Source organism: Bos indicus, chromosome 19 (assembly GCF_029378745.1).
Source record: "Bos indicus isolate NIAB-ARS_2022 breed Sahiwal x Tharparkar chromosome 19, NIAB-ARS_B.indTharparkar_mat_pri_1.0, whole genome shotgun sequence".
Lineage (NCBI taxonomy): Eukaryota > Metazoa > Chordata > Mammalia > Artiodactyla > Bovidae > Bos > Bos indicus.
This window is the reverse complement of record NC_091778.1, coordinates 37,655,899-37,717,350: the sequence shown is the minus strand read 5'-3', so window position 1 is coordinate 37,717,350 and position 61,452 is coordinate 37,655,899. Positions and strand designations below refer to the sequence as shown.

Here is a 61,452-nt window from a genome sequence, read left to right as displayed (position 1 = left end):
CAACACCAGCAGCTAGTTTTCCTTCCGTCTCTTGTGGGGTCGCTGCTCCTCTCCTCTGGGTCTTGGTGCGTGCAAAATTTTGTTTGTGCCTCCAAGACTGGAGTCTCTGTTTCCCTCAGTCCTCTGGAAGGCCTATAATCGAATCCCACTGGCCCTCAAGGCCAGATTCCCTGGGGATTCCCAGTCCCTTTGTCGGATCCCCAGGCTGGGAAGCCTGATGTGGGGTTCAGAACCTTCACAGTATTGCAGGAATTTCTTTGGTATTATTGTTCTCCAATCTGTGGGTCACCCACCTGGCGGGTATGGGATTTGATTTGATCGTGATCGTGCCCTTCCTACCATCTTGCCGTGGCTTCTTCTTTGTCTTTGCATGTGAGTTATCTTCTTTTGGGTCCCAGCGTCCTCCTGTCAATGGTTGTTCAACAGCTAATTGCAATTTTGGTGCTCTTGCAGGAGGAGATGAGCGCACATCCTTCTACTCTGCCATCTTGAAGTGGATGCATGGCTATGTTTTTAAAAAGTCATAATCTTTCAAAAATTCCTCTTGAAAAATTGACAGAGGAAATTAATTGGGAAGTATATACATGAAATGAGATCGGCCATGGGTTGACCATGGTTGAAGCTTGGTGATAGATATAAGGAGGTTCATTATATTATTCTGGATACTTTAGTTTTATTTAAAATTTTCCAAAATAGTTTTAAAGATCTTGTGATCATCCTCACTACCCCTAGGCCTCAAAGGACAGAGGTGCTGAATATTATAGCAGCAGATTGCAATCTGGACAGCCCTGAGGTGGGGAAGTCCTCTGTGGGCCAGTGGAGACTTTCAGGGCACTTTCAGCTGGCTCGTGGCCCAGTCCCTGGTTCCCCTGGTTTTGGAAAAGAGAGAAGGATCAATAAGAAAGGCTGGCCTCAGTTAGCCTGGTGGCACTGGGTTCGGGCAATGCCACCTTAAGAAAACTGAGGGCTGGGACAACTTAAGACAATTGGGTGGCTCTAAAAATAGTAGGAGAAGCTGCAGCCAGGAAGGGAGGGAATCACATGTTGCCACTGAGGGGCTGAGGCCCGGGCAACTGGCCAGGTTCTGGCACCTCTGCCTGCTCCCCCAGAGCTCTCTGACTTTCTTCTGCTTCTTTTCTTTCTCTTGCCCTTCATCTCTGAGAAGGCAGAGAGGTGCCAGAGTGACTCTGAAACGTACCCTGCCCGGTCTGACAGCCTGAGTGGACGCTCATTTTGGAATCTGTGGCTATCCTGGGACAGGGGAACGGTCATGTGGGAGAGATGGACGGGACCAGGACTGGGTTAAGCTGCCCATGGGTCACCCCAGTCTGCAGGCCCACACCCTCCCCCTCAGGCTAACCCAGGGAAGATCCCAGATGTCCTTGCCTGGGGCATCTGCTTTCGGGTTCGGTGGCAACCCCCTCTGTCTCAAGGGCCAGAAAGAAACCTCACACATGTCCAGGGATGCAAAGATCATAAGATCCCATTCCACCCACAATGCTGTGTGGTTGGGTTGTGCACAGGGACAAAGGGAGCCCCGCTCAGCCTGGGGCAGGATGGAGGACAGAAAGGCTTCAGAGAGGAGGGGGTGCCTGTGCTGCATCTTGAAAAGTAAGTGGAAGTTTGCTGGTAGGATGAGGGCAGAAAGGGAACTCAGGCAGAAGGAACAGTTTACACAGAGGGGTATAGACAGAGTGAGGTGGGGCGGAAGCCTGTGGTTGTATGTGTGTGTGTGTGTGTGTGTGTGTGTGTGTGTGTGTGTGTGTGGTGGGGGGTAGTGAAGACAGGCAAGGATTCTAGATAGCATGGCCAGGTACAGGCAGGGCCTGAAGCCCATCAGCTGCTGGGGAGCTCAGGGCAACGGTAGTCATTAGGGTTTTAAGAGGGGAATCAAGGCAGTTAGGTTGGTGATCTAGAAAACACACTCTGGACTCTGGAAGGGGATGATTGGAGGGATCTTGTCATGTGAAGACTGGGTCCACCCCAGATTTAGCGCCTGCTCCGGGTGGGGATGGGGAGGGCCCTGTTGGCTGAAGCCGGGCCCAGCTGCTCTGGGACACCTGCCCGTGCCTTTCCCTGCCTCCTCCCCGCTCCTGTCTCTGTCACTCACAGGCAGGGCCAGGCTGGGGCAGCCATGGCAGCAGCGCTAATCTGGATCTCTCTCCTTGTGGGTAAGTTGGGGTCTTCTTCAGGGGAGAGGCCCAGGTTGAGGTAGTGAGAAGTTCCTCAGGGAAGGGGTTGGTTGTTGGGGTGAGGCAGGGGCCAGAAGGACTTTGGGGTATAAATTCTACAGTCAGTGGGGCTCTAGGAAACTGGGGCTGGGAGTTGAGGTGTCGGGGGGCGGAGCTGGGAACTCTGAGAGGGGGTGTCAGGCTGGGCCTTAACCACACAGGCCCGGAGCGCTGGGGCCCTTAATGAGCTGGCTGGGCTGGCTTCTTTCTGGGTCCAGGCTAAATTTGGCCCTGGGAAGGTGTGAGGGCTGCTGGGGCAGATCCTCTCTCTGCGCCTCCAGGCTCAGGCTTCCCTTTGCTCAGCTCCTAGTGGTCTCTGGTGTGGACCCTGTTCCCCCTGCATTTTAGGGGAGGCCCTAGAGTGGCTACCTGCCTCCTCCAAGGGGTCCTTCCCTCTCCCTCTCTTCTTCCCTTCCTCTCTAGCCTCCCAGATAGTCAGCTTGGAATTCTTTTCTGAGTGCCCTTACACACAAACGCCCCCCACACCCTTCTCAGCCAGACATTAATCCTCGCCCATTGTGACTCTCACTGGGCCTAAAATGAGGAGTGAGGGGCTTCCATGAATCCAAACCAAACTAAGGTCTGGGTCTCATCACTGATAGTGTATGGCACAGTCAGGGCCCCACCCGCCCTTCCTGGGAGCCAGCAAAGCTGTCCCTCTCCTCTCACACATTTCTCTGGTCTCTCAGGGCCACCAAGGAGTGGGTGGAAAGGGGACTTTATTCCCCGGCTGGGACTGAGACTGGGCCGTTGTGTTTGGGGTCGTGTTTCCCCACAGGTCTCCTGGAAGGGTTGGGGGGCACCGAGGCCCAGCAGACCACCCTGCACCCACTTGTGGGCCGCGTCTTTGTACACACCCTGGACCACGAAAGCTTCCTGCAGCGTCCTGAGCACGTCTTCTGTGAGAGGGGCCTGAGGGGCACTGGGGTGGGCTGGGGGGTGCCTGCCCCAGGGCTGGGGAAGGCTGCTGTCGTGTCTCCAATCCCCTCTCCTCCCTTCCGCCAGCTGTCTCAGCCCCCATCCCTATCACCTACCACGCCCACCTCCAGGGACACCCAGACCTGCCTCGGTGGCTCCGCTATACCCAGCGCAGCCCCTACCAGCCTGGCTTCCTCTATGGCACTGCCACCCCAGAAGATCGTGGACACCAGATCATTGAGGTACCAGCAGGGGCCCCAGCTGGCTGTGTTGCATGCAGCAGGGACCCGGAGTTCACTCATTTGCATGAATTTCGTGCCTCTAATGTGGTGCGCTCCTCAGTCTCCTCTCACCAGGCCCAGCTGCACCACGTTTCTCTCCCAACCCAACCTCTTAGCCCCCTACCCCATCCTCCAGGTCACAGCGTACAATCGGGACAGCTTCAACACTACGCAGCAGATGCTGGTGCTGTTGATTGGGGACCCAGAAGGTACCACAGCCCTGTCCCATCCCTACCCCACCATGCCAGTCTTGGGGGAATCTCCCCTGGAAGGGGTTGTAGAAGCAACTAGTGGGGGGCAGGACACCCTGAAAACACCGGAGTTGTGTTCTTGGCTGCTCTGCTGACAGGCGAGTCGTTGAGGCTGTGGGTGTCGGGGAAGGGTGTTTGAGGCCTGTGATATAGGCAGAAGAAGGTATTAGGCAGAAGGAAGGGAGCTGAAGGGTTATGGGGAGGAGCTTAGACGGGGGGAGGCTTGGGAAGGATCCATTCGGGGCTGGGGGCTGGGTACAGTCTGAGGCGCCCACCTGGTCCTCCCAGGCCCCCTGCTGCCATACCAGGCTGAGTTCCTGGTGCGCAGCCATGATGTGGAGGAAGTGCTGCCCTCAACACCTGCCAGCCGTTTCCTCACAGCCTTGGGGGGGCTCTGGGAGCCAGCAGAACTACAGCTGGTCAACATCACCTCTGCCTTGGACCGTGGGGGCCGAGTCCCCCTTCCTATTGAGGGCCGCAAGGAAGGGTAGGTATGCAGCCCAGGAGGGCTTCCTGGAGGAGGGAGCCACTTGCCTTTTGTCTAGGTGGTGGGCATAGAACATGGGTCTCCCTAACTTCCAAGTAGGGCTTTATCCATTGTCTTTCATGCTCACCATGCCCATCTTTACCTCCCAGCATCATGTCACACTGTCCACTTCCTTCTGGTCATTCCATCTTCCCCTTGCCCTTCCAGGGCCCAACCCCTAGTAACTCTGAACTTTGCACTTCCTGGTGTCCATTAGGACACGAAAGATTTATCCATTAAAAGATATCGCCGGGAGGACAAGGTCCCCAGAAGACTGGGGTGCTCTGTATACTCTCACCACCACCCCAGATCTCAGGGTGGCCATGACCCCCAAATCTCCAGTGCTCAGTGGCACCCTCAGTCATCTAACAGTGGTTTCTATCTGGGCCCAGGGTATACATCAAGGTGGGCTCTGCTTCACCCTTCTCCACCTGCCTGAAGATGGTGGTGTCCCCCGACAGCCACGCTCGCTGTGCCCAGGGCCAGCCTCCACTACTGTCCTGCTATGACACCTTGGCACCTCACTTCCGGGTTGACTGGTGCAATGTGTCTTTGGTGAGGAGGGCTCTGGGAGTGGGGGCGGGACAGGGTCCCCATCACGGTCTCCTCCATCCTCACCTTCCTAGCCCCTCTCTGTTACTCCAGTTATCTCTACTGTCTCCCTCTGTCTCCCTCTCTCTCTCTCTCTCTCTCTCTCACACACACACACACACACACACACACGCACGCACGCACGCACGCACACCACTGATGTTCTACCTTCTCCCACAAGAGGGCAATAGAGTCCATAATCCAGACAATGGGATCTCCAGCTTCTGGAGCCCCAGCTGTGCCCAACTCAACAGCTGCAACAGTCACTCCCAGGAATGGTGCCAAACTTCTTTCTCCACCTAGGGTTTCTGTGTGACAGCTCCGTTTCCTTTACTTTCCTCTAAGGTGTCACTTAGCAAATTATCTTGCAACATGGAATAGATAGCTCACCCCCATGTTATAAACCAAAGATGCTCACTTCTGCTCTTTGGGATATGGAGCTGAGGTGTCTAGGGTCCCTAGAGATCCTGTTCCCAGGGCTAGGAACCCTTCCTGTGGCTTGACCAATAGCGCAGCCGGAAACTGGTAATCAATATTCTTGAGCACTTGCTATGGATAAGGCACTATGCAATCCGTGTGTTTTATCCTTGCAACCACCTGGGAGACAGGTACCACTATTAGCATCCCAATTTTACAGATGGGGAAATTGAGGCACCTAGAGGTAAATCATCGCAACGCAGTTTTCTGAAACAGGATTCAAACCTGAGGACTTTAACACTGTATGGCTCTGCCTCTCCTAGAATTTTGTTCCTGGTTTCTAGACCAATGCTTGTCCTACTCGATCACATGAGCTGGGAGAGGCAAAGCAGGAGGAATCCCTGCATTTTCATGGAGTAGAACTCCTGCTCCGTGCCCTGGGGGTCTCTGTGTCTAGCCATCCACTCCTGGATCAACCCTCGGCTTCCTGAGCAGGTGGACAAGTCAGTGCCAGAGCCTGCAGACGAGGCACCTGCTCCAGGTGACGGGATCCTGGAGCACGACCCGTTCTTCTGCCCACCCACCGAGGCCACAAACCGAGACTTCCTGACCGACGCACTCGTCACCCTCCTGGTGCCCCTTCTGGTGGCCCTGCTGCTGACCCTGCTGCTGGCCTATGTTATGTGCTGCCGGCGGGAGGGACGGTGAGTATGGGGGCAGAGGGCAGGGAGGGCACCAAGGCCGGTGTTCACATTGTAGACTCCTTGTGGCACCTGTGCTGCCCGGGGACCCAGATCCCTCCAAGAGTGGACTCCTCAGCCAGGAAAAGAGCAGGGGCCCCTTGCATGGCCTGTACCAGGAGGTTTGTGGATAATAGCTAATCCCCTCCCTTGTGTTTCCACAGGCTGAAGAGAGACCTGGCCACCTCTGAGTGAGTAGGAGAAGTCTGGGGGCTGGGTGGGAGCCCCCCTGGACTATTAAGCTGGACCCTCCAACCTCCATGGGCAGCAGAAAAATCCCAGATAATGGGGTCACACTTAGTCTGTGCTCTCCAATCCTGGGCTGGCTGGGGGCTGGATCCCACCTATCCTGGCTTGGCTTTCTCATTTTCTGGTCTCTATGGAAGAGTCTAATGTGGGACAGGAGAGGGGATCTAGCCAGGTTTTAGAAAGGGTTTGGGAAGCAACTTACAAGGCTTCCAGTGTGTGCACCAGCACACACACACACACACACACGTCACTGTGAGTTCAGACACTTAGGTTCCAGGCTCTGCTCTGCTGCATAAGTACTGTGATGGGCTCAGTTTCTTCACCTACAAGATAATGCGGTTGGACTAGCTAATATCTGGATGCTTTCAATTTCTCCAGCCCTTCCCAAATCTTAACCTCATTTGACCAGGTTTCCCCCACCCCTGGCCTTACCTTTCCTGTGTGCCCCCAGACCTCTTCCTCTCCCACTCCCTTGAACCCCAAAGATTCCAGGAGGCAGGTGTGAAATAAGTTAGGCTCCTTTTATTCTCACTGCTCTGAGCCTATGGTGGGCCTGGCACCCCTGCCTGCTTGCCCAACCTTCCTGATTAACTGCGGCGGCATTTGGCCGCCCTGCGAACCCCCTTGATGGGTCGCTTGTGCCCCGGTTTGGAGCCCACGAGCAACTGGCGCTGCACAGGCCGGCGCTGCCCACGCTGGCGCTGGCGCCGCTGCCGCCGTCTCTTGGCCTTGAGCTTAAACTTGGAGGCGTGATTCTTGCCCATGAGGAAGGAGCCTGTGGCCCCCTTGCCTGTCACCTGCTTGAGCATGCCCTTGTCCACCAGCCCCTGGAGCACTCGCTTGAAGCGCCAGGCATTGCGGGTCATGTTGTAGCCCCTGGTGGCAACAGCCTTCTTCAGGGCGGCCAGGGACACGCGATTGCCTGCCCCCTTGTCTGCCACGAACCCCAGGATCACCTTGGATATGCTGGGCTTCCTGCGGGAATTGGGGCTGGTGCGGCGCCGAGTCTCGCTCTTGCCTGGGAGTCCAGAGGAGCTGGCCTGCCGGCCTGCCCCCAGGGCAGTGTTGGAGGCCAAGGGCCCAGATGGGGGTGGCAGCGAAGTGTCTTTCTGCATCTCTTCCTGGGGTGGGTGAAGGGAACTGGCTGCAAGGACCTCCAGGATGACGGCTAGAAGTCTCTCCTGGGTTGCTCCTCGGTGTGGGAGGTGCGCCCCAGTTCCTGGTTCCCTCAGAGGCTTCCTGTAGGGCTCTGGCCCAAGCCTTGCCCTGGGTGGCCAGAAAGAGGACCGAGGATGATCACCTACGCTGGCCTTGGCAGACTTGTGCCTGAGGTGCAGGGGGCGGTAAGCTTATCTCTGTAGTGACCTCAGGGGGACATTGTGAGGCCACCAGAATCCGGTGAGGTCACAGTGGACCCACTGTTTCCCCTAGGTGGGGCAGAGGGGAGATACCACAGAGTGTGGGCATCTGGCATGTCAGGTAGCCTGGGAAGAAGGGCTGTGGCTGAGTGAGTCAGGCGGATGGACCCATGTGGCGTGTATTGCTCACCAGCTGATTTTAGGGTCCCCAAGACCCCAGTTTTAAACCCACCATTTTGACCCCACCATCTGAATTAATTGGGTTGAAGAACACAAAACTTTTTAGAATCAGTATTATACCTACATTTTTGAATTTTTATGGGGAATAAATTTCCCAGTGTGAACAGAAATGTAATTCCTTGATCTATCTAACTCAATTTAATTCCTTGATCAACTTTTTTTAAGAGTAATAAGGATTTCCTTCTTTTCTGTTTTCATGTTTATTTAGTAGATTTTTTTTCCCTATTGGGAACAGTGATTTTCTATGTAAGTTTTGGATTTTCCTCCTCAATTTTTTTGGCCTGTGCCAAATTTGACCAATTTTATCTTCTGCCATTGAGAATATTCTCTTCTGACCAGTTACTTTCCACCATGTCTAGCTTTCCTGGGTCAGTTTTCTAGCTCTGCTGAGGTCAGGAAAATATGCTTCCTCCATCAGTTTTGAGTCAATAACCAGTTGTACCATGTGTGTGTGTGATATTAGTCCTTGCTGGTGTGGATTTTGTGTTGATTTATTTCTACAAAGTCCAATTTTATTCATTTTTCTTTTTGCTTGTTTGAGGAAATTGAAATCATCCAAAATAGTGAATCTGCTGCCTGTTTTTTACCTGCATCAGATTTTATTGGTCAGAACATCCTCCAGCCCAAAGACCCTCTCCTGTGAGCTGTGTGCCAGAGGCAGGGGCTCAAGGGGCTGTGTGTGTGTGTGTGTGTGTGTGTGTGTGTGTGTGTGTATGCCTGCCTGTTCATTTTTCTGCCCAAGTGCTGATGTGGAAAGATTGTGGGGGAGGGCGCTATGGCTCTGACTTCTGCTCCTTCTCTGGAAAACATGTCCCTGGACCATTTTTCCACCTGTGTGTGTTGCCAGAGTAATGAGACCCAGATGTGGGGCTAGGGGTGGGGAGGGGGCCATCGGCTGAGGCCTCCCCTACCCGAGATTATTACCTGCCTGGCTGCCTCCACTTCCACACTCTTCTTGCTCCCTTCCGGTCTCAGCCTCCCTTCGCCTGGGAATGGAAAATTGTGTTTTGGACAACTCTGCTTGCCAAATTCCAGACTCAATAGCTCATTTTGACCCTCCCCTCGCCTTCAGAGGGTGGCTCCACCTCCTTCCGCTGGCCAGAAAGTGCTTGGTTCTATTCTCCCTGGGGAGGAGAGTGGCCCATTCAGCAGGAAGCTAGAAAATCTTTCCTTTAGTCTTTCTCAGACTCCAGCTGGAGTCTGTGTCCACTACTTGGGGATATAGATGGGAAACATTTCCCCCTCCCAGATCTGATCAGTAATCCAGCGGTAAGAAGGATGGCTTCCACCCTGCCTGCGGCCCCCACCCCTTTAAGAAAAGCAGTTCTTATTGTCTGTCTGACCCGGCAACCAGGGAGTCTGTGAAAAGCCCACAAGTGTGGGTGGGTTCATGCCAAAGGGCTTGGAAATGTCCTTCTACTGGAGGCCAAGTTCATCAGTGGACCTACTGTAATAATACCAGTGATAAAAATAGCAACAGAAGACTCCCTATAATAATAGCTATCTTTGGCTGCATCCTGACCCATACATGTAAATGTTTTTCTTACATTAATTCATTTAATTCATATAGCAGCTTTATTACAGTTGAGGAAATGGTGGCAGAGACGTCAAATAACTCACACAGGGTAACACAACCAGTAAGTAGGGGAACTCACATTCAGGCCCAAAGCAAGTCCTCATGCGTAACCACTGTGCTACCCTACTCAAAATGAATTAAAGTTGCTCCCGGACAGCAGAAAACAAGCCCGTGAGAATGTCAGACGACAAGGAGGCTCAGCCTTCCTAGAGGAAACTGGATCTAGAGCTCAGGAGGGCCTTGCTAATGGGTGTGGCGGTCAGTTCATTCAGCCCCTCCTAGGGTTTCCAGCCCGGTGAGGGTGGAGCCTGGTTCCGGCCTCAAGGAGACCAGGTCTCAGACACAGACAGGAAGTAAGACTTAGCATCTGAGCTAAGCAATGCTGGGGGCAGTGTGGGGCAGGGTGGGAGAGGGTCAAGGTTTGAGGATCCAAAACAAAAGCAGTCAAACTCCACCAGGAAAAGAACTTGGGCAAAAGCTAGGAAAAGGTGGAGGAGGTAGGTTTGCCAGACTAAAATGAGGATGATGGGGAAGGGAGAGAGCATTAGAAACGGAAACTGCTGGAAGGGACCCAGGGGACCATCAGAATATAGAAACCATATAGAGCCCAGCAAACAGTGGCCTCTGAAAATCCATGCCACTGTGGGCATCTAGTCATGTCTTAGTATCTCAGGAACTCTTACCATAGGCCAGGCAATTTTCTGAATGCCCAACCTGTATTTTCTCATTTAAACTCCATAACAATCCTAGGAAGTAGGTTCTTTTATTATCCTCATTTTACGGTTGAGGAAACTGAAGCACAGAGGGGTTAAGCAACGCGCAAAGGATACACAGGTTTGAACCCAGGATGTCTGCACCCAGAGCCTGTGCCTCAGTCACTGGATACTGAGCTTGCACGGAAGAACGTCCGGTTTATCCTCCTCCCCTCATCGTGTGTGTCTCCCTCCTGTGCCCCTAGCATCCAGATGGTCCACCACCGCACCATCCGTGGGAACACAGAGGAGCTGCGACAGATGGCATCTAGCCGAGAGGTGCCCAGGCCACTCTCTACCCTGCCTATGTTCAATGTGCACACAGGCGAGCGGCTGCCCCCGCAAGTGGACAGCGCTCAGGTGCCCCTCATACTCGACCAGCACTGAGGGCCAGCCCAGGTGGGTCCAGCTGGGCAGTGCCAGCCTCTTTCTGGGAATAATGCGGCTTCCATCTCAAGGCTGTCGCAGGGCGTTGGGGGATGGGAAGGGGCACACAAACCTGTCTGCCCCCCAGGGTAGCGGTGGGACGGTGGTTCGCAGTGCCAGCGGTGTGGCCCCAGTGCCAAGCATTCAGAGTCCAAGGGTCAGGGTGGGGAAAGCGGGAGAACTGGGGCCTGGTTCTCACAGACTCCCACTCTCTCTTCTCTTTGCTGCTCCCGTTCCAGCCCTGGCCTTGGCCTCCCTTCTCTCCCCACTCACAGAGCAGCCATGACCATGACCACATCCTTCTTCCCGACTCCAGTTCTTGGCCCTCTGGACCCCAAGCTTGGAGGATGGCGTGGGGCGAGGGTGTCTGGGATCAGAACCCCCAGAATAAATACCTGCCGCTCTGCTCGTCGATTGCTGTGCTTTTGTCTCCGAAGCCTCCTTCCCAGTCCTCACTGCTTCTGCTTCCCTTTCTGCCTTGTGGATGCCCTCAGAGGTAACCTGGGGCTGCCGCCTGACTTCAGGACTCTTCGCATTTTTACATTTCTCAAATTCTCTGTAAGTAAGAGGGAAGGACCTGCATATGCAGCCTAATATTGATCCTCACATGAACCCAATAGTGAGGGACAATTGGATCATTATCCCCATTTAACAGACAAGGAGAGAGAGAGAGTGACTTACCCAAGGTCGCAGAGCAGGCAACTGGTGGAGCTTGGATTCAGACCTGTTGTGTTCACCTCTACCCTGCCTTTTGGAGGGCTGCGAGGTTCTGGAAGCAGGAGATCTGGGCTCTCACCCATTCAGATCCCCTGGAGGGAGGCCCCTTTGTAAGTCATAACCTAGATATGGAAAGGGGGTTAGGGTGCAGGACTCTTAATGCCCGGGATCAGTGACCCCTCTCGGTGGGCTCCTCAGGGACAGAGTCGAGGTCCACAGGACACTGCACAGCCTGGAGCCCTTGTTGAGCTTGATGTCACCAGCGTAGCTTGGTCCCCATGTGAGCCCTGGAGAGCATGGCTGACCAGGAAGCAGCCGCAGCTTGTTCTTCCCAGGTGGCTGTAAGCGAAGCAGGCCAGGTCCTCTCCTGCCCTGCCACCAGAGCCACAGCCAGTCTCCCTTGGGAGAGCAGGCCAGAGACGGCCCTGGAGGGGACCCAGTTAAAGAGGGGGAGGGAGGAGCAGGGTCCTTTGGCTCAGGCCCCTGACCTTGGGGGCACCTCCGAGACAGTCCAGACAACGGGAAGCTCTGCCACTCTGAGACCTCTATACCCCTTTCTGAGGTCCTCACACTAGGCCTGGGCCCCATCTACTATCCTGGAGCTGATGCTCAATCACCCCTTCTCTGTGTGTGTGTGTGTGTGTGTATTGTATGTATGTGTGTATATATGTTATATGTGTGTGTGTGGTGTGTAGGGGGCAGGTGGGGGGGGGCGCACCGGATTTTCCTCTCACCTGGAGGCGAGAGCCCAGCCTGGGGCTGAGGGGAAGCTGAACCAGCTGAGGCAGCCCCCGATGTAATAACGGTGCCCCAGGGCCACTGAGGAGGGCTGAGTTTCTGAACACCGCGTCCCACTTTTCAGAAATGTACAGGCAAAGGGGTCATGGGGGCCCCAAGTTGCTCCTGGACTCCCCTCTCCTTTCTCTCACTTCCCAGAATCCCCACCTTAAAAAAATATCCTGAGTTCATTCACTTCTCACAGCTTCCACGATGACTTTCCCAGGCCAGCTCCAGGATCTGGCTCCTGGACCCCCTCAGCAGCCTCCCTGTAGCCTCCCTGCCCCTTTTGTCTTACCTCCAGTACCAGTCAGGCCAGTTCTTTAAAAGGAAAAATCAAGGAGTTTTGCCCCTTTGCTGTCAACTCTCCATTGCCTTCTCGTGACAGCAAGGGGAAAACCCAGCGTCTTGGCCAGGCTTAGAGACCCCATGTATGCCTCTGACCATATCATGCTAGCTCCCCATGCTTGCCCGCTCCAGCCACGCTGCCTCCTAACACACCCCTGTTTCGGTGCCCTCGCCCCTGTTCTTCCCTCTGTTGGGAGCCCCAGTCTCCTGTGTCCGCAGACCTTCCCCTTAGTGCACTCATTTTGGCCTCTGTGCAAATGACAGGTCTCTAGAGAGCCCTTTCCCCTGCTCAGAGAGCTCGCTCCACTCCTGGCTCCAGGTCCATAGGATGTGCCCTGTATGAGCACCTTCTTGGGGTCAGCTTTGGCCTTGGGGTAAACTTCAGGAGGGCAAGATTCTGTGCTCCCCCAGGGGCAGCGCCTGCACACAGCGGGCGCTCAGGAAAGTCAAGTGAAAGAATGTGTGAAGGGAAGCCACCAGGTCCAGCCGCTCAGAGTTCTTGAGTACGTTGCTCCTCCTCTCTGGGCAAAGAGGGTGAGGTGAGCAAGGCTACTGCTAGAGCTTTTACCATTATCTTGTGGGTGCCCCCCTTCCCTGCTGGCCACCCTACACCCATTGGTTAGTTAATCCCAGAAGCATCCGTGGAGGCAGGAAGAGGCCCCAAGCCTCCTGAATATATGTGCTCAATAAACTCAAGGGCTTTTTAGGTAACAACCCCCAATCACATGGACTCTGACTTTTCATTCACAAGTTCCTCCTTTCCCCGGGGCCCCTCATCTGGCTGAAACCTGGAGCTGCACAGAATCTGCTCAGATTGGAGCCTGCGGTTTGGGATGGTTCTTCCCTGCTCCCTGTCAGCTCTCCACCCCCATGAGGAGGAGGCCGCCCTCTCACCCTGGACCCACGCACTTTTCCTGTTCCGCCCAGATGGGAGAGTCTGAGACCAGCCCCATACTTCCCTCTGCCTTGGGATCTGGGTAGTGCCTCCCTCCCAGCTCAGCCATCAGGAGCACACGGGAGCCTGGCTGCTGGCCGAGGAGGAAGTGGCCCAGACACGACGGAGCGGGGGATAGCGTGACTGCGGAGGACAGCGAGCTGTGCCTGGACGCAGACGCACGTAAGCCCCACTGCCCTGGCACTCAGCACCCCTTTACATATGCTTGGAGGGGCAAGATTCCACCTGGCAGTCACACCTTAGGCCCTCCCCACCAAGGACAAATAACTGCTCCTCCCTGAGATTCCATCTCACTCCCTCCCTCATCTCCTCCAGCGTCATACCCACACTGCCCGCAGGACCCCATGTCTCCATCTTCATCCCAAACACAGCTCTCACGTATGACCTGACTCTAGATGGTTCCTCACCACCTCTCAAACTGGTGAGAGGACCCTCTGCCAGCCGTGAGGGCCCAGGAACCCCTAAGCTGGCCTCAGCCCCTGCGTGCACACTTCTTCCTTATTCTGGAGACATGTTCATATGTACACATGCATGCTCACATCTATGCCCATTTTATAGCGACTCCCTTGGTGTATCTGCTGCGATTTGGAGCCAGAGTGAGCAGGGTTCCAATCACGGTTCAATTTACTCACAGACATTAATCATAACTGTCCTGGGGGCTTTTGTGAGAGTTTGGGAGAACTAGGCAAGTGCCTGACATCTGGCAGCTCCCAAGAATGAAAACTTTATTACAAACAAGTACTCACATGATCACCCCAGAACCAGAGGTCTGTGAGGTCTCCTTGTCCCCTAAGAACCGAAAAGGCTCAATTTCCATTCTACTAAGAGTTCAAGCAGTGAATTGGGAAGGAGCCTGAAATTCACCTGCTCCTAGGCTCTGACCTGCTGTCCGTCCAATCCCGCTCTGTCTGCTAAGGCAGCTGCTGGCCACCTGTGGCCCCCGAACACTTGAAATGTGGCTTCCAAACTGAGATATGCTGCAGATGGACTCCTGAAATGATAATATTTGGGATATCCTGGGTTAAATAAAATATCTTATTAAAATTAACATTCTGTTTCTTTTTATATGTTTAATACGGCTGCTAGGAAATGAAAAAGTACACGTGTGGCTCACTTTTTACTTGTACTGGGCAGTGCTGGTTTCACGGTCCTACCTGTATCTCAAGTCCAGATTGACCCAAACCCAAACCAGAACTCAGCCACTTTCCAGAACACCTGCTCCCTCCAGGCCTCTGTGTGCATCAGTTTTCGGAAGCCTTGAGGAGAGGGAGCGGTTTGCCTCACAGCAGTGAAGTCACCTAGCATTGAATATGTGGTGGCGTTCTTGTTCTAAAATGTGCTCTGGTCTCCACCCTACCCTATCTTACTTTCCTCCACTGCTGTCTTATGCAGAGAAAATCCCAGTCTCTCCATCACCCTCGTGGCCCGGACTCACCTCCCTCCAGGCCTTGCCATGCACATCCCCTGCAAAGCACTGGATTCTCCGTGAGTGTAAGGGCCAGATCATCCTCCAAGACAAAAGCCTTCCTTCTTCCAGGGTTTTGCCTTCTGGTCCACAGACATCTCTCAGCTCTCACACCTGGAAGGGGATGCAGAGACACAGCTGCTGATCCTCAGCAGCCCTGGACTTCAGGATGGTGGCCTCCCTGCCCCCAGCTTCTTCTCATTCCCCCCATACTTCTCCCTGCTCTATCATCTCCCTGTCATCCTCATTACACAGACAAACTCTCCTATGCCTCAATCATGTCCATGCACACGTGCCCCATGTATGCAGAACCCCCCCACCCCCGCTGTCCCTCACACACCCACACTGGTGCAGGATCCCTTTGAACATCGAAGCATTTGGTTCTAGCTGAGTGCGTACTTTCTCATTCACCCAGGGATGACTGCGGGAGCCCACCTCACTCCCTCTCCTCCTGTGGGTCTTGCTTTCAGAGCCCCATACTTGCTCCAGAAGCCCCGCAATCAGCTCCACGTGGCCCTGTGGGTGCCTGGCCTGAGGGTCCCATGCTCAGCCGGGAAGCCCCTCTCAACATCACCCAGCTCTGTCTTAGAGGCACCTGGGGAACTCAGTGTTAAAAAGCCGGAAAGAAAAAGAGGGAAAATCTGCCACATTTTAGTTATAGAAAGTCCTGCCAGGAGATGGGTTCAAGCCACAAAAAGGCCCCAGGATTCTGAGAGAAAGCAAAAAGTGAAAAATCCAAAGGTAGCCTCCTCTTTCTAGAATCTTTGGTCTAGACTTGATTGAAAAATCAGTTGCAGGAACATGACCCATTCCCTTACCGAAAAGCAAAAGTGAGTCCATGGAGCAGCAGGCAGAAAGGGCCGAGGTGCCTCCACGTGTGCGGGCAGTGGGTCTCGGGGAGCGGCTCTGAACAGCTGTATTTAGGCAGCTGTGATGTCAGCAGAGAGGAGGGCTTGAATTTGGAATGTAATACAATGGCCCCTTTATCCCCCTCCCCTCCTGCCCGGCATACACACTGGAACCACAGTCTGGCTGTAACGCACGTGACACAGGCAGGACTTCACAGAGGGGCTCTGTCACCACCACAGCCCTGACCAGCGGCGGGTGTCACCTCGCATGCCCTCATGCATGCATATGCAGACTGCAAGCACACACACGTACCCACGTGTAGATCTGCGCACATGTAGTGAGAGGCATAGTCCCCCTGCTTCCGTAGAACTGTGTTGCTCAGCTCAGTAGCCGCAAGCCATAGGTAGCTATTAAAGTTAAATACAGTAAAATGAGAAGTGGAGTCCTTCGGCACACGTCCTCTTGTGAAGTGCTCCACACAGTGGCTAGCGGCTACCATATTGGTAGACAGAGAACGTGTTTCTCACGGCAGCAAGCCCAGGCCTAGAACCTCTCACTGCTAGTTGATCGCACGTGGATCTGCATGTGGTCTTCCTCTCACACTTGCTCACTCTTATTGGCAGTGATGCCCACACGCCACCCGCGCTCCTAAAAGGGCCACCTCTTGACCTCACCTTCTCTTTCTTTAGCCTCCCTGGCATCTATGCCCAGACCTGTGCCCAGCATTGCAGTACCTGGCCTCCAGCCTGCCTCGGCCAGCTCCACTTGACCTGGAGAGAATAACAGGGTGAGAACAGCACCGTACAACGGTGGCCAAAACGTCTGCTCTAAGGCTGAGCTGAATTCTGCAGACGTGGAGGGCTTTGGAAACTCAAGTCAAACTCTGCTTGAGTTGGGCAGGAGAATGAGGGGACAACAAGACATTTGAAATATAAGAAAGATTTGGAAGTTAAGAAGTGTGGTGCAACTGCTGGTGTGACAAGTGTGAGCAGGGGAGGAGACAGTGAGAATGAACAGGTGGGTAGTGATCAGGTAAAGCCTTGGATGCCAGGTTTGGGTTGATTCTGGATCCCCTGTGGGGGCAGATGGAGATGGGACCAAGATGGCCAAGGGCGCCAAGGAGCAGGAGGTCCAGGTGGATGGGCTGCTGAGGCTGGTGTCAGGCCTGCATCACCAGTTATGCACTGGATTGATCAGAGGATCATCTGGTAACTTGAGATAATTTGCATATTGAATAAACTTTTGTTCAAAGCCGCAATCTTTTGTCCTCTTGAGGCTAATTCTAGTACTCCACTATCCTGAAGGTGAGAGAAGTGCTAATGATGAATTATTAAAGGCCATAGTTAACCACCATGACTATTAATGACAGCCAAGGCGGACAATGGACTCTGAGGACTTGTCCACGTCTCTGTGGACCTGAAGGAGGGATGTGGGCCTTTCCTGCCCAAAGGTTTATGCCCTAAGACCTTGCAGGGGGCAGGGTAGGGGGGTTTGTGGGATAGGGTAGCTTTAAACTTCTCCCCATCTCTAGGTCTCTGGGCGCCCGGTCTGCTTCAGAGTTCTAACTCCCTGGATCTGCTATGTCCCCACAAACTGCACACTGCTGTCCCTCTTCCCTGAGATTGGGGATCTGGCCAGATACCTTCCCTGTGGGGGCCTCAGGCTCTCAGGCCAGCAGGAGGGGCAGGCGGAGGGTGAGGGAAAGGGGAAGGAGGGGAAAAGAAGGAGGAAGAGGAAGCAAGAATTTTTAAAAATGAGAAGAACGGGCAGGAGGCAGGGGCTGGTCAAAATGAACTCCCCAGGCCAGGGGCCAAGTTCTAGGGACTTAGAAGGCTAAGGGAGATCTAGGACATGCCCACTGGTCAGGAAGGCCTATTGCCTTCTGGTAGCACCGGGAAAGGACCTGGACTGCAGCTCTCCAAGGCCCAGGGTTCTCCCTTTTCCTCCTGGGGAGCCCAGAAGAAGGAGCGGGAGGCACTCCTTCCTTTAGGTCTCCTCTGGCCCTGAGGGCAGCCTCAGCAACCCCTTCTCATTCAGTACTGCTGGATGTCCCCTTGGAGGAGCTCAGAGCGAGCAAGGAGGGAGAAGAGGCCAGGTGACTCTCTGCATTTGTCCAGAAAGACTCCCAGTTTCTCCTCCCTGCCCCACCTCCCTCCCACGACCATGGACCTCCCAGTGGCCACCTCCCTGCTGAGGAAGTGCTACCAAAGCCCCCAACCCTGCAGGATGCCCCCAGCAATGGAAGGGGGCAGAAAGAGTTAATGACACTGATGAGCATGGGCATGGGCCTGAGGTTTGGTCAGAGCAGGGCTGCACGGAGGTGTTTGCGTGTGGCTGCACAAAAGAGTTGCCTGTCTGGCACTGAAAGGGACAAGCGGGTATGGGAGACACACAAGGAAGATGGCAGGAGAAAACAGAAAGGGTACAGGCCTAGGAAAGGCAAGAGGGAGGGAGAGGGGCCGTCTAGGGTGCTAGAGGAGGAGGGGCAGGGAAGGGGCAGACACGGAAGGAGAAGAGCCCACCCACCTCCCTCCCCAGGTCTCCCCTCCCCCAGCTCCTAGGAAGGAAATTAGGAGGCCACTGCAGATAGATTTGGGTCATTTCCACATGCTTTATTCCAGCAATCAAAATAATTAAAAACATCTCAAATTATTATACACATACAAAATAGGTACAGAGTCTCTCGCTTCCTCCCACCCTTAGGGGGAAAAACTGCTTTGTGCTTTGGGAAATTGTGCTCTGAAACCCAGTGAGAGAGGATGCAGGACAGATTGAGAGAAAGGCCGTGAAAATGGGATGCAGCTCCAGAAGGGGAGAGGGTTTCAGAGGAGGGAGAGAGAGGTGGGGAGACAGAGGCAAGAGGCCTGAGGAGGCGAGAGGCGCCCAGGGGCATGAAGAGAGGGTGGAGAGTGAGTGACGCTGGAGGCGGCACTCTCTCCCACATTAAATAGCACCTTTAGAAAATTCACATGAGTCCCCATCCACAAGGAAAAAAAACAAAGAATAAAAAAAGACTTTGAACAAAAAGGAACATTTGCTGGCCTGAGGGGGGGGTGTGTTTCCACTTCCATAGCACCAGAGATTCCCTCCCCACCCCACCCCATCACAGAGATGTAGCACCTTTGATATAAAACGAGGAACCCCTTCCACACTGCCCCCCTCCCGCCCCCACGCAGTTGCCTCGGTGACACACAAAGGCAAGAACGAGGTAGTCTTTCAGCAATACAGTTACGCAAGGAGCAGAGCAGTCTCTCCCACCCAGCCAGGTCGCGCAGGGGGGATGTCGCGTTTCCCAAATCCGATGTTTCTGCTCTGTCTTGGCCCCTCCTGACTTTCCTCCAAACCTGGTGTTGAAGGGCCAGTGGTCCCCCTGGCATGCTCCCCTCAAAAAACAAAGAGGGAATGTTGCCGGGGCCACAGGGATGCCAGATGGTAAAGCTTCTTTGGCAGTCTGAGGACTCCAGGTCCCCCAGGGTTTGGAGGTTCTGGGTGAAGGAAGTGGGCTGGGAGTGTGGGGGCCACTTGGGTGTTTCAGCATTGCCTTTGGTTGCTGGGCAGACAATGCATTGTTTCCTGTGTCTTTTGGGGAGACTTAGATTTGGGGACCAGTGGAGGGGAGGCCCTAAGAAGGCATGGAGAAAGGAGCAGAAAGGGCAGTGCTGGGGTGTCATAAGCCCAATGGGCAGAAAAGGACTTACCCCCACGTGGGTCTTCAAGCAAGTGGACCAAGCTTCCTTTTTTTAAAAAGTTATTTATTTATTCTTTTTTTTTTTTTGGTAAGGTTGAATGCACTTTTGGTTTTTGGTCATGTTCAGTTGGTCAAAGATAAAAACTAAGTTTGAGAGATGAATGCAAAGGAAAAAAATATTTTCCAAAGTCCATGTGAAATTGTCTCCCATTTTTTGGCTTTTCGGGGGTTTCAGTTTGGGTTGTTTGTCTGTTTCCAGAGTCAGGGGCAAGTGGGTTGGGTGGGAGGGAGCCAGGTTGGGGTGGAAGGAGTTTACAGGAAGCAGGCAGGGCCAACGTCGAAACCGAATTCCTGGTCTGGGGCGCCAACGTCCAAGGGGGCCACATCGATGATGGGCAAGCGGGAGGTCTTGGTGGTTTTGTATTCGATCACTGTCTTGCCCCAGGCTCCGGTGTGACTCTGGGGTGAAGGGGAGACAGTGGGAGAGGGGCGTCACCAAGTGGCAGCGAGGGGGTGGGGGGACCGGGCCTGCCGGGAGAGCCAAAGGCCAGCACAGGGGCCCTGCTGGACTCACCGTGCAGCCATCGTAGGTGACGCTGTAGGTGAAGCGGCTGTTGCCCTCGGCCCGGATCTCGATCTCGTTGGAGCCCTGGAGGAGCAGGGCCTTCTTGAGGTTGCCAGTCTGCTGGTCCATGTAGGCCACGCTGTTCTTGCAGTGGTAGGTGATGTTCTGGGAGGCCTCGGTGGACATCAGGCGCAGGAAAGTCAGCTGGATGGCCACATCGGCAGGATCGGACCCCTGGCCGCCATACTCGAACTGTGGGAGTGGCAGAGCCAGGAGTGAATGGCTGTGTTTGAGCCCCCAGTCCTGGCCTCCCTCTCTGGAATCCTCCGAGGGCAACCCAGAGAACCCCACTTCCAGAGGTGGCAACCCCTGCCCCCCAGGCACCCTATGTCTGAGCCAGTATCAAGGTCCCCAGTCTCCTGTCTCCCAGCCCATCACACCTCGCAGAGGTCTGGTCCACCCAGGACCTACCCTCAGGCTCTTCTGAGCCCTGGGCCGACCCATGTCTGTTAAGACTGGCTACAAGGTCCAGCTCACGCACCTGGAATCCGCCGGTCATGCTCTCGCCGTACCAGACGTGCCTCTTTTCCTTGGGGTTCTTGCTGATATACCAGTTCTTCTGGGCCACGCTGGGCTGAGTGGGGTATACACAGGTCTCACCGGTTTCCATGTTGCAGAAGACCTTAATGGCATCCAGGTTGCAGCCTTGGTTGGGGTCAATCCAGTATTCTCCTGGGGTGGGGCAAAGTAAGATGGCATCAGGGGATGTATGGAATGATGGCCCCTCAGGGCTCAGCCCCATCACGGCAGGAGGGGGAAGCACAGCTGGGCCGGCCCTCACCGCTCTTCCAGTCAGAGTGGCACATCTTGAGGTCACGGCAGGTGCGGGCGGGGTTCTTGCGGCTGCCTTCAGGGCTCCGGATGTTCTCGATCTGCTGGCTCAGGCTCTTGAGGGTGGTGTCCACCTCGAGGTCACGGTCACGGACCACATTGGCATCATCAGCCCGGTAGTAGCGGCCACCATCGTGAGCCTTCTCTTGAGGTGGCTGGGGCAGGAAGCTCAAGTCGTAGCCGCCGCTGGGAGGACCTGGGGGACCAGGGGGTCCAGGAGGGCCGGGAGGACCCTGTGCAGAGAGGGAGGAGAGTGGGGATTACTGGGGCTCGGTGCTTTCAGGGCTGGGGGGCCATGGGCAGGAAGGGAGGAGAGCGGGGATTACTGGGGCTCGCTGCTTTCAGGGCTGGGGGGCCATGGGCAGGAAGGGAGGAGAGTGGGGATTACTGGGGCTCGCTGCTTTCAGGGCTGGGGGGCCATGGGCAGGAAGGGAGGAGAGCGGGGATTACTGGGGCTCGCTGCTTTCAGGGCTGGGGGGCCATGGGCAGGAAGGGAGGAGAGCGGGGATTACTGGGGCTCGCTGCTTTCAGGGCTGGGGGGCCATGGGCAGGAAGGGAGGAGAGCGGGGATTACTGGGGCTCGCTGCTTTCAGGGCTGGGGGGCCATGGGCAGGAAGGGAGGAGAGCGGGGATTACTGGGGCTCGCTGCTTTCAGGGCTGGGGGGCCATGGGCAGGAAGGGAGGAGAGCGGGGATTACTGGGGCTCGCTGCTTTCAGGGCTAGGGGGCCATGGGCAGGAAGGGAGGAGAGCGGGGATTACTGGGGCTCGCTGCTTTCAGGGCTGGGGGGCCATGGGCAGGAAGGGAGGAGAGTGGGGATTACTGGGGCTCGCTGCTTTCAGGGCTGGGGGACTTACAGCAGGACCAGCATCACCAGTGCGACCTCGAGGCCCAGGGGGACCGATGGGGCCTGGGAGACCATTGAGTCCATCTTTGCCGGGAGAACCAGCAGAGCCAGGGGGACCCTGCAGGGAGGAAGCTGGTTGGAGAAACCCTTCCGGAAAGCAGGGGTCCACCCCAGCTCTGGCAGAGAAGCCCATCTCCCACTTTGCTTGGCTCAGACTCCCCAGCCTTCTTACGGCTTATTCCCACGGAAACTTTGTGGGAGGAAGTGGAGAGGGAGAGGCCAAAGGCCGCGTAAGGTTGTCCACAGACCCCATTCCTTTCTTTCCTCCCCTGCTCCAGACCCTTCTCCAGAGAAGCGAGGGGCCCAGGAAGAGCAGACAAACAGAAGATGACTCACGCGGGGACCAGCAGGACCAGAGGCTCCGGAAGGACCTTGCTCACCAGGAGAGCCCTGCAGGAGCGATGGGAAGGCAGTTCAGGCCAAGCGTAGGTCAGAGGCGGCCAGCAACAGCGCCCTGCCACCAACTGCGTCACGCTGGAAGCCTAGCCCCAGGGTGTCCATAGGCTGAGCCCCCTCCCACGATCCCGCTTTGTGCACTTCACCCTCCTGGAAACTACTTGGAAATGCCCACTGGTCTTCAGACCCCAGTTCCCACTAGCGAGAAGGACTGTCCAAAAAGGGAAACTAAGGAAAAGTGTCCTCCCCGTCACACAGCAGGGCTTGGGGAGATGACGAAAGAAGATGCAGTGTCAGCTAGGGGCTGGGGAGGGGCTGAGCATACTCACGGGAGGGCCGGGGGGACCCTGGAGACCAGAGAAGCCACGGTGACCCTTAATGCCTCTGTCGCCCTGTTCGCCTGTCTCACCCTTGTCACCACGGGGGCCTTGGGGTCCCTAGAAGAGCGAGGAGGACAGGCCGTCAGGTGAAAGTTCTGTTAGCACTGAGGGGGGTACAGTCCCCACCTGGACAAGGGTTCTGAGGATGATGTAAGGGCCAGAGCAGGGCACTTACAGCGGGGCCACGGGCACCAACGGGGCCAATGGGACCAGCAGGACCAGCAGGACCCTAGGGAGAGCAGAGAGAGCATTAGATCCTGGTCGGAGGAGCCCGGCTCAGGGCTGGAACAGCTTGAGCTACAGTTGAAATCTCCCCTTGGCTAAATCCCTTCACATCTGTTCCTACCATATCCATCCCTCCTGACTCCAGGTGAATCTTCAAGCAGACTCAGGCTTTGTGTAAGCTGAGTCGAGCACTTGGGAACAAACCCCCTTCCTTGGGGGAAACGGGGTACTGGCTGGGGAGGGGCCTTGAGGCTGTGCTGTGGCTCCATTTTTTTTTTCCCCTAATAAACATTCCAAACTGAGTTTGGAGCTGAGAAAAGTTTACAGCAGGGCCAGGCAAAGAGAATGGTGGTTGGGGGGGCGGTTCAGGTTCAAAAAATCCAAACTCCTATGGCTCAGTTTTTTCAGGGAGACCAAGGGCCAGACAGCTTGCAAGTCCTCCTCTCTTCCCCTGCCTAGGTGAAGTCAAGTGTCCACCTGCAGATCCCCCAGCAGGTCTGGAGAGTCCCTGGCCTGAGCAGAAGCAGCAAGCCAGGCCCAGCGACTTACGGTCTCACCACGATCACCGCTCTTGCCGGCAGGTCCGACAGGGCCGGGGGCACCGGGAGCGCCAGGAGCACCAGGAGGTCCAGCAGGGCCGGTCTCACCACGGTCACCCTGAGAGGAGAAAGGGAAACCCGGTGAGGCCCGGCTGAAGCGGCCCGGTGGGAGCGGCTGTGGGGCTGTGGTCCTGGGTGCAGCCGTCTCACCTTGGCGCCAGGAGAACCATCTCGTCCAGGGGATCCTTCAGCACCAGGAGCTCCCTGTGGGGGGCGGGGAGGTGAACATCAGCCAAGGAAAGGGAGCCTCAGGCCAAGGCCCAAATGGCCACAGTGAGGGCGCTGGCGTGGGGCTGGCAACCACGCACCTCACGTCCAGACTCGCCAGGGGGTCCAGCCAATCCAGGGGGGCCCATGGGACCAGGGGGGCCACGTTCACCACTTGCTCCAGAAGGACCTTGTTTGCCGGGTTCACCCTGAGGGAGAAGAAAGAGTCAGGCCAGAGATGGGGTGGGAGAGGGCCTGATGGTCCCCCACATTTGTCCTTGCTGACCCTACCACCCCCATCCTGCACCCTCCAAGTCCTGCAATGGTCCTGCCCCAAGGTGAGGGGGCACTCACAGAGGGGCCAGGAAGACCAGGGAAGCCTCTTTCTCCTCTCTGACCAGGCAGGCCGACCACACCACGCTGTCCAGCAATACCTTGAGGTCCAGGAGTGCCAGGAGCTCCCTGTGGTGGGGGCAGACGGGGGTGAGATGACTCCCAGTGGCCAGGGACGACGCCCCCCGACTCTGGACCCCTCTGGAGGGGGCACTTACAGCAGGTCCGTCAGCACCAGGGGCTCCTTTCTCACCAGCGGGGCCAGGGGGACCAGGGGGACCGACTTCACCGGGACGCCCAGCGGGGCCAGTCTCACCGCGGGGGCCTTTGCTGCCTTCTTTGCCAGCAGGGCCAGGAGGGCCAGGGGGTCCAGCATTTCCCTGGATGGGGAGAATTGCGACTATCAGAGTCCAGCAGATTCTGGGGCATTCCTGAGGCCTCAGTCAGGCCCACCACACTCTTGACAGCCTATGTCCCACACCTTCCCAGACCAGTGGAGTCTCCACACGGACACTTACAGAGGGGCCGGGGGGACCAACTCGGCCAGCAGCACCTGGGAAACCAGTAGCACCCTGGAGAAGAGGACAAAGAAGCGATCAGAGGGAGAACAGCCCCTCACCTGGCCCAGCTGCCCCACCTCCGAATGCTGCCTGGGGGAAGCTTCAGTGGAGAGGCAGAGTGGGTACTCACAGGGGGACCAGCGCTGCCACGAGCACCTTTGGGTCCGGGAGCACCAACGTTACCCTGGAGGAGAACACAGAGGCATCAAGGCTGGGCCGATCCCGGGTCCAGCCTGCTGGCAGCTTGGGCCTAAACAGTGAGATACTCACAATGGGGCCGGGGGGTCCAGCGGGCCCAGCAGGGCCGGGGGGACCAGCGTCACCTTTAGCACCAGCATCACCAGGTTCGCCTTTAGCACCAGGTTGGCCATCAGCACCCTGGGGGAGGACGGAGCATGGTGAGTGGAGGAGAGGTCTGTGCTCACCCAGGAAGTCAGCCTAGAGGGCACCGGAACTCCAGGCAAGAAGACGCTTTCAATGGGAGGCAATCTCCCCTCCACCTGCCTCTAAACCCGGCCAACGCCTCTGTCCTCATCCAATCACCCAAGGCCCCAGGTCCTAGTCGGGGATGGAGGATAAACAGGATCTTGGTACTCACAGGGGGGCCAGCGAAGCCAGCAGGGCCGGGGGGACCAGGCTCACCACGGTCACCCTAGAAAAAAAGGAGGCGAGTGGAGAGAGGCCCTGATTCGGGGGAAGGCAGGTGGGGATGGACAGGAGGGTGGGGAAGAGGGCCTGAGGAGCACTGCCCAGGGACCAGAGCAAGCGGGAGCTAAGGTGAGAAGGGACAGGAAGAGGGCTGGGGGCAGCATGGAGAGAAGGGCCAGGTGCGGGCCCTTAACCAGGTCTTCTGTACTTACGGGGGCACCACGAGCTCCAGTGGGACCGGCTGGGCCGCTAGGACCAGCTTCACCCTGAAAGGAAGGGACAAGAGGCTCAGGATCAGGGTGCCACACTGAATACTCCTGCCCGATGACCCCAGGAGAGTCCTCATCTCTCCTGGTCACCCCACCGTTGGGTGGCCAGGTTGGAGTGGCAAGAGCTGCCTCTGCAGCAGAGCCGTGCCCAGGCTCACGAGGGAAGCTCTGTGTTAGGGAAGAAGGTGAGAAGTGGGCCATCTCACCTTGTCACCAGGGGCACCAGCGGGGCCAGGAGGACCGATGGGACCAGTCAGACCACGGACGCCATCTTTGCCAGGAGCACCATCAGCACCTTTGGGACCAGCATCCCCCTAAAGACACAGGAAAGCCTGAGACTTCTGGCGTGGGGCAAGGAGGTGACCTTCAGCATCCTGCTTGTGTCTGGGACCCCTCCCCAGCTTATGTTTGCCCTGCCCCCACATGTGCAAAGAACACAAGATCTTTCAGGGGAAAGACGCCTTTGTGGGGATTCCCAGGAAAGACCTGGGTTCCATCCCTGGGTCAGAAAGATCCCCTGGAGAAGGAAATGGCAACCCACTCCAGTATTCTTGCCTGGGAAATCCCATGGATAGAGGACCCTGGTGAGCTACAGTCCAGGGGTTGGACAGAGTTGGACACGACTGAGCGACTAACACTTTAGGCTAAGAAGCTCCCAGATAAGGGATCCCTAGTTTAGGAGGCACCCACTACTGCTTGTCGCCATGGTAACACATGGGAAGGGAAGGGCCTGAACTATAGGTAGGTGATAACCAAGAGGCCAGAGAAGGAGGATTAAGAAGAGGAAAACACCCCAGGGAGCAGAAAGAAAGATGCTGAGGGATTCAAAGCAGAGAGAGATGGGAACTACACAAGGCTCGAGGGAGGGGGAGTTCAACTTACTCTGTCACCCTTAGGGCCTGGAAGACCAGCTGCACCTCGTTCACCAGGCATTCCTTGAAGGCCAGGGGCACCCTGGCTACCGGGGGCTCCAGGGGCACCAGCATCACCCTATGTGACAACCAATAAGGCTGGAGTGAGACTTGGGATCTCAGAACTAGGTCTAGGTCACAACTTTGAGCCTCCTCTTAGTTCCTCCCAGGCTTGGTCCTGAGGCCAAAGACAGGCACTAGGGCTCACAGCCCAGAACTTCAGGCTGCACACGGACCCTACCCTAGTCTTGTCCCTCCACCCCTCCCCAACATCTAGCTGGCTTTGGTCCCAGCCAGGCAGCCCCCACCACTGAAGGGTGAGACCCAGTCCCCGTGCTGCCCTTACCTTAGCACCATCGTTGCCAGGGGCACCATTGGCCCCACGGGGACCTGCAGGACCGGGCGGCCCTTGCACACCACGCTCGCCGGGGAAACCTCTCTCGCCCTGGAAGGGAAGGACAGGGTGTGTGATGGTGGCTCCAGAAACAGGCCCAGGTTCAGGGCATCTCTGTGATGCAGGAAGAGGCTCTACTTACTCTTGCTCCAGAGGGGCCGGGGGCACCAAGATCTCCAGGAACACCCTGAGGGGGAGCAAGGGAGAGACAGTGAGCAAAACCCACCTTGGCCCTCCCCACTAGAAAACATTCTTGCCCGCCTGGGAGCTAGCCCTTAGAGTCTGTGATTAGAGACCAATCCCTTCTGAGCACTGAACTGGGATTATCCTTCCTCAGGATGCATCACCTTTCCTGAACTTGAGGTTGAGGGAAAGCCAGAGTATTCCAGTAGCTCTAAAAAGAAGTCATCCAGACCCACAGCCATACAGCTCCCTCCCGATCCTAGCATGCAGGGGTGCAGCTCTGTGCTCCCCTCTGTGTGGCGCCCTTCACGATGGGAAGCCCTTCCTCAAGTCTAACCTTACTCCCTTTAGCTGGTGGCTATGTGCTTAGCTAGGAGGGCTGGACTCTCCCTCGGTATTGCCTGCACTCCCCATCTCTTCAGCCAGCTGGTACACCTTACCTGTTCACCAGGTTTGCCTGCTTCACCAGGAGGACCAGCAGGGCCGGGGAGACCCTGTAGGTGGGAAATGGGGGAGGGAAGAATGCGCTTAGAATCTGGAAGAAGTGTTCCTCACACCCTTCTCCCAATACCCTGACAGCGTGAGACCTCACCTGGAATCCAGGGGAGCCAGCAGGGCCTTGTTCGCCTCTCTCACCAGCGGGGCCCTGCATGGAGGGAATACTGTGGTCATGAGAAGGCCCAGGAGAAGGGGGCAGGGGGCTGGCCCACAGCGCCCCCCTCCCTAGGCCTCCCTGTCAGGGACACTCACAGCAGGTCCTGGGGGTCCCTGAGCTCCAGCTTCTCCGTCTTTGCCAGCAGGACCCTGGGGAAAGAGTAAAAAAGGGGTTAGAGTGGTGAGGTGGGTGGGCAGCTGAGGAAGACAGCACAGGTAAGGGGCCTGGAGCTGGGGGTCCTGATGCCCTAGGGATGGGCTGGAGCCTCATATCCCTTCTGCAGGATATAGGGATGGGACATGGGCGGGAAAGGGACGGGGAACAAAAGGAGATACTTACAACAGCGCCAGGGGGTCCAGGAACACCTCGCTCTCCAGCTTTTCCAGGCTCTCCCTGGGGAAAGAGAGGTAGGGTTGAGGCAGTTGAAGTGGGCAACCAGGCCTCCTGGGTCCCTCCTGTTTACTTTGAGTGGAATTTTTAAGGAGCTTTTTCATCTATCAGCTCTGGCCCCTGAGGAAGGCCTCTGTTGGCTTCGACTGCTCCATCTTTTGGCCTCTCCCTGAGCCCTGTCCTCCCAGACGACCTGCCCCTTAGGCTCCTCTCTCACCCACTTCCCTTTCTTCTCCCCATCGTATGCCTTCAGACACCTGAGCTCTGAAGGGCTTTTATTCCTTTGAAATCTCCTTTTGAGCCTCAAAGAACTCACCAAGATTTGGGGATGACTATCATGTAAAAGGCCCATCCTATCCCCAAGTGTGTGTGGGGTGAGGAGGGGGCAATAATACTTATTTCCAGGGATAGAGCAATGGTAGTGAAGCCAAGGAGAGGTCTCTCATTCTATGGAATAGGGAAACTGAGGCCCAGAGCGGGGCAGTAAGTGGCCTGAGGCCACATAGCAAGTCAGTGGCAGAGCTGGGCCCAGACCCTGGACTCTTCCCCCCACGCTTACCCTCACCTCAAGTGCGTATGTCCTTGTAACACACTCCCTGAATACTTACAGCAGCACCTTTAGGTCCAGGGAAACCCATCACGCCAGCCTGACCACGGGCACCGGGAGGGCCTGGAGGTCCAGGGCGGCCATCTTGACCGGCGGGACCCTGAGGATGGAAGGGACATGAGCAGAGGTGAGGACAGAGGGTGAGAGGTCAGGAGGCAGACAGGGGGCTGGAGGAGGGATACTTACAGGGGGGCCAGTTTTGCCATCAGGACCCGGGCTGCCAGGGCTTCCAGTCAGACCCTAAGGGGGAGGCAGACAGGTGTGAGTGGAGTGGAGGATACAGGTGGTGGGAGAGGGGCGGTAGGAAGGTGTAGGCCGGGTGGAGGACATTCCAGAAGGCAGATCTGTGATCCTGCTCCAGAGCCCACACAGGATGAGCAGGGTCCTGGGCCACTAACAGAGAACAATAAATTCGCTGGGCAGAATGCTGGACTCTCACCTTGGCACCGGGCAGACCAGCTTCACCGGGGCGACCAGCTTCACCAGGAGAACCTTTGGGGCCAGCAGGGCCAGGAGCACCGCGTTCACCAGCAGGACCCTGGTTGGGAGAGTCACAGCAACAATTAGGGTCTCAAGTCTGGGCCACTTCATCATGGGCTGCCGTCTTCCTCCTCCTGGGCCATGGGGCTGGGTGCTGTGAGGGGCACTGGTGGTGGTGGGACGGTCAAGGTGAGCTGAGCGTGACGAGGTCGGCAGCCCCAGTGTGGGCACTAAAAGACTGGGCGGTGGGGCTGGGAGGAGGCCGACTACATCCGGGAGACAGGGAATGTCCAGGGAGCAGCAGGGTCAGCCTCCCAGTCATGATGAGAGGTTTACCTTGGGACCAGCAACACCGTCGGCGCCAGGGAAACCACGGCTTCCAGGTCCACCCTGGGGGAGGAGAGGAGGTCAGTGAGCTCAGACACGTGGGCACCAGGTTGGCACTGGGGTGAAGAAGGGGGCACTTACACGCTCGCCAGGGGGTCCAGGCAGGCCAGCAGGTCCAGGTTCACCTCGGGCTCCTCGCTTTCCTTCTTCCCCAGCGGGGCCAGGGGGGCCTTGAATACCAGTGGGACCCTGGAGAGGGCAGAGAGGAGGGGGCAGCCTACAGTGAGGGGCTGTCCTGGTGCCAGTTTCAGAGTTGTCTTGAGGCTGGGTCTCCAGCACTGGGGGTTCCCTTTCCTCCCTGGACCACCCCCAGGGGCTTCTGGGGTAGACAGATGGAGCTGCGAAAGGACTTACGGGTTCTCCCTTGGCGCCAGTGTCTCCTTTGCTGCCAGGAGCACCAGGTTCACCCTGAGTAGGGGGGAGAAGATGAGTGGAGAATGGGCACAGTGCTCAGTTGGCCTGGCCCATCACGCTTCCCAGACAAGGGCCTCAGATCAGCATAGGAGGCGGGACAGAAGAGAGACAGCGGTACTTACGCTGTTACCCTTGGGGCCAGGGGGGCCGCTGGGGCCCTGGGGTCCAGAGGGGCCTCGGGCACCAGGGAAGCCAGGAGCACCAGCAATACCAGGAGCGCCCTGAGGGAGGCCAAACAAATTGAGCCCAGGACTGGAGGGCAAAGGCAGGTGGAAGGCGGGTACCGGGGGCGGCTCTGAGACCTGCAGGATACTTACATTGGCTCCTTTAGCACCAGGCTGTCCATCAGCACCAGGGTTGCCCTGTGCCACAGAGAGAGGTGGGTGAGTGAAAGGCAAGGACTCTGAGTTAGGGAGGAGCATGGGAGCACTGAGGAAGTGATACTTACAGCAGGGCCAGCAGCACCAGCAGGGCCAGGGGGGCCAGGCTCACCACGTACACCCTGGGGACCTTCAGAACCTCGGGGTCCTTGGGGACCACCTTCACCCTGGATTGGAAGAAAGGATATGCCAGAAGTCACCCTGGGAACCCAACCTCACCTCCAGATGGCAAGGGGTGAAGGGCCAGGACAGGAGACCAAGAGTCATGACTCTTAAGACCAGAGAAAAGACCCCCCAAGACAAAGATGCTGGGGACTCAGCTTCTCTCTTGATTCTGGGTCCTTCAGGTTTCGGGAGCAAAGAAATGCCCACCCCTTGGCCCATGGGAGCTCTGCTCATTGGAGGGTGGGGGTCTCACCTTAGCACCCACAGCACCAGGGAAACCAGGAGGACCAGCGGGGCCAGTGGGACCCTGTGAATAAAAGGGCAATGTCAGCAAGAAGGAAGATGGCAGCCGCAAGTCACAGCCTGGGACAGAAGAGGTCCTGGGGTTGAGACCTGGCCCTGATGTCAGCCACAAGAGCTGACACTGAGACGCCTCCCCAGTCCCAGGCACTGGAGTCTAGAGGCGGTACTCACAGGGGGCCCAGCAGCACCAGTCGCACCATCATTTCCTCGAGCACCCTGCAGAAGAGCAGAAGTCCCAGTTACATTCACTGAGCGCTGGTCAGTCCCTTTAGCTCCTAAGGAACGCTTTCCAGAGCTCTGGGTTCCCCAAAGGGCCAGTACTTACAGCAGGGCCAGGGGCTCCAGGGCGACCTCTCTCACCAGGCAGACCACGGGGGCCCTGAGAACAAAACCAAGAGGAGCCAAATGAGATGGAGAACACCCCCTTCTCCCCAAGCCCCCATCTTGCTCCTACACCCTGCTCCCTCCCTTCCTTCCAGAACTGGACACACTCACCATCTGACCAGGAGCTCCATTTTCACCGGGGCTACCAGGCTCGCCCTACAGAGCAGAGAATGGAGTGAGGAATCTGTTCTAGGTGGGACTGTGGAGGAGGGGAATGACCATGACCGTCACACAGCATCTTACCTTGGGGCCAGCAGGACCAGCATCTCCCTTGGCACCATCCAAACCACTGAAACCCTAAGATAGGAGGAAGGGCCAACATGAGACCCTGTGGAGACTGTGGACCACCCTGACACCCGCCCAGCCCAGAGAAGGAGCCTCAGGAGGTATCACATCTATCCCCCTGTGTTTAAGCTAGACTAAACCCCAACTGACCCAAGATCTCCCTCCCTCCCTTTATTGGGATTTCTTTCCCAACGAAGGGAAGTTCTCTTGGAAATTTACTCTCTGTCCCTTGGAACTTCTTATGTAGCTACCACCCAGCATGATGCATGCCAGGATCCTCTGGGGAAAGGACTAGAATATGACACTGGGACTTTGGGAACTTAGATGATACAAAGGAGACTCACTCTGTGTCCCTTCATTCCAGGGAGGCCAGCTGTTCCAGGCAATCCCCGAGCACCCTGGAGAGAAAAGAAAAAGACAAAGGCAGGGCCATTAGAAGACTCCACTGTGGACACAGCTCCCAAAGGAAGCCCCAGTGCAGCAAAGGCTGGAGGCAGCCACACCATCCTGCTCACCTGAGGTCCGGGAGGCCCGCGCTCACCAGGACGACCAGGCTTTCCAGCTTCGCCCTGAGAGAAAAAGAAAAGGCCATCATGCCCATGCCCCCAGAGTTGGAAACGTATGGGAGGCTTGGGTCTCCTTGGGATTGTTGAGGGTCAGGCTTCGGGACCTCAAATCCTATCTCAGTTTAAATGTACTGTGAAACACTCGCTTGGTGAATTTTGCCTCCCTCCAAAGAATTTCTATTTATTTCTGTCACCAGCATCTTAATCTCACTACGTGGAGTGAAAACCTGAGGTTACACCCAGGGAAGCCATTCATGTCAAGGATAGAGTTGGAGACTGCTTAAGGTGACTGAGGTGAGGGGAGGGACAGCCACGTCTGTTAGGAAGATGGGGAAACATCCCAGGAAGCTCCCTATTCAAGGGCAGTCCCATACGTCGGGAGAACATGTCCTTCTTTCTCTGGGTGTCACTCCCAAAGGTGGTGGAGGCACTAGGGTAGAGATTGCAGGAGCCTACCCATGGAGAGGCGGTGGGGGTCAGAGGGTATCTCCTCACCAGGGCTACTTACATCATCTCCGTTCTTGCCAGGGGGGCCAGGGGGACCACGGGGACCCATGGGACCCTAGAGGTGACAGGAAGAGAGGATGTTAGAATGACCAGGATAAGGAGAAAAGAAGGGGAAGGCTAGGATTGGAAGAAGGAAGTAACAAAGACTCCAGATGGTGGTCCTTCAATAGGAGAATCCATATATTTGTAGAGAGGGTGTATATTTGCATAGAGAATGCAAATCAGGGGCCACTTACTGAGGCTCCTGGCTCGCCAGGCTCACCAGGGGGGCCTTGGAAACCTTGGGGACCCTAGAGAACAAGGAGAGAGGGGTAGGGTTAGAAGGGCAGGTCCTTGCCAACATGTCCCCATCTCACCAAGAGATCTCTGAGTACTTTCCTTGCCCTCATGCCAATCCTCCCTCTAAAGCCCAAAGGAGTGTAGACATCCCGGATACTCACAGGTGCGCCAGGGGGGCCAGGGAGACCACGAGGACCAGAAGGACCCTATGGAAGGAAAAGAAAAAGAGGCCATAGTGAAGCCTCGGTAGTAAAGTTTATCTCCCATGGTTCCTGTTCGGCCCACCCAGCTGCCTCATGTTCTGTCTGGATTCTGAAGTCCCAAAGGTCATCTTGACCTCCCAAGTTATCTATGCCACCCTATGTGCCTTCACTGGCCCGTCTGCTCTTTTTCTGTCCTCTATGTTGTCTGCTGATGACTCACCATGGGACCAGGCACGGAAATTCCTGTTGATTTCTCATCATAGCCGTAAGACAACTGGGGAGCAAAGTTCTAGAAGAGAGAGTGCATGAGAAAACAGGTCAGGGCAGGGAGTTGAAAGGCAGAAGATATCACCAGTAATGGGACACAATGATATCACATTCTCTGTGCACCACAACAACACGACCCGTGGAACAGTCTTGCCCAAAACGTATCATTGGAATCTAATCAGGAAGACACATCCAACAAACCCAATTTAAGAGACAGTCTACAAAACAACTGGCTTTTGCAAAAAAACAGTTCAGTGTCATGAAAGAAAAGGGAAGTCTAAGGAATGTTCCAGGTGAAAGGAAACTAAAGAGACATGATAATTAAATGTAATTCATAACCCTGATTGGATCTTGAATCAGGGAGGAAAAAATGGTGTAAAGAACATTATGGAGAACATTGATGAAGTTTGAATATGGACTGCATATTAGATAATAGTATCATGTCAACGTTAAATTTCTAAAATGTACTCATTATGTAATGCTCATGTAAAAGAATGTTCTAGCTCTTAGAAAATACACACTAAAGTATTTAGGAGCAAAGGGACACAATACCAGCAAATTACTCTCAGACGGTTCAGAGAAACCCTCCCCCTCCCACCCCGATAATGTTACGTATACATAGAAACTGATAAAGCAAATGTGACAGATTGTGAACGATATATGAAAGTTCTTTGCATTATTCTTGCAACTCTTCTCCCCGTTTTCCCCTATAAGTTTGAAATTATTTCAAAATACAAAGTATGCCATCTGCCAAAACAAAATAAAACCCAGCAAAGGAAAACACCGGCGGGAGCGGGAGTGGGGGGTGGGGGCGCAGGGCTGGCTCCTAAGGCCTTCCACAGAAGCCTCGACTCTCCACTTACTCCTCCGAGGCCAGGGGGTCCGGGAGGTCCGGGGGGTCCAGGGGGTCCGGGAAGTCCAGGTTGTCCAGGGATGCCATCTCGGCCGGGGGGGCCGGCGGGTCCCTGAGGCGGGAAAGGGCAGGCCCGGTGAGCGCAGGCCGGGAGCCACGCCCACTTACCTCCCCCGACAGCCGCGAGAGGGCGCCGCTTACCCTTGGGCCTCGGGGGCCAGTGTCTCCTTTCGGTCCCTATGGGGTTGCAGGAGAAGAAACAAAAGCAACGGGGTTAGAGAAGAACCGTCAAGAGTCCTGGGGGGTGGGGTGTGGCGAGAGTCGACGGCAAAGGGGCAGAGGATTACCTCGACTCCGGTGGTTTCTTGGTCCGTGGGTGATTCTGGGGGGGTGGGGAGAGACGTGACTTAGAGGCAAGGTTTGCTCCACGTGCTCCCAGAGACAGAGGCCTCCCCTGATAGGGGCTAAGGAGCGTCCCCCCTTATATCCCTCAGCCCCCGCCCGCCCCGGCCCAGGCCCCGAGCTATACCCTGGCCTTCGGGGCAGACGGGGCAGCATTCGTCCGTGGGGACTTTGGCGTTAGGACAGTCCTTAAGTTCGTCGCAGATCACGTCATCGCACAGCACGTTGCCGTTGTCGCAGACACAGATCTGGCAGGGCACGGGTTTCCACACGTCTCGGTCATGGTACCTGAGGCCGTTCTGTACGCAGGTGACTGGTGGGACTGGGGCAAGACGGGGAGATGGGGGGCTGTCAGCGGCGCGCGAGTCCCCCACCTCGGGTCTCCAGGCATACCAACCCCATCGTCCCTTCCCTTCGGTCTTAGAGGCACATTTAGATTTTCCATTTCCCGCCTTTCCATTTTTTGTCCTTTTGTTTTTCCTTCCCCCAAATCCTTAAACGCTCATCTGCTCCTCATCAGAGCCAGTGACAGGGCCGAGGCGCCTGGCCAGGACAGCTATAACTCTTTCCAGTTCTCAGGAATTTAAACAAAGCTTTAGGCCAGGGTCGCTTCCAACTGTAACCTCAGCCCATTGGCGCTGAAGCCAAGTGAAATAAAAAGCCATTGGGTGGGGGTGGGGCTGGGGGATGGAGGAGTGGTAAGAGAGGAGCCCCATCCCGAGGGCAGGCTTGTGGGGCGTGACCTTGGTTGAAGACCTCAGAGGAAAATGGGAGGAGAGATGGGAGGTTCAACCCAGATTCCGCCCCATTCCCGGGGCAGGTGGGACGGCGTGGGCGGGGCTAAGAGGATGGGGTGGGGCTGATTGGCGTGGGATCCCGCCCAGAGACCTGAAATGTACGGTAAAAATAGGGTACGCCCTAACCTCCGGCGCCCAGACATCTCAAAAGGCCCCGCTCAGGGGCAACCCCCGTTTCTCAAAGCCAGCCAGTGCTCCGGGTCACTTCTTAGTCAAAGAACCAGAAAGTCCGCAACAGTAAGTGGTTAGTTAACCACGCCCACCGCATAATCTTCTACCCAGACGGCCACTAGGTGGCAGAGCAACACTAAGCAATTTCCCCAAACTAGCTATTTCTTTTAGAGACAGGGGCTATCTCATCTCCAGCTTTATTTTCCAGATCTAGAGGTGGGGTCCACACCCAGCAACAATCCCGGTCTTCCCGCTCCAACTCCTGCGCGGGGAAGCGCTGGATAAGGACGCGCACTGCCCAGTGTAGATCAGCAGAGGGCGCAAAGACCCTGCGTGGCCAAGTCCGCGCCAAAGTTTCTCATCATTCAACCCGCCCACTCTCTGCGCCCCCTCCCCCCTCAGTCCAAGACCTCCGCGGCCCCAGGAACACTGCTAGCCCGCAGAGAGGGCAAACAGTCTTTCCTGATGAATCATCCCATAGCCTTCCTGATCACTGTTACATCTTGGACTCCAATTTCCCAACTCAGCGCCTCCATCCCATCTTCGACGTACTTTCCCCCAAACCGGTGCCCAGACCCTATTTCTCCCTCTGTACTTCACAGTGCGCGCTCAGAACTCCTCCTGCGCCAATTCGTGCCGTGCAGCATCCTCCCCTCTTACTCCTGGGGGGCCTTCATCAACACCCCGTCGCAGAGAGGGCACCGAGGAAGAGCCCTCACCATCTTCCTTCCATCCCTGAGCCTCCGGAGCATCCCGAGTCTCAGTTTAAGTCGCAGACCCCCGGGACCGAGCGCAGGGCAGGAGAGCAAGCAGCCCTAGACTCCCAAGAGTTTGGGACTTACTGTCTTCTTCTTGGCCTTCTTCCTGGCCCTCCTCTTGGCCGTGCGTCAGGAGGGCGGTGGCCGCTAAGAGGAGCAGGAGCCGGAGGTCCACAAAGCTGAACATGTCTAGACCCTAGACATGTAGACTCTTTGCGGCTGGGGTGGGGGTTAGCGTCCGCTCATGCGTGGCCTCACACTCCGCGTGCCTCCTGCTCCGACCCCGAGGAGAAACTCCCGTCTGCTCCGACCACCGGCCCGGGCCCCTTTTATACCATCCTGATGGAGAGCGGGGAGGAACCCTGCCCCCGGGAGAGGGGGAGCCGGCTGCCCGTCCCCCAGCCAATCAGAGTTGCCTGGCCCGGCCCCCAATTTGGGAGTCGGAACCGAGAGGGGGAGGAGGAGGGAAGGAAAGGGAGTCCACCGCACATCTCCCCCCTTCGCAACTCTGCCTCCCCAGCCCCCCAGTTTAGTCTGGGCCAGAGATGCTGCCGCTGGGGTGCAGCTAGGTCCTCAACATACTGTCGGCTAAATAGTGGGTAGGGGCGCCTCTTCGGCTTTCTTTCTTGGACCCCCAGTCTCAGGGAGGGGACTGGAATTGGGGAGCTGGTTAGGGAAGCTTTCAAAGATGGAAGGACTCTTTGAGTGATTGGGAAAGGGTCCTGCTCGCCCTGCTTGTTCACCCTCCTGACATCCAGAGCAAGAGCTCAGGGATGGGTATGGAGAGGCAGCTGGGGACCACTTTAAAGCAGGAGAACCAGAGAATTTAAAAAGATGTGCCTGTTTAGGGGTGTCTTCTGGTGTGGCTGGGGTATGGAACTTAGGAATATTTGGGGAACAAGATAGATTCATTTATAGACGTTAAGAATCAGATCCTTAGGGTGGGTTTTTGTTTTGAGGATGTCAATTCTGCCATGCCTGAGGCTCCAGGATAGACTCAAATACTCTCCCCTAAACCCTAGCATGATTGAAAAAGATGGGGTGATGAGGGGTGCTGAGGCACTGAGTGAAAAATTTGAGTATGCGGTCTCGCCAGAAGGAAGCTTTGGTGTTGAGTGATGGGGCAGCAGGGTGGTGGTGGAAAACTGCCTCCCTAGGGGCAGTAAGTTTGCACGGAAGGGCCGTGGTCACTGGTGATTTAGAAAAGGGTCTTGTGTTAGGGTCTGTCGTGGCCATGGTCATGGCCTGTTTAGACACCCTTCTACCCAGCACAGTCAAACTGGAGAGAACTGTATTGAAGAGCACTTGACAAGAGAGAGGGTGTTCCTTCTGGAGGCTGCATAAAGCTCTGTCTCTGTCTGTACCTGGAATCAGCGTTGGGGACATATGAGAGAATTGGGGTGTCTGGGGGAAGACTTGCCTTGGAGGTCTGAGGTGGAATTACAGGTGAGTGACATTATTTTAGAGGACGTTTCTCTCTGCCTCACCTCTTTCCTGGAAACCCAGGGCATCACTCTTTGTCCCTGGAACCAGGAGAGAATCATCTACACTCTGAAAAGCGATGGAGACCCCAAGAACAACAGGCTATATTAGGAGATGACTCTAGAAGCTAGCGTCCTGCCTTCTCTATGTCCCAACCTCCCACCAGTACTCCACCCCAACCCCAATCTATCCAGGTTCCTGATCCTGCCGAAATCTGTGGGTCCAAGAGAAGTCAAAGAGGGTCGCTTTGCAGTGCCCGTCAACTCCAATCCCTCCCGTGCAGCTCCCCACCCCCATCACTCCAGAGCTGCAAACGTGGAAGCGGGGAGTCCCGCCTCCCCCAAACCATCCAAGATTCCATTGCCTCCCCCCTCCCCGCCCCTCTCCACGCCCTCCCCCAGCTGGTTTTGTGCAACGAAGGCAAAGGAAAAAAAAGACCAAGAGAACAGAAGGGGAGGGAGCCACGTCGGCTGGCCGGCTGGCCGTGGGCAGCCAGGATGAGCGGTGCGGGTGGGGCAGCAGAGGGAGACTGCAGGGGCTATAATTAAAGGGAAAATATAGAGTTTCCAGAGAGGCAGGGCTGGAGACAGCAATGGAGGGATGGGCCTTCATCAATTATCCCCACCATGTGGCAGCAACTTGTGGCCCAGGATCTGCCCCCATCGTGCCAGCTACTGCAGGGCAGGGCTGGGGGCTGAGGTGCTGAGATGGCAGTTCCTGCCCCCTCCAGCATGGCTCAGGGACAAGGAGCACCCCCTCCCTAACAGGAGAAACAAGGAATCCTGCCCCTCAGAGTAGTCACCCCTCTGGAGTGGTTGTTTGGGGCGGAGAGTTACAGGCTAGAAGTGAGGGTTGCTGTGACCTTCCACCTCCCTGCTTGCTGAGTTTTTGCAGCCAGAAGGACTCCTACCTACAGTTCCCTCCCCACTTGGTCCCTGTTTAGGCTGGCCCTCGACCACCTTACAGGAGAGATTAAGACTCAGAGATGTGGGTTGGGAGTTGCTACATCATGAGCCTGGAGTTCTGAAGAATATTTAGGGAACCTTGGGATTGAGGGGTGGGTTTTGTGAGTATGGCGTGTGACAGCCTCTGCTCCATCCCAGGGGCTGCAGGCAGAAGTTTCCCAAGCATCCTTTACACGTGGCAGAGCGCTGAGGCCCAGGGCCTCCTCTGCCACTTTTCAACTTGAAACGCTTGGCGGACGCCCAACCCGAAGATGTGTCTCTAATTTCTGCAGCATGACAATGAGAGGAAGAATGTGCTTGGGGTCTCCTCCCAGCCTGCCTGGGCCTCCTTGGCCAGAACTGAGGGCTTGAGACTTGGTGGGGGAGGAAAGAGGGAGGGAGCTGAGGCCGGAGAGGGGAGGAGACGCCACCTCATCTTTAGGAAACTCTGAAGCTCTGGCTTCTTGTGGAATGTAAGACTTTGTCTGGCATTTGGAGTTGGGGGGGGAGCAAAAGCCAAAATCTCCTCCCCCCGACCCCTTAGAAATGGTAAAGTCATCAGCAGTCAGGGAAAAAAATTCCTCAAGAAGAAAAACAGAAGGAAGAAAGTGCTGAGCTCTGAGTTCGCTCCCTTTCCAAATTTCCTCAAGTGCCCTTCCTCACTGTGCTTGCGCTCCCCACACCCCCTCCTCCCGAGGAGCCCCTCAAGCCCTGCTCTGCACTGCTGGTGGGGGTAAAAGAGCAAAAGCAGCCCGGGTGCTGGCGCACCTGGTGGGCAGGTTGGTCAGCCCTTTCCAGCTACCTGGTGCCCTGCTGAGGTTTTGTTGCCCTCCTCCCCCTGATCTGACCTTCCAGAATGCTCTTCTGCCCCAGACTGGTGATGAAGAGAGGGTCCCTGGCGAAGGGGTTGAGGATAGAGGAAGGGAAGAGGTCTTAGAGTGAGGCTGCAGGGAAGACCCTGGGCTCTGTGTGTTCCCACCATGGATTCCCATCATGTTCCCAGCAGGGTTCCTGTTGAGGATCCCTGCAGTCAGAGTCTGGGAACAGATCCCAGGAGTGGAGGAGTCTCTCTTCCTCCCTTTCTTCAGCATCATACTGTCTGGTTCCTTTGGTCCTTAGCAACCAGGCACAGCTCCGCTCTTTCCATGCCTCAGCCTCAACCCAAGTGCCTTGGTCCGAGATTTCCTTTCATCTCTTCATCTTTTCTAGGTTTAGAGGGAAGATGATGGATTACGTTTGTTCATGTTGAGTGTTAGGTACCTATGAGACATTCAGTCAGCTGCATGGAGGGAACTTCAGTATCTGAGTCTGGAATCCAGAGGAGAGACAAATGTGGGACTCCCGCCTCCACTGGGTGATGATGTGGAAGGAGTTGTTTCCAGAGAAAGTATGGAAGGAGGAGAGATGAAGGGCTTGGATGGAGCCTTGAAGATTCTCAGGGTTAAGGGTCGGGAAGGGGAGGAGGGGCATGCACGGGAGACACAACAGAAGTAGGAGAAGTAAGAGGGCGAGAAGGAAGATCAAGGGTGTCATGTATGCAGGGGGAAGATTGTTCTAGGAGAGTTATATGTTGCAGAGAGAATTAGTATGATAGGGAGTAAAATGGTCACTGGATTAAGCAGCATAGCAGTGATTGGTGCCCAAAGTGTGAGCTGTTTGGGTGGAGTGATGGGTGAAGAAGCCAGACTGGAGTGGGCTGAGGAGTGAGTGGGAGGCCAGGAAATGGGGTCAGAGTGCAGACAACTCAGAGGAGGAGTCTAGCTCTTAAGGGGAGGAGAGCATGTAAATGCTTCATCCTCCCACCTACCCTCCTTCTCTTTTTCTTTTTCTTACACCTCCACCCCACTCCTGTCTATCTTTTTGTCCCCAGCCTTCCCCTTCTTTCTTGTGGAACTCTGCTTCTTTCTCTGTCCTTCCTTCTCTGGCGCTCTTTTTCAGGGTGACTTTTTCGATCGTCCTCTTCTCAAATATCCACGTCCAGTTCTTGCCTTCATTTCACTTTCTTCTAGAGCGAGCCCTTGGTCCACAATCTTAAAGAGAAGGCTTGGTTTCTAGTCCTGCAGATCCTGTCACATTCTCTGGGAACCCCCAACCCCAGTCAAAGAAGGGGACTTTGGGGCAGGAACCAGGGAAGGAGCTGGGACAAGCTGGGAGAGAAGGGCTGGGGCATGGTCCTTTAGATGACTTTAGGACTCCCCAGCGGAGAAGGCAATGGCACCCCACTCCAGTACTCTTGCCTGGAAAATCCCATGGATGGAGGAGCCTGGTAGGCTGCCGTCCATGGGGTCTCACAGAGTTGGACACGACTGAAGCGACTTAGCAGCAGAAGCAGCAGCAGCAGGACTCCACAGACCCACTCCAGCCCTACCAGGTGCTGGCCAGGTCCCAATTGAGAATAATGTCCTAGATGGGGATGTTGTCAGGATTAAGGGCCACACTCCTAGTGTCCACTCTGGTGATTACAACTGAGGGGCCAAAGCCCACCTTTCCTCCTGAAGTGTAAGCTCCCCAGGCAGGGGCCTGTCAAGGTCATCATCAGATCACTGGCCCCATTCGCAGCATCTGAAGGCAGAGTTAATTCTTGTTAAGGGTTGAGTGAGTCAATCAAATGAATTGCTAGTTCCTCCTTCCTGGCTTGGTTCAATTCTGCCCTTGTTTTATCCTCACTTCTTTTCCATTTTCTATTCTTTTATCTTCCCCTACCCTTAACCTTTTCCCTTTTCATGTATTTGTTTTCCTTTTCTTAGTTCTTTTCTTTCCTTTTCTTTCTCTCCTCTGCTTCCATCCCACTGGCCCACCCCTCCATCCACACATTCCTTCTCTCTCTCTTTTTCTCTCATATTCTCTTCCAGCATCTCTGGTGCTCCACCCCTTCCTGAGGGGGTGGTGGCTGTCTCCCGCATGCGTGTACTCCACCAAAGGAGAGAGCTTCAGCAGTCTAGGAGAGAGAGGATCAAGGGAGGTTAAGACTTGCATCACAACCAGATGTCTAGTTGAAGTGTTTAGAGGTTGGATGCAAAGGTTTCTTTGAAGCTGGGATTTGTGGGAAGAGTGGGGGGAAGAGTGAAGGGGCAGCCTGTGTGAGCCAAGAGCACCTGTCCAGATCCTGATTTCTTTCTGTCACCCCCACTGTCATCTTCCCACAAGAAATCCTCAGCCACAGATAACTGGTGTCTTTCTTTGTGACATCAACCACCAGTTCTTTTTCCTGGCACACTTGTAATTCTGGAGTTCCCTGGGTGGGAAAGTGAGCAGGGGGTGAATTCTGGAGTTCCAGCGAGCAGGGGTAGTCTGCTCGACTGTGTCATCAGTGGGCAGAGCAACCCTTTGTTAGAGTCTGGTGTGGACACAGGAAGGATCTAGAATCATTCATTCAACATCCTTCTATGCCAGGCACTTTGCTGGGCACTGGGCACTCAGTGCCTGTCCTCATGGAGCTTACATCTGGTAGAGACAGACATGAATGAAATCACATAAATCAGCTTGTAGTTACAACTGTAAACGTTAGGAAGGAAATGAACACAGAGCTCTGAGTGGCAGGAATCCCAGGCAGGAGGGAGCATGGCAAGTTCTAGATGCTAACAGAATCCAGTGAAGGGCAGTGTGTCTGGAGCACAGGAAATAGAAGCAGGCCAAAGAAGCCACGTCAGCAGTTTCAGTCTTGTTCTTACAGCTTTGGACCCCAGGAGAGGGTCTGAAACAACAAAGGTCACAATTAGGTCTACATTTGTCAAAGATCACCATGGTTACTCAAGGGAACATGAAGGATGATTGTGGTAGAAAGTGGCTGCTGGAGGTGCCTAAGTGAGAGCTGATGAGAGTCTGGATCAGGTGGAAGTGGATGGAGACAGAGAAGGGAATGGATTCAAGAGGACTTTGGGAGGCAGAATTTAGAGAAATTGGGATTGGATTGGATGAGGGAGTGTGGTGGTGAAGAACAGGGATGACCAGAGAGACCAAATGGTATGGTACCCTGGAAGAGAGGAGGCTGGGCAGGGACCAAGTTTAGGGACGAAGATTCTGAGATCAGTGCTTACTGCAGACACTCTAGTCAATTCCATTCAGTGGATGGTTACTACAGACCTCCTGGTGCCAGCCTTGCATTGGAGAGAGTTCTGGAGGCAATGACATCTGCCTTCAGAGAATGCAGGGTCAGGAAGGGGAACAAAATAAATCCCCAAAATGTTTCTTACCCAAGGCAGCATTGGCTGTGTGATTTTGAGGAATGGGAGGAAAGGCATCGCTAAACCTGGGAAACCTCACACACACACACACACACACACAAACACACACACACATACACAGAGAGAGAGAGTGCCTTGGGCAGAGGAAATGTGAAAGAAAAGGCTGGAAAGATAGGCTGGGGCCAACTTCTAGAGCCTTGGAATTCAAGGAGAGAGATTCATAGTCAATTTGGTGGCCACAGAGAGCCAGTGACTGCTCTTGAGTAAGGTATGTTGATAAGCCTTTTGCCAAAGACTTGTCCAGAGAACTTATACCTTGATAGTAGGAAAACTCAGGTTAGAAGACTGGCACCCTTGAAAGGAGGAAGAGGTGCAAAGTAAGTTGGTGGGATCTGTGGATCTTGGGTCAACAGGAAAATAGGGCTTGGGGGCAGGCAAAGAGGTAGACCAGATGACCCCTCCAAAGTTGGTGTTCAACTTCTACTAGATTCAGAATCTTGTTTCAATGTGGAAATACCACAGAACAATAGACGTTCAGCTGGAAGATAACTTCTGCCCTGTCCTCCTTTTTTGCACAGAGGAGAAAACCAAGACCTAGAGAAGAGAAGTGACCTGCTTAAAGTCACACAGCTGAGATTCAGGATTAGAGGAAGGATCTCTGTTGTACTTCAAGATACTTGGTGGGGGTGGAGGGATGCTAAGGAGCTGGAGGGGCCAGAGAAGCAACTGGGGTTGAGGGAGGGTCAACATGTTACAGGGATCCTGCATAATACCTGCCCAGATCTGGGGGTGCAGGGTATGAGAGTTGCTCCCCAACTCTCCACTGAGTCGTGTGGCCAGAGGGGGAAGGGAGCCTGGTGGGCAGGGTGGAACTGCCACATGGAAGAAGTTTGATGTGAACCATCTGGCCTGGGCGGAGTGTGGGCTGCAGAGAGGGGAGGAGCAGGAGACGGGAAAGAGGCCATGGTGGGCGGGTAGATGGCGGGTTGGGCTGGGAGTGGCCCGGCCCAGAGGCCCCTACCTTCCAGACTGCTGCAGCCCAGATGCCTTCACAGCTACGGCCTGGCCCATCCAACCCGCTGACCTCATTCCCAGCTCCCCCCCCTTGCAGGCCCCCCCTCTGCCTGCCACGTAGACTGAAGGCTTTAGCTGCCTCTTCTTCTGGGGAGAGAAAAAGCAGGACACAGCAGAAGGGATACGAAAGCCTGGAACTCTGCCAGGTCAGGCAGAATTGGGGGAGCTGTTGTATTCCATGTGCCCCAGACCACTCTGGGCCTCAGTTTCCCCTCCCCAAACATGCGGCCAGTAAATGGAGGGGAGCACGACAGAGAAGCGAGTTGGAGTGGGCAAGAACCAAGGGATGTCACTGAAGCCATCCCCGGGCTTCCTTAGGACAGGAGGTGTCATCCTCAGATCCCAGGACAGGACAGAGTAGGACGTCTCCCTCTTCTCAAGGAAGAGGAGTTTCCTGAAGGCCGGGGGTGGTGGGCATTGTGCTCTGTTCTATGCAGCCTTCCTCGCTCCTGCTTGTGGGCAGTGGGATGGCACATTGTCTCCCCTCCCTCAGGCCCCTCTCAGTGACCTTTTCTTCGATCCTGGCTCCAGGCTGCAGCTTCCCTTGGGTTCTGCATTTTCTTTTTTCAAGTTTCTCCTTTTTAAATAAGTTTGTTTTTTTTAAATACTTTGGCCTTGCCACGTAGCATGTGGGATCTTAGTTCCCTGACCAGAGATGGAACCCATACCCTTGCATTGGAAGTGCGGAGTCTTAACCACTGGACCACCGGGAAAGTCCCTGGGCTCTGCCTCTTGACCTTCTGTCTTCCCCTGGCCTCCCTGCCCTCCTGGGTCCTGGGTCCTCTCTGGCTGCCCCAGCTGAACAGGAGCCTGTCCCACTACTGCCGCCTCTCCTCAAGGCGTTCCGGGCCTGTGAGTCATCATCGGGAATGTCTGCCCTGGCTGTCGTTTCCTCCGGGCTGTCGACCCTCTTTCCCCTCCTCCCCCAAATGAAGGGCAGAGGGAGCCCCTCCCAGGCCAGGGGCTCTGGAGGAGGGGGAGTGAGGCCCTGAACCCCTAGTGCTGTGAGGAGGGGCTTAAATGACTCCCCCAGACCCCACCTCACACATGACAGATAGAATGTCTTTGTCCTTTCTCTTGTTTCCCAGGTGGGGAAGCTGGGGAGGGTCAGGTAGGGGAAGGACTGCACTTCGTTGGGCTTAGGCTGCTCCCCTCCTCCGTTTCTGGGCTCAGCTTTGCCAAGCTGGGAACCCGCCCATGCCTCTTTCTGAAGGGCCCTCCCCGCATTCGAGGCTGGGTCTGGCCAGAGAGCGGAGAGAGAGACCGCTGCTGCAAGGATGACACGTCTCAAATGAGCTGGGGAGTCCACGTCTGCAGGAAAGGAGGAGGCTGGTGCCTGGACCCCTCCCACAGCGCCCCTGCACCCTGAGAGGCTGCCTCTGGCCCCTCCTCTTCTCCTCCTTCTGCGCAGCCCTGTCCTGCCACCTCTTCCTCTCCAGCCTGGGGATGGAGAGGAGCTGGGGGGGGGGGGGGGGCGGGGGCGGGGCAGTGGGGAAGGGCTGGCGTTAGATAAGTTGCAGTTCCCTCCTCTCCAACCACTCTGTTGCCCCCACCTTCCCTCATCCCACTGTCAGCACTGGATTCGTTGTCAGGAGACCAGGGTCTAGGGCCTGACTTGCCTAGTGACTCAGGGCCATTCCCCGCCCCCCGCTTTCCACTCCTGAGCCTCAGTTTCCCAATTTGTAAAATAGGAGTCTGGACCAGAAAAGTCCCTGCTGGTGAAGTTGGTCTCTGATTCTCTCTCTTCCCAGTCACTCAGGCACTGATACACGCACTCACCTGTACCCCTGACTCACATTCTCTCTCTCACACACACCCACTCACAACTCAGGCATTCTCCCTTCTGCACGAGCCTGGCCCCCTATTCACTTGGGTGCTGCAGACCCCTGCATCTTCTAGGACAGCCACTTTCTTCCCTCACTCCCATCACACTGCCCCCGCCTTCCCACCCCTTTACATTCTCTGCTCCTGAGGTCATTGGCAGGGCAAGGGCAAGAAGGAGCAGTGGGATGTGAGAGTTGAACCTCAGACCTCCGACCCTGCCAAAGAGCACTCTCACCACCTCTCAGGTCCCTCGGCTGTTCTGAGTGTTCTGAGGTTCTGTGGAAAGGAGGATGGGGGGGCGGTTAGAGGAGGAGCGAAGCAGAGAGTGGCTCCTTCCCCTCCCCACCCCAACCCCGTCCCCAGCTGAGCTTTATTAACATTCACTTTCAAAAGCGTCTGTCCATCCTGGAGTGTCCCTGGAAGGGTGATTATTTTTGCAGCTTGCACTGGCCCGGTTGCCCCAGGCTGCACCCTTCTAGGAACTCCTGCCTGAGGGAGACTGGTCAGAGCTCAGAAAGGGCTGTTCCAGGGGATGAGCTATCTGTTGGCCAGAAGAGGCGTGGGAATTGTGAGGCAGAGCACACCCCTCAGACCCAGCCCTACTCTGTACCAGGCCATGCCATAAGCACACATTTGAACTAGCATTCTCCTCATAAAACCCTCCCAGGTGGGTACAATTATTGCCTCCAATTTCAGAAGAAGAAAGAGAAGCACAGAGAGGCTGAGTCAGTTGCCTGAAGCCACAAAGCTTGAAAGTGGCTGAGCTGGGATTCAGACTCAGGCAGCCTGGCTCCAGAGCTCACAAACTTAACCACTATTCTCCACAGGTCCAAGAGACCCATAGTGGATGCCAAGGGGTACTCTCCCCAGTGTGAAGAGTTTTTTTTTTTCACAAACACACACACTCCATCTGTGTACATGTAGACTAAAGATCATAGCATCCCATGGCTGGAAGTGGACCACTGGACCATCACAGCTGGAATGTACCCTATCAGTGCCATCTCCCTCCCTCTAGGGGGAACTGTTGAGCGGTGACCGCACTGCAGGGGTCATCCAATCTAATCCTCAAGGCAGCTCTGGGAGGTCAATCTTAATATCTCTGTTTTACAGATGGGAGAGCTGAGACCCAGAAGGATCAAGGCATCGCCCCAAACCCCCTCCTAGAGCTGAGAGGGAACCCAAGTGCTCCAACAGCTGAATCAGGCTTTTTTTTTTTATCACCCCCTGCCTGCCCCTGTTCAGTGCTATGTGGTAGATAGGGGCTATGTCCACTCTCACTCACCTTTCTTCCCAGAGAGCACCCTCCCCAGTGAGCTAGGACATGTGGATCTTGGTTCTGGTTTGCATCTGACATCTTGTGAGGAAAAATACTGAGGTGGTGCCAAAGCCTGGATGGGAGCTCAGAGGTAGGGAGATGCCAATGGAGTAGGCCAGAACCGGTGTGGGGGCAGAGGCTGGGTTGAGTGTGGGGGGCAGGGCTGAGGGTAGGGACACTGCTCTGTTTCTGCTCCACTTTGGTCTTCTGCTTCTATCTATTCTGTACTCTCTAGCTCAGATCTTCTCCTGGCATCTCTGGCTGATTTTCTCCATATCTGTCTCTCTCTATCCTTCTGTCTCCTGTCTCTCCCTCTCCCTTCACTGCTTGTCAGCTGCTCTCAGGCACTGTGGAGACAATGGATGGGGGACTTGGGCACCCACCATCAGAGTGGACATCTATGTCTCAGCTGGGCCCACTTCTGGGGGACCCATCAGCTCTGTCCCAGGACTCTTCCTACTGGCCTTCTCTCTGAAAAAGACCACAGTAGTCTTCTCCTCAAGCCTTCCTCCCAGGCTCTTCCTGTCCACTGTCCAAAGACCAGTCTCGATATCATATCTGCATGTCAGAGAGGAGACCTGCCTCCCCTTCATCCTGGGGCAGAAAGCTGTCCCTCCCATCAGAGTGTCTCTGATGTATATCTCCTTGTTCGGACTTACGGCTCCCTGAGGACAGGGACCATGTTTCTCCCTCAAGATTGGGGTTCCCTGAGGATATAACCTGGGTTTTCTTTATCAGTTGTTCATAGGTGTTGGAGGTTCCCAAGGAAGAAAGGATGGAATTATTTTACTCATAAATTTGAAATGCAAAATTGATTAAGATTTTTCACTGCAATCCCATTATGTTCTTAACTGTCACATTCTTCAGCATTGTGCATGATATAAGGTTTGAATTTGCTTGATCAATCTTGGCAGTTTGTCTCAGGTGATATATTTTTAGGATCCTTTATGGGTTTTTGGTTATGAATTTGTGATGTATAGTGTCCTCAACTCAAATAAGAAGTCAATGGTTCAGTGGAACTACAGGTAACTTTGTTCACTATTTTCCAAGTCTTTTAAAAATGTGTTATCATACTTTCATAATTTAAAAAATAAAAAGGAAAGGGGAAAAAAAGAGAAGTCAATGGTTCAAAAGTGGCTTATTAAAGCTGAAGAACAGTGATGAAAATAGTTACCCGAATACTACAACTGAGAACAGTGTTATAAAAGTAAATAGTGAACCAAATTCTGGTTCAAAAAAAAATGTAAATCTGTAAGAACTTGGACATGTATGATGATTTCGCACAAGCAGCTAAGAAAGAAAAGTGTAAATAGTGAGTATGATGTTGAATACTGACACTGGACTTCACTGGATTGGCTACGTGTCCCATCCTAATCCCCAGCGTGTTGTGTGTTATGAAACTTTGTCAAATAGTGGCATAAAGCCATCAAGGCTTTCACATCATTTTCAAACAAAGCACAGTGACCTTTCTGGTAAACCATTAGAGCCGTTTACTTCTTCTTTTTTTTCCAGAACAAGTGTAAAATAAGCTTTCCAGGACAAAATTGATAGCTTTTTCCCCCCACTAAAGGCAGGAAGAAAAACAAAACTACGTAGGCAGCATTTAAAATTGCATTCCTTTTAGTAAAACACAGATACAAGTAACACTATCAAGAAGCTTGTAAAACAGCTGTGTTATTAATGCCACATTTTTCTCAGACAGCACTGCAGAACCAGCTTTTGACAAACTTCCTCCAACAAATAGCAGTGTTGGGCATCACACAGTATCAATGGCACGCATTATGAGAAAATAGTTTGGTTTGAATAAATCCCGCTATGTTATACTCTTCATTAAAATTGTAAATTTTTGCTCTTCTAAGTTTAGGTTTGAACTATCACAGGTAGTGAACATTTTGGCATCTCAGCAAGCTGTTTGAGGTCTCAGAACTGGTCTCAAGTAGCATAATCAAATGACTTGAAGAAACTGTTATATTTCATCTCTCTTTTCAAAAGAGCTATGACTAGTGTGTGAAGTTAATAAAAATCAATGATGTGCAGAGTCCAAGCACATTTAGCATATGTGTAGTTCATATTGATGTATCAGAGAAAAACATTTGATAACTTTTAATTTTATCACTTAAAACCCACACTTCAGGAAAAAAGATTCCTTGCTTAAGTGATTGTCCTGTGAATCATGATAAACTCTGACAGCACTGCTTGGCAATTACTGCTGAGGGAGCACCAGGAAGGGCACTCCTCCAAGGATGAAAGAAGTTGTGCCTGAAAGCCAAGTCCTATCTATTTCCTGAACTTTCGCCAGCATTTTGGCAATGCCAGCTATTGCCCCCCAGTATTGCTTCCCCCTTCTCTCTCATAGTAACTGTATTCCCAAATTTTAGCTGGATTCATGACCATGCAGAATAAAAACTGCATTTCCCATCCTACCTTTCAGCTAGATGTGGTCATTTCACAATGTTCTAGCCAAAAGGGTATGAGCTGAAGTATGACTTTCAGGTCCTTATAGGGACTTGCCTTTCCACCCACTTTCCTCCAACTACTGTCTGGAATCTCACATCCTGGTGAGCCAGCTTCGAGCATGTGAATGAGGGCAAGACTTAAGTGTGGCAGAATGGCAAGACAGAAAGAGCCTGGGTTTCTGGACAAGCAAATGCAGAAGAACCACCTTCCTAGCACTGGACCACTTGTCTCTGGACTTTTAGATGGAAAAGAAAGAAATTGCTGTCTTGTTGGAGTTACTATTATTCTGGGTCTCTGTTCTACCCAATATAGAGTTGAGGGAAATACTGAAAACTGTGGCTATGATCCAGTCTCACTCACTGAGAATACTTCTCAGCATCCTATGCAAACACAAGGATTGCAAGTTCAAGAGCCTACTTTTCTACCACCCTGATATAGTCTAGCTGTGGAAGGAAAAAGTTCCCAGGAGGAGTTTTGAAAAGAATGATGAGATAAAACCATTTTTTACATCACTGATAATGCCACTCAAGACTACTACTACGATCTTAAGTATTCTGCTCAGATGGCACTATGTTCAATCTCTGTACTGCCCAGACATCACCAAATTATTATATTTACTGATGAGTATCAAGTTAACAATTTTTTAAAGCCAAACTGCAGTGTGACTGCTCCATTATGAGAGTTTAACTCTTTCTGAACACAGTGATTTTTGTTTCTGAGCAGGAGAAAAGAATTGGTGACATATTATTAAGGTTATTTAAAAACCACATCTAAATATTACATCAGAACTTAAAGAATTCTTTCCAGAGTCAAATTCAACCAAAGAGAGGATCATGGCTCCATTTGTCAATCTCTCTCTTTTTCAAGGTGAAACAGTCTTCTAATGTTTGGAAGCTTGACCTGCTTTCTTCTTCAGAAAGAAACAGCTCTGTGATTTCTGGATTTTTGTTTGGTCTGAATCCACAACCATCTGACATCCACCAAACATTTGCTGCCATTTCTAATGACCTATAATTGTGGTTTAGGATTTTCTAATTTAGTACAAATGAGGAGTAAGAAAGGAAACTGACAGGATGTGAAAACTCACGAGTCCTTATTGTCACACAGAGCATAGACACACTGGTGGACGTTTCGGACAGTGTCATGTCTCACTGATATGAAACATCTATCCTTCACGTTACTTTTGCAAAGTTACATTTTTTTATTACTTTAGAAATTCAGTGTACTTTTAACATTTGCTTAAACTTGGTGGTTGGTGTATGAGCTCCACACCCATTAAGGGATTGCTGATACTAAGAGTGTGAGAAACATTTTTCCCTACTGCCTAACATGGCTGCATTCCACAGCAGATAAAGAAATCCCTAAAGGGAATCCATGGTGGGGGGCGGGAGGCTAAGATCTGGCAGCCCTGCCTGCCCAGTGCAGGCCCATGTGCCAGCTAAACTGACCCTCCAGCACAGCCTCTCCCAGTGGGTCACAAGCTCCTGCTCACACTCTGTTCTGTCTGCTCCACGCTAAGTCCGGTGTGGGAGGTATTCGTGTTCCCAGTGTAGGGACAGGATCTAGAAGCCCAGGGAATTTCTCTCCAAAGCCGCCAGCTTGTGAGGGAGGGTCTGGGACCAGAACCCAAGTCTTTTTATGTCCCCAGAAAGGCTCTTTCCCGAACAATTAAATGTCTGCCAAATAACCTACACTACAGAATAATAATGGCTACAGTTTACTCGGAACTTAGTGAATACCAGGCCCCTACTCTCACATTGCCTCAACCTTCACAGGGGCCAGGTGAAACACACCATATGACATGTATTAACTCCACTGTACAGATGAGAAAACTGAGTTTGGGAGAGCTGCAGTAACTTGCCTTCTGATGCATTGCTAGGAAGTGGCAACATCGGCTTCAAACTAAAATCCGACAGCCCCGGGGCTTTTAACCCCCATTGCAAACTGCCAACGCATTGGGCTCGGAGTTCTCCCCGCCCTAAAATCTCTGTCCACAGCCCGCATCGGAGCTGCTCTCTCTTCGCCTGCCTCGCCAGCTCTGCAGAGCCTCCCTCCCTACTCTTCTCCCTGCCACGTCCAACTGCTTCCCCTAGAGGCCAGAGTGGCCTTCCACACCGTGTCGGCGCCTTTCACCTGGCTTTGCCTCCGGCGCAGTGCCCCCTCGCCTGGGCAGGACCCGAGCCCCAAGCCGCCTTCCTGGGACCCAGGCCGGTGGGTGGGGCTTCGCCCGAATCCAGCCCAGCCAGCCCCGCCCCAGCTCCCACCCCCGCCCCCAACTCTTCCGGAGTGTGACCGTCCTGAGAGGATGTCCCCAGTCGCTCAGACACACACACCTCTGCCACTTGCCCGGCCGGTCACTGTCCTCTGTCACTTCCACAGGCTGATTTTCCTCGGAACCTCTACAATCCCGGACTTTCCCTGCCGGACCCCAGGCCCCCTTTCTCTCGAGCACATTTCTGAAACCAGCGCCCACCGCCCTCCAAGTCGCCCCCCTCCCCAACCCCTACTGGAGCCTCCGTCACCCTGCTGCCATTACAGGGCTTTGGGGGCGCTGAGGCACTTAGAGGTCTTGGTGCCAGCGCCCCTCTTCTGTCTAGAGCATCCTCCTCTCCACCATTTTCCGTCTACTCTTCCCTTTTGTGTCAGGATTCCTCATCCTGACAAGACTCACCTTGGGAACCTCGAGTTCCCCCATCAGGGGACCCACACTTCCCCTACCGGAGCCCAAGTCCAGCCCGGCTGGTCGTACTCTCCCATTGCACCCTGCAAGGGCTCCTTGGCCTGTCATCTTGGTCCTGGCTCCCAGCACAGGGCCTGGCCCAGAATGAGTGCTCAGTGAATATGCTACAAGTAAGAGGAGCTCTTGAGAGTTTGGGCTCTGGGCTCCGACTTCCAGTTCAAATCCTAACGGCTCCTTTTCCCAGCTGGGTGACCCTGGGAAACTTACTTTCCTTCTCTGTGCTTCAGTTCCCTCAGTTCTAAAATGGGGCTAATGACAGATTTTTTCGTGAGACTTTAAAGCTGTCCCTGGAATAAGGAATATTAGGTATTCATGTGATTACTATTAACTGTATTCATGTTGTTAGTCTACTGTTTCCTTTGTAAGGCTCTTCCACTCAACAGCAAACTCCTTATGTGTGGGAGGGGCCCTCTATTCCTGAGTCCCTGGAGCCCCATCCAAAGCATGACATCAGGCTGTCTTTGGATCTTCCCTGGGGATTGAGTGTTCTCTGTAAAGCCCCCCTACCCTGTCCCAACCAGCATCCTGACCCCTGACAGACTTCCCATCCCACTCTCCTCTCCTGAGCGCTCATGTGCCCCTGAAAGCCAGACCACCTCCTCATTCACTCAAGGGCAGTCCCAAAATCCAAAGGGAGAGATTCTGTCTTCCACCACACCCTCCAATCCCTTAGGCCCTTCTCAGAAATTTCAGAGCTCAGAGAGATCTGGACCTGGAGAGAGGAACCCTGTCCCCTAGTGGCTCTACCACTGAATAGTGTGACTTTGGGAGGGTTGCTTTCCCTTTCTGAGCCTTACTTTCCATATCTGTGAAATGGGAATAATCTCAGTCCTGCCTACCTCATAGAGTTGTCCTGATACTCAGTTGCACAAACTGGAGGCAGGGTGCTTTATAAACAGAGGCAGTGTGAAGAAATGCAAGGTGCAGTGACCATGGCATCGGAGGTGGGGATACAGGCATTTCTGGGCCTGCAGATGTTTCTGGTTAGGGCTGTGCCAAGGGTGTGACTACTGGGCTCTGAGTGGGGAGCAAGCTTTTATGAGGTGGGGTTGATTGGGGATAAGCCTAGTGACTACCGCTTGGTCATTGTGTCCATGCCACCTGCTCGCGCCACTTTTCCAAAAGTATCTTCAAGTTTCCCTGAGGGCACCAAGATTCCTACTGAATCCTGACACCCAGAGGCCCTGCCATGTCTGACTATCAGCTACAACTCTCTTCCCCTCCCCGCCCCGCCCCCACAAACTCCCATCCAGCTGAATTAGGAATTTCCTAACATTAGTCATGAATCTTTCAGTTGCAAGTGCCAACAACCAAACTCAAAGTGGCTTATGCAGAAAATTAAATATATTTGGGTTATTTAACCAAAAAGCCAAAGTACAGCTGAATCTGTGGGCTAAAATGTTATTAAAAAGACTCAGTTTCTCTGTCTCTTACTTTTGCTTTTCTTTGAAATGGATTCTCCCCCCTCTGGACAGTCTGGCTCCATGTAGTGGAGTCTCAGGCAGTTCCAGGTTTATTTTCTAAAAGCTAAGCAACCCCAAGAGAAAAACAGAACCTCTTTCACAATAGTTTCAGAAAAAAAAAAATCACAGTGTTGACCCATATTAAACTAACTTGAGTCTTTCCCTAAAGCAATGACTGTGGCCAAGAAGATGAAATGTGCTTGTTGACCTGGGCACATGCCCACACCAGTGAGACATAAACCAAGAGTTGGGAAGGGGCAGTTCCCGAAAATAAAATCTGGATGCTGTTTCTGAAGGGAGGAGGAATGAATGCTAGGCAAGGCAGAAACAATGGATGTCCAAAAATTCCACCCCTTAGCTAGTAGCGTATAGACACACACATACTCTTTCCATACACATAATATTGATAAGCTTTTTGTCACTGTTTTTTCTTCTTATTTGGAAATTATTTCAAATTTATGGAAAAGTTCCAAGAACAGTGCAAAGAAATTTTCTTTTCCTGAAGCATTTGAGGGTAAATTGCTGACACGATGTCCCCACCATCCATGAAAACTTTAGTTTAAATCCTACAATGACATTCTCCTAAATAATCACAAAGTGAAAGTGAAGTCGCTCAGTCGTGTCTGACTCTCAGCGACCCCATGCACTACAGCCCACCAGGTCCTCCGTCCATGGGATTTTCCAGGCAAGAGTACTGGAGTGGGGTGCCATTGCCTTCTCCGTTAACAGCAGCTAGGCATATTATATTTACTTGGAGCTGGTATACTTGGTGACAGCCTTAGTGCCCTCGGACACGGCGTGCTTGGCCAGCTCCCCAGGTAGCAGCAAGCGCAGGGCAGTCTGGATCTCCCTGGAGGTGATAGTCGAGCGCTTGTTGTAATGCGCCAGGCGCGATGCCTCGCCACCGATGCGCTCGAAAATGTCATTGATGAAAGAGTTCATGATTCCCATGGCTTTGGACGAGAGGCCGGTGTCCAGATGGACTTGCTTCAGCTCCTTGTACATGTACACGGAGTAGCTCTCCTTGCGGCTGCGCTTGCGCTTCTTGCCGTCCTTCTTCTGGGCCTTGGTCACAGCTTTTTTAGAGCCCTTTTTAGGGGCAGGAGCAGACTTGGCCGGTTCAGGCATGTCTATAATGACAACACCCAACAACACAGAAAGATCTTGAAATCACAAAGGCACCATAAAAATTGCAGATGTATTACTATAATTTATTCATGTTTCATCATTTGTTCTAATAAAGTTAGTTGTAGCAAAAAAGCCCGGTTTAGTGTCAAGTGTTGCCATGCCTCATTAGTCTCGTTCAATTTGGAAGGAGACCATATTGAAAATAGTCCTTCCTTGGCGATCTTGACTTTGTAAATTTTGAAGTGTATGGGCCAGTGATTTTGTAGAGTATCTCTCAATTTGGGTTTGTCTGATGTTTCCTCACGATTAAATTCAAGGTATGCATTTTGGACAGGAAAATTACAGACGAGATGCTATATTCTCACTGTATCTTACCAGGTAATGCACAATTTTGATTTGTCCCATTACCGATTTTGTTAATTTTGATCTTTTAGTTAAGATAGTGTCTACCACATTTATCTACTGTAAAGGTACTTCTTTTCCCATTGTAATTAATGTTTTTGATGGAAGGTACTTTGTAAAGTACAGTGTAAAGTCCTATCCTTCATGCAACTTGGGCCTATGAATTTCAGCATCCATCAATATTGCTTGGATGAAATATCTCGTATTATGACAGTTGCCAAATGTTGATGAACTAATTCTATCATTCCTTTTGTCATTCTACTCGATGGAAAAACTTTGATTTTCTTTCTTTATAATCAATATTAAGATCATTATCTATTTTGGTGCTCAAATAGTCCAGATTCTGCAAGTGGGAGCTCTTACAATGCGCTTTCGATGCATATAGATGTACACTTCTGCTGAATATGTACTCAAGAGTGGAACTCAAGTTAGATAGATTATAGTGAGTGCATATGTTTAGCTTTAATAGTAAGTGATTGTACAAATTTACAGTATGAGAGTTCCAGTGGCCACATCATTGTCAACAGTTAGTATTGTCAGTCTTTTTAATTTTAGTCATTCTGGTGAATGTGTAGTGTTATATCATTGTGGTATTCATTTAAATTTCTCTAACTATGTTGAATACTTTTTTTCATGCACTTATTTTATATTTGTATATTTTCTTTTATGAAAAGCATGGGAAGTGTTTATACATATTTTAAAAATTGGATTGTCTTTTTCTCTTATTTTGTAGGATAATTTTAGTATATTCTGGATATAAGACCTCAGTCAGGTACATGCATTGAAGATATTTTTCCCTCTGTGGCTTTCCTTTTCACTCAGTGCTATCTTTCGATAAGTAAAGTCTTTAATTTTACTGAAGTACAATTTATTAATCGTTTCCTATGGCTAGTTATGTGAGTGTGTTGTTTAAGAACTCTTTGCCCCGGGACTTCCCCGGTGGTACTGTGGATAGGAATCGCCTGCCAATGCAGAGGACATTGGTTTGATCCCTGGACAGGAAGATCTGACACGCAGTGGAGCCACTAAGCCTGTCACAATCACCGAGCCCATGCTCTGGAGCCCATGAGCCGCAACTACTGAGCCTGTGCACCTGGAGCCTGTGCTCTGCAACAAGAGAAGCCACTGTACAGAGAAGCCTGTGCACCACAAGGAAGAGTAGCCCCTGCTTGCCACAAGTAGAGAAAGCCTGTGCAGCAATAAAGATCCGGCACAACCAAAAACGCAAATAAAATAAAAATTCTTTGCCTAATTTCAAGGTCACAAACTTATTTTCTTTTGTTATTCTCCATTGCTTTCTTCTAGAAGATTTCTTTTTCTTTTGCTGTTCACATAGAGTTTTTTAGATGCAGTTTTAACTTTTAACAAAGATGTCTATGTACATGATTTAAGAGGCAAAAAATTTACAAGGAGTGTAAAGAAAAGCAGCAGTCCTGTATCTCTCATACTTAATTTCCTGCACCCCAGAGCCAATGATTTTCAACTCAATCAGCTGATATTTTTGAGAGATTCTCCGTATCTCTAAATAACAAATTTTGTTGCCAGTTCTTGATTTTTCAGTTTTGGGTATTCTCTTTTGACTTCCTCATATGGAAGATGAGGATTTAATTCTTTTCAACTCCTCAGCTCTGTCATTCTGTCACACTTTCAGTCCCACTAATCCCTCAGTAGGTTAAATGTTAATTTCAGCTCAGTGTTTACCCTATTTTGATTATGCACCTGTTATTGGTGTCTGAGGTGTGTAATGTGCTATGGTCTTTTCTTTTTGTTCTCCTGGAGTTAATCTTATTCTGTTGTTGCTGAGGCTCATTTACTTTTCTAGGTAACGATCACTATTTCAACCCATTGTCCAAATTCCCTGTCAAGACAATCAGGCACATCAGATATTATGTCAGTTTCTGCTTCTTGACGCAATCTCTTCTGCAGACCTTTCACTTACCCTAACCCTGAGTAATTGTGTTCTAGCCCCAGTGAACAGCTCTTACTCTGGAATCGCTTTTCACCATCCACCTTTATCGTCATTCAGTCGCTTAGTCGTGTCTGACTCTTTGTGACCCCATGGACTGCAGGGTTCCCTGTCCTTCACAAACTTCCAGAGCTTGCTCAAACTCGTGTCCATTAAGTCAGTGATGCCATCCAACCATCTCATCCTCTGTTGTCCCCTTCTCCTCCTGCCTTCAATCTTTCCCAGCCTCAGGATCTTTTCCAATGAGTCAACTCTTTGCATCAGGTGGCCAAAGTATTGGAGCTTCAGTTTCAGCATCAGTCCTTCCTTCCAATGACTATTCAGGATTGTTTTCCTTTAGAATTGGCTGGTTTGATGTCCAAGGGACTCTCAGGAGTCTTCTCCAGCACCACAGTTCGAAGGCATCAGTTTTTCAGTGTGTGGCCTTTTTTATTGTCCAACTCTCACATCCACACATGACTATTGGAAAAACCATAGCTTTGATTATATGGTCCTTTGTTGGCAAAGTGATGTCTCTGCTTTTAATACACTGTCTAGGTTTGTCATAGCTTTTCTTCCAAGGAGCAAGTGTCTTTTAATTTCACCATCCACAGCGACTTTGGAGCCCAAGAAAAGAAAGTCTGTCGGTGTTTCCATTGTTTCCCCATCTATTTGCGATAAAGTGATGGGACCGGATGCCATGATCTTAGTTTTTTGAATGTTGAGTTTTAAGCCAGCTTTTTCACCCTCCTCTTTCACCTTCATCAAGAGGCTCTTTATTTCCTCTTCGCTTTCTGCCATAAGGGTGGTGTCATCTGTATATCTGAGGTTATTGATATTTCTTCTGGCAAGCTAGATTCCAGCTTGTGCTTCATTCATCCTGGCATTTCACATGATGTATTCTGCATATAAGTTAAATAAGCAGGGTGATGATATATAGCCTTAATGAACCCCTTTCCCAATTTTGAATCAGTCCATTGTTCCATGTCTGGTTCTAACTGTTGCTTCTTGACTTGCATACAGATTTCTCAGGAGGCAGGTAAGGTGGTCTGGTATTCCCATCTCTTTCAGAATTTTCCACAGTTTGTTGGGATCTATACAGTAAAAGGCTTTAGCATAGTCAATGAAGCAGAAGTAGGTGTTTTTCTGGAATTCTCTTGCTTTTTCTATGATCCAATGGATGTTGGCAATTTGATCGCTGATTCCTCTGCCTTTTCTAAATCCAGTTTGTACATCTAGAAGTTCTCAGTTCACATACTGTTGAAGCCTAGCTTGAAGCATTTTGAGTATTACTTTGCTGGCATGTGAAATAAGTGCAATTGTGTGGTAGTTTGAACATTCTTTAGCATTGCTCTTCTTTGTGATTGGAGTGAAAACTGACCTGTTCCAGTCCTGTGGCCACTGATGAGTTTTCCAAAATTGCTGGCATATTGAGTGCAGCACGTTAACAGCATCATCTTTCAAGATTTGAAATAGCTCAGCTGGAATTCCATCACTTCCACTAGCTTTGTTTGTAGTGATGCTTCCTAAGACCTACTTGACTTAACACTCCAGAATGTCTGGCTCTGCGTGAGTGACCAGTGGTTATCCAGTCATTAAGACCTTTCTTATATATTTCTTCAGTGTATTCTTGCCACTTCTTAATCACTTCTGCTTCTATTAGATCCTTACCATTTCTGTCCTTTATTGTGCCCTATTGAATGAAATATTCCCTTGATATCTCAAATTTTCTGGAAGAAATCTCTACTCTTCCCCATTCTATTGTTTTCCTCTATTTTTTTGCATTGTTCACTTAAGAAGCTTTTCTTACCTCTCTTTGCTATTCTCTGGAACTCTGTGTTCAGATGGATATTATTTCTTTTTCTCCTTTGTCTTTTGCTTCTCTTCTTTTCTCAGCTCTTTGTAAGTCCTCCTCAAACAACCATTTTACTTTTTGGATTTGTTTTTCTTGGGGATGCTTTTGATCACTGCCTCCTGTACAATGTTAAGAAGTTCCATCCATAGTTCTTCAGGCACTCTTGTCTATCAAATCTAATCCCTTGAATCTATTTGCACTTCTACTGTATAATCATAAGGGATTTGATTTAGGTCATACCTGAATGGCCTAGTTGTTTTTCCTAAGTACTTCAATTTAAGTCTGAATTTTGCAATAAGGAGTTCATAATCTGAGCCACAGTCAGCTGCCGGTCTTTTTTTTTTGCTATATAGAGCTTCTCCATCTTAGGCTGCAAAGAATACAATCAATCTGATTCTGGTACTGATCACCTGGTGATGTCCCTGTGTAGAGGCATCTCTTGTGCTGGTGGAAGAGGGTGTTTGCTACGACCAGCGCGTTCTCTTGGCAAAACTCTGTTAGCCGTTGTTCTGCTTCATTTTGTACTCCAAGGCCAAACTTGCCTGTGACTCCAGGTATCTCTTGACTTCTTACTTTTGCATTCCAGTCGCCTGTGATGAAAAGGACATCGTTTTGGGGTGTTAGTTCTAGAAGGTCTTGTAGGTCTTCATAGAGCTGTTCAGCTTCTTTGGCCTTAGTGGTTGGGGCATGGACTTGGATGACTGTGATACTGAATGGTTTGCCTTGAAAACAAACAGAGATCATTTTGTAATTTTTGAGACTGCACCCAAGTACTGCATTTCAGACTTTGTTGTTGACTATGAGGGCTACTGCATTTCTTCTAAGGGATTTTTGCCCACAGTAGTGGATATAATGGTCATCTGAATTAAATTTGCCCCTTCCTGTCCATTTTAGTTCACTGACTCCTAAAATGTTGATGCTTACTCTTGCCATCTCCTGTTTGAGTACTTTCAATTTACTTTGATTCAGGGACCTAACATTCCAGGTTCCTATGCAATATTGCTCTTTACAGTATCACACTTTACTTTCACCACCAGATACATCCACAGCTGGGCATTGTTTCTGCTTTGGCTCAGCCTCTTCAATCCTTCTGGCTATTTCTCCACTCTTCCTCAGTTGTGTATTGGCCACCTACTGACCTGGAGGGTTCATCTTTCAGTGTTTTTATATCTTTTTGCTTTTTCATCCTGTTCATGGGGTTCTCAAGGCAAGCATGCTGAAGTGATTTGCCATTCCCTCTCCAGGGACCACATTTTGTCAGAACACTTTGCTTCTTTCCTACATCTAATTCCCTCATTTCCCAAAGCCCTTGAATTCCTCTTTCTTGTTTTATTCTCTTGTTTCTTGGAGCATATCTTTCAATAAGTTCTTGAAAAGGTGGGCAAAATGGATATAATTTCTGAAAGTTTGAATATTGAAAATATGTTTAATTTATCCTCATACTTGACTGATAATTTTGCAGGGTATAGAATGCTAGGTGGCAAATGACTTTCCTTTAGAATTTTGAAGGCATATTTCCATTGTCCTTTACATTTGGATTAATGATCTATCTAGGATTAATTTATATATTAGTGAGGTGGGAGTCAAAGTTAATTTTTTCCCACAGGGGTAAAAATTTCCTAATTAAATTTATTGGTTACCACATTATACCATCGGACTATATAGGTGTGGATCTGTTTCTAAACTCTTCATTGTGTTCCATTGGTCTATTTGTCTACAAGTTTGCCAATACTAACTGCTTTAATGATTGTACCTTTAATATGTCTTACTAATATTAGTTTAAGTCTTTCAACTTCTGTACTTCTTTATTATCTTTAAGATTGGCTTTGTTATTCCTAGATTTCCTGGTGGCTCTGGAATCCACCTGGAATGCCAGAGACCTTAGTTTGATCTCTGGGTCAGAAAGATTCCCTGGAGAAGGAAATTGCAACTGACTCCAGTATTCTTGCCTGGAGAATTCCATGGACAGAGGAGCCTGGTGGGTTACAGTCCATGAGGGTCGCAAAGAGTTGGACACAACTGAGTGATTAGCACTATTATTTTTGGCCTTTTGCATTTCCATATAATTTTTAGAGTCATGTCAATTTCCACCAAAAACAGAAAAGTTCAGGAATTTTTTAACTGAGTCACATACCTTACAAATCACCCACAAATAAGTGGATAATTCAATGGACCTTAGTATATTCAGAGAGTTGTGTAACACTCACCACAGTCAATCTTAGAACATTTCATCGCCCTCTAAGTAAAACCCTATGCCCATTAGCAGTCATTCTTCCCCCAACTCCCAACCTTAGAAAATCATTAATTCCATTTTCTGTCTTTATATATAGACTTGCCTATTCTGATAGTTCACATAAATGTGAAATAAGTTGTCTTTTGTGACTTGCTTCCTCCATTTAGCATAATGTTTGCAAAGTTCATCCATGTTGTAGCATGTATCGGTACTTCATTCTGTTTTACGGATGAATGCTATTTCTTTGTATGGACGAAAATACATTTTATTTATCCACTTATGAGCTAATGGTTATTGGGCTATTTCAATATTTGGGCTATCATGAATAGTG

The 61,452-nt window shown here is 52.5% G+C and overlaps 3 protein-coding genes across 3 annotated transcripts; 1 reads left to right on the top strand and 2 right to left on the bottom strand.

The window, feature by feature from the left end:
* Nucleotides 1–1,592: 1,592 nt before the first annotated feature.
* Nucleotides 1,593–10,968, top strand: SGCA (sarcoglycan alpha). The gene is made up of 11 exons (XM_019981735.2): nt 1,593–1,611; nt 2,113–2,171; nt 3,010–3,132; nt 3,237–3,391; nt 3,567–3,639; nt 3,970–4,168; nt 4,600–4,762; nt 5,711–5,919; nt 6,120–6,146; nt 10,337–10,529; nt 10,796–10,968. Exons 2-10 carry the CDS (start codon nt 2,135–2,137, stop codon nt 10,515–10,517), a joined length of 1,167 nt encoding a protein of 388 aa, XP_019837294.2. The 5' UTR covers nt 1,593–1,611; nt 2,113–2,134; the 3' UTR covers nt 10,518–10,529; nt 10,796–10,968.
* A 7,290-nt stretch (nt 10,969–18,258) lies between these two features.
* COL1A1 (collagen type I alpha 1 chain) lies at nt 18,259–36,391 on the bottom strand. Its single transcript, XM_019981159.2, has 51 exons — nt 36,160–36,391; nt 34,477–34,671; nt 34,295–34,329; nt 34,149–34,184; nt 33,958–34,059; nt 33,048–33,116; nt 32,786–32,830; nt 32,582–32,635; nt 32,347–32,400; nt 31,788–31,841; nt 31,617–31,670; nt 31,231–31,284; nt 31,099–31,143; nt 30,929–30,982; nt 30,775–30,819; nt 30,554–30,607; nt 30,204–30,302; nt 30,073–30,117; nt 29,878–29,976; nt 29,696–29,749; nt 29,423–29,530; nt 29,291–29,344; nt 28,914–29,012; nt 28,661–28,714; nt 28,476–28,574; nt 27,817–27,870; nt 27,573–27,626; nt 27,415–27,468; nt 27,263–27,316; nt 26,782–26,826; nt 26,592–26,690; nt 26,217–26,324; nt 25,541–25,648; nt 25,278–25,331; nt 25,016–25,069; nt 24,688–24,795; nt 24,548–24,601; nt 24,376–24,429; nt 24,076–24,237; nt 23,879–23,986; nt 23,626–23,733; nt 23,468–23,521; nt 23,268–23,375; nt 22,669–22,722; nt 22,443–22,550; nt 22,054–22,107; nt 21,668–21,775; nt 20,762–21,044; nt 20,462–20,652; nt 19,930–20,172; nt 18,259–19,814 (listed from the first exon to the last, which is right to left on the bottom strand). Exons 1-51 carry the CDS (start codon nt 36,260–36,262, stop codon nt 19,668–19,670), a joined length of 4,392 nt encoding a protein of 1,463 aa, XP_019836718.1. The 5' UTR covers nt 36,263–36,391; the 3' UTR covers nt 18,259–19,667.
* A 17,681-nt stretch (nt 36,392–54,072) lies between these two features.
* On the bottom strand, nt 54,073–54,701 carry LOC139177760 (histone H2B type 1-C/E/F/G/I-like). Its single transcript, XM_070774414.1, has one exon. It carries the CDS (start codon nt 54,684–54,686, stop codon nt 54,306–54,308), a length of 381 nt encoding a protein of 126 aa, XP_070630515.1. The 5' UTR covers nt 54,687–54,701; the 3' UTR covers nt 54,073–54,305.
* Between the last annotated feature and the right edge of the window lie 6,751 nt (nt 54,702–61,452).

Coding starts and splice junctions, on each gene's coding strand:
- COL1A1 (XM_019981159.2), bottom strand. CDS start 36,262: ATGTTCAGCTTTGTGGACCTCCGGCTCCTGCTCCTCTTAGCGGCCACC. Junction 24,796..25,015: donor CTGGCTTCGCTGGCCCCCCT/GTGAGTACCAAG, acceptor GTCCTCCCCCAG/GGTGCTGATGGCCAACCTGG. Junction 22,108..22,442: donor AGGGTCCCCCCGGCCCTCCC/GTGAGTATGCTC, acceptor TCGCTCCTGCAG/GGCTCTCCTGGTGAGCAAGG.
- LOC139177760 (XM_070774414.1), bottom strand. CDS start 54,686: ATGCCTGAACCGGCCAAGTCTGCTCCTGCCCCTAAAAAGGGCTCTAAA.
- SGCA (XM_019981735.2), top strand. CDS start 2,135: ATGGCAGCAGCGCTAATCTGGATCTCTCTCCTTGTGG. Junction 2,172..3,009: donor CTGGATCTCTCTCCTTGTGG/GTAAGTTGGGGT, acceptor GTTTCCCCACAG/GTCTCCTGGAAGGGTTGGGG. Junction 5,920..6,119: donor TGCTGCCGGCGGGAGGGACG/GTGAGTATGGGG, acceptor GTGTTTCCACAG/GCTGAAGAGAGACCTGGCCA.